Source organism: Schistocerca cancellata, chromosome 2 (assembly GCF_023864275.1).
Source record: "Schistocerca cancellata isolate TAMUIC-IGC-003103 chromosome 2, iqSchCanc2.1, whole genome shotgun sequence".
Classification (NCBI taxonomy): Eukaryota; Metazoa; Arthropoda; class Insecta; order Orthoptera; family Acrididae; genus Schistocerca; species Schistocerca cancellata.
Window position 1 is genome coordinate 570,705,519 of NC_064627.1, and position 72,089 is coordinate 570,777,607.

The following is a 72,089-nucleotide window of genomic DNA, read 5'->3' on the forward strand; positions in this document are numbered from 1 at the left end:
AGTGAAAATTACCGGTGCTACTGGGAAGGCCAGTAAACCGGTCACAAAACAGATTTTTGTCAACTTCGAGATATGTGGGGCACGATTTGAACAAGAGTTTGTCGTCGTGCCAGACTTAACTACGGAAGTAATTATTGGGTTAGATTGGCTATTAAAGTACCGTGCAGTGATTAACTGCGAAAGCAAAACTTTGACATGTACGTCACAAGATAAAACAATAGTAGTTAGTTTTGACGAGGCAGGAGACGGTGTGCATAGGCAATACCAGCCTATACACATTGTTAACTGGCCGGATGCTATTGACGTAGGTATGAATTTGAACTACTGTAATGTGAGGAATCTCGGAATTGACAATAGTGTAGAAAGTGAATTGGAAAGTATTGTAGACGGTGTGCCAAACGTAACACACGAACAAAGACGAGGTCTGTATGAAGTAATAATGAGGAATAAGAGTGTGTTTTCAGACAAACCGGGACTTGCGGAAGGGTATAAATGCAAGTTGCATGTAATTCCTCACGAACCATTCTTCGTGAGACCGTATGCTATACCGCTGTCCAAAAAGGAAGCAGTGCAACGGGAGATAGATAAGATGATCAAATGGGGAGTGATTGAAAGAAGTACGAGTCCATACAATAACGGTTTGGTCATTGTAGCAAAACGGGATGGTAGTGTGCGTATTGTGATTGACGCACGCACGTTGAATAGAGTCGTTCAACGCGAAACAGACAGACCAGAGAGTATGGAGGAGATTTTGCAACGTTTTCATGACGTTAAGTTCATGACTAGCCTCGATCTGACGGCTAGTTACTGGCAAATAGAACTCGAAGAAGAATCTAGGCCATACACCGCCTTCTTGTTTGCGGGCAGGTGTTATCAGTATAGAGTACTGCCGTTTGGACTTAATATATCTGTGTCCGTATTCATCAGGGCCCTTAGATAAAGTGCTAGGACCGGCTTTGAGTTCAAGATTAACTGTATATGTTGACGACCTATTGTTGGCCAATGCCACTTGGCATGACCATTGTGACCTGTTAGATGAAGTTCTTAGAGCATTGCGCCGTGGCGGAATGACTCTAAAGTTAAAGAAATGCGAATTTGTGAAGCAGGAACTGAAATTTTTAGGGCATGTAATTACCACTGCTGGTATTACGAAGGACCCAGAGAAACTAGAGGCAATAAAGAATTGTCCTCCACCCAAGTCTAGGAAACAGTTAAAAAGTTTTCTAGGGTTAACAGGATTTTATCGTAAATTTGTAAAAGGACAAGTGTTTAATGATGAAAATTTGAATAACCTCTTACGCAAAAACGTTCCGTTTGTGTGGACTGACGGGTGTCAGGCCGCTTTCGAGAGATTAAAAGACGAGTTGGTAAGATCTAACATACTATTTCATCCTGATTTATCGCTACCCTTCCATCTGGGAACGGATTCGTCGAATTACGGGGTGGGGGTAGAACTGTTCCAAGAAGTTGGTGAAGGAGAGGACAAGGAACACCGGACGATAGCGTTCGCGAGTCGAACTTTATCAAAAAGTGAGCGAAACTACACGATTTCTGAGAAAGAGTGTCTCGCTATCGTGTGGGGATTCAAGAAGTTCAAAGGTTACCTATGGGACCGTAAGGTGATTATTCATACGGACCATAAGGCACTCACTTATCTGAAGGATTGTAAACTACTTCACGAAAGACTGACTAGGTGGTCGCTGTATTTACAGCAATTTAACTATGACATCTGTTACGTAAAAGGGACCGACAATTGCGTAGCGGATGCGCTGTCGCGGTTGCCCGAGTCTAATCAAGATGTATTGAAAGATGAGTCAGATGGAGTGGTCAAATTATACTATTTTAAAGAAGTTGAGGGACGTAAATTAGTAGTGGACATCTGTAAGAATCTACGTCGTCATCAGAACGAGGTCGGTTGTTTAAATATGGTGAAAACCCGATATGACGAAAGGAGTCCAGAAGGAGAGAAATTAAGAAAGTATTACAAGATATACGATCATATCTTGTACATACGTAAGGGTGAAGATAGTAATATTTGGCGGGTATGCTGGCCCACCAAATACGTCATGGAAATAATAGACTACTACCATTTAGCGTATGGTCACTGTGGACCTAAGAAATGTACGGAAAAGCTGAGTGAAGTAGTGCATTTTAACAACACGTTAAAACGCGTTACTGACAGAGTGAAAACTTGCGATTTATGTCAGAAGGTGAAGGTTACCAACTGTACGACTCGTGGTCCTATGCAAAGTATAAGGCCTAACGACACCTTTGAATTACTGTGCGTGGACTTGTACGGACCTTTGCCCAAGTCATCAGGAAACTTTGCCTACATTTTAGTAGTGCTAGAAGCTTTTTCCAAGTTCATCAAACTATACCCGATTAGGAAAGCTACAGCCAAAGCGGTCTATAGCAAGCTTGTGAACGATTATTTTGTTCATATTGGCAAGCCCAAGGCGATTCTATCAGATAATGGGGCACAATTTACTTCTAAGTTGTGGAATGAAGGCATGGAAAGTAATGGGGTCGAGGTGATCCATATTTCAGCTTACTGTCCGGCTGGGAATCCCGCTGAGAGGTATATGCGCGAGCTAGGCCGACTTTGCCGTACCTATTGCCATCACAATCATAGGGCATGGGGCAAATATGTAGCAGTATTTGAGAGAATTATGAACACCTTGAGACATGAATCGACGGGATTTTCTCCAGAGGAAATCCTGTTGGATGACAGAAGTAAAAGTTTAGTGGAAGAGATAATCAAATTCCCTCCACGGATTGACATTAGTATTGGTGTGAAAAAAGATCGTTTGCGAGAAGTAATGAAGCTAAAAGCCGATGCTCGCATACGTCGTCATGACGCTAAAGCGCGTTTTGCTAAGTTTGCAATCGGAGACTTAGTACTTGTAAAAGCTCATGAGAAATCGAGCGAGATAGACCATGAAATCTCTAAATTTAAGTTTGTTTATAATGGACCATATAAAGTCATTGGTATACCTCACACAAATGCTTATTGCTTAGAGTATCCAAGCTCTGGAAAACTATTAGGTATACGGAACATTGTAGACTTGAAATTGTACCAACCTAGGATCGATTAATACCACACAAATGGGTAATTTGTACAGTATGTAAAATAGAGTGTAAGATTTAACGATTTGCTAGATTGCCATGCTTTTGCCTGACCTAGAGGTCATTAAAGAAGTTGTAATTAATAAGTAATTAATTTTGACTAAATGATTTAAGAGTAACTGATTAGTAATCATCGGAAAAATCCAAGCTCCTAGTTTAAGTTTTCAGCTGAGTCACAGTAGATTAAGGAATGTAAATATGATTTTGTAACTTGCTGTAATATTTCATGAATGTGTGTTTTTATTAGTCATTGCCGATGTACTTAGACGCTGTTTTAAGTTTCAGGCTAGTACATGCGTGTGATGATGGACAGTGTTGAGTTATCCACTGTGATAGTGTTTATGGACTCCTTGAGATTACTCGGGAGTGAGTTTTTCCGAAAGAATTCAGTGAAACGGACGTTCTGGAAACGGCGTTACAAGGGCGAGTGAGATCACGCGTGCCGCACAGGCGGGCGCAACAATACTGGCAAGGCTGAGCCGCTGTCGGCTCTTGTGTCGCTGTCGGCTCTTGTGCCGCTGTCGGCATTCTTTGTACTCGCGAGTACGGAATGTGGAGTTGCTTTTCTTCCCGGACAGCTGATGTGAAAGAATTCTGCTGTCAATATTTACGTTTTTTTCGACCTGCTGTATATTATTTTCTTGTTTAGCGTTAATTGGACATGACGAGAAAATTAATTATGAAAAGGTTACATAAAAATGTGTATTCTATGTAATTAATCATTAGCTTGCGTATTTTGATATACCTGTTTTTTATGACCATGTACTCTGATTAATTTTGCAAATAGTATTCCATTTCTTATAGTGTTACGAATTTTAATGATTTTGGAATAGCTAAACCATTTTCTATGTTTTGTATGAATTTTGATATGTTGTCAACCTGTTTTACTTTGTGCAAGATGACAGAGTGGAATAAGATTAGGAGTATCTCCACTCAATTATTATTGTATAAAAATTGGTTTATGATTAATTAGACGAATGCTAAATTTTTTTGATGTTTTGAGCGTATGCATTTCCGCTGTTTCTTTTTTGGGACATTTTCTGAGTCTGTTTACGTTACACAAACATCCTCAGACAATGTGGGGCACGTGTAACGCCGGAAATGCATAGCCTCCTATTTCCATCTATTGTACTATTTTTTTCCTTGCTTTGTTACCTCAAGATATGACATTTCTGTCTCTTTGTATATTGCAATTGTTTTACTGTTTGTATATATATATATTTATACATTTATGTCGATGTATAATTGGTTTGTTTCGTAAATATTATTTGTATTTTTACGCTGGGTCTTGCCTAGGGAAGACTGCTATCGAACGATTACGTCGATAGGTCGTGTGAAGAATCAAAGTGTGTAGGATCTTTGGTAGTGTTAACTCTGCCGCGTGGAGCGCGGGCTGAGCAGAAGGAGTCTGGCTGGAGTAGCGAGTGGAGCAGGTGTGTTGTGTGAAGCTCCCGCGAGTTGCCGCGCTTTCGGGGTTTGGCAGCATGTAATTGCGCTCGACTTGCGATGATAGTTTCTGACATGGTGTCGCAGACGGGAAGCATTAGCTGGCGCACATCAAGAGCCCGTTTCGTCTGGTGACCGTGTCGAGAAGAAGGCGCGCCAACATCCAGCTTCTGCAACAGCGACGGCCGACAATGAGTGGCTGTCGCCACCTCCTCGATCGACGGCTTCAAACCTTCAATCAACCAACAAGGAAGACTGGAAGCACGTAAAGTTTTAGAACTGTATGGCAGACCTCAGCTTTTAAAATTGTTCCATTTGCCTCGCAAAATTACAGCAACTTAACATGAACCTTTGTTGCTCATTGTCCCAGTTGCATTACCAAGCAGGGTCCCTTCCTTTTCCGGAATGAACCCGAGTGTCGTTGAAATTCAAACGCCAGCATCATTTTATTTCACTGCTTTAATTTCAAACTTCAGTTAAGGTATTTATAGCTGGCTACGATATTTAGATTGCACGAGCACAAATTAAGAGTGCGAGTTTTGTTACCGTATTTTAGTTACCTGTGACTGCAGCTCAGCTTGGTACGTACTACATTTTACTATTGTTAATTGTTCAGAATCATTTAATTCAAGTTCAAAGTTAAATCTCTTATTTCTAAATTGCGTAGATTCAAGTAGCTTTTGAAATGATTGTTGAGGTAGTCCAAGACTAACCGTATTTTACTGAATTTCGATGTGCTTCAGAAAGAAAGCTCACTATTAACTTCAGTCACTAAATTAACTTTCGATTTTCCGGTTTTATTAATTCTTTTGCTAAATTAAGTCAGGGTGTAGCGAAATTTATTACTTCTGACAAACTTTCAGTTTTCACACTACACGTGTCAACCTTCAGTTGCCACGCTTCTAGTGCTAATTATATGTGTAATAACCTTTCTTTTTCAGTTACTATAGTAATTGTCCTTAGGACTGGCGACCGTGATTTCCCCCAAATCTCAAATACCTAATTACCGCTAGTTAATTGTTAACGTAACGGCTGCACATTTACTTTCTTTATTAACTTTACCCCTTTTCAAAATTAATTTCCACCAGTTTCATTAGCACATTTCCTTTCATTTAGATGTAACCCTTTCCTCCCTCTTCACCGACAGGTTAACTTCGGTGACGATTGCTTTTCCAAAACTCCCATTAGGTACACGCGGTTTCATTTTTCACTGTCATTAAGTTCGGTAAGTGAGGGGGAGGTTACAATCAAAACCATTTGCAAAATGAATCAGATACGATATGTATGAGGGTTGAAACTTTAATAGAGGCTCGTACAGAAGAGATACGTGTTTCAAAGTTTTACTGACCTTCAAGGTAGTCACCAGCACTGTGTATAACCCGTTGTCAGCGATGTAGAAGTCGTAGGATATCTTAGCAGTGCCAGTTGTGTTGACAGTTCGAGAGGCTCTGTGTATTGCCCGACGAATTTGTAACAGCTCTGAAGCGAATGCCGCGAAGTGTTTCCTCCAGTTTAAAAATCGAGTTGAACTAACGAGGGCTTAAGTCAGGGGAGTGCAGTAGGTGGTATAGCACTTAGCAGCCCCATCAGTCAAACAAATCAGAAACAGGTTGCACTGTACGTGCTTGAGCATTGTCCTGCAAAATGATGGTCAGGTCCTGCAGAAAGTGTCATCACTACTGTCTCTTTTCTGGTCGTAGGTTGTGTTCCAAAAACGAACTGCATAGATACACCGTTGGGTGGCTTGCGGAGTATAAATGTAGATGTAGACTTCACATCGCTGTGAACGGGTTATACACAATGCTTTGAAGGTCAGCAAAGCTTTGAAACCCGTGTCTATTTTGTATGAGCTGTAAATAAATAGTTGCCACTATTCAAGTTCCAACCCACGTATATGGTGCGAAAAGTAGCAACTGTCTCTGAATAAGGAAAAAAGGAAGGTCATCCAGATGAAAACGAAAATAAATCCGTTAAGTTTTAGTTACACGATAAGTCACACATATTTTAAGGCTGTCAATTCAAATAATTGCCTAGGAATTACTATAACGACCAACTTACATTAGAACGATCACATAGATAATGTTATGGGGAAGGGTAACCAAAGATTCCACCTTATCAGCAGAACACTTATAAGATGCAACAGGTTTACTAAAGAGACTCCTACACTACACTTGCCAGTACTCTGTCTGCAGTATTATTGTGCCATGTGGGACCCTTACCAGGTAACATTGACGGAAGACATCGAAAAAATTCAAAGGACAGCTCGTTTTCTGTTATCACGAACTAGGGAAGAGAGTGTCACGCATATGATAAGCGAACTGGGGTGGTAATCATTAAAACAAAGACGTTTTTCGTTGCGGCGCGATCTTTCCACGAAATTTCAATCACCAACTTTCTCTTCAGAGCGTGAAGATATTTTGTTGGCGCCCGTCTACACACTGAGGAATGATCATCATAATAAAATAAGAGGAATCAGAGCTCGTACAGAAAGATTTCAGTGCTCATTTTTCCTACGCGCAGTTCGAGACGCGAATGACAGAGAAAGAATCTAAAGGTGGTTCGAATAGCCTTCTGCGAGGCATTACTGTGTGAATTGCAGAGTATTCATGTAGAAGCAGAAGTCAAGAAAAGGCTAAATGCGAAAGCATTTGAACACATTTTATAGCTTTGTGTATTGCGCAAACATGACAATGCAACCCACCATAAAGAAGTATCTGTGTGGCAATGGTTTGTGGGCAATAAGATTCTTGAATGGACTGGCTTGCCCAGAATCGCGACTTGAATCCAGTGGAACACCTTTGGGATGAGATAGATCGTCGACTTCGCTCCAGACTGCAGCGTACAACATCCCTATTTTCTCTGGTTTCGGCTCTTGAGAAAGAGTGGGTTGCCATTCTTACACAGGCAGTATCATTTAAAATGTCGCCAGCATAGTTCAAGCTATCGGAAACGCCAATGGTATATGTCCACTAAAAGGTGTCCGTATAGCTTTCATCAGATAATGTGCGTGTATGTTGGACACATCATTTACCATGTTACCCGCGTACACCAAAAGACCAATTTATTTTATTGCACGTTGTTACCAGTATTGATTTTACAATGAATCATTTTTAAATTTTCTTGAGAACGGATACAGTCGCTCATCTGTAATCAGCGTTCTTCTTCTTTCTTCCTTCGTTTCACCCTCTTTGGGGTACGCTGGATCAAATGGTTCAAATGGCTCTGAGCACTATGGGACTTAACTTCTGAGGTCATCAGTCCCCTAGGACTTATAACTACTTAAACCTAACTAACCGAAGAACATCACACACATCCATTCCCGAGGCTGGATTCGAACCTGCGACAGTAGCGTTCGCGCGGTTCCAGACTGTAGCGCCTAGAGCCGCTCGGCCAACCCGGCCGGCTACGCTGGATCAATCATTTCTTTGTGCGTTGTTTTCTCCTTAGAGCTCAGTATTTCTTCATTCTTTCTGATCTTCTTTTGCTCTCTTCTTCCGAGATGAAGGGTTTGGACTTTTGTGTAGATTCTTCGTGGAACCTTATGTTTTAATCTTTAGTAATTAATTTGGCTGTTCGATCGATAAGTAAATTTTCTGAAATCTTTAATTCTGCTAGGTCTTTCTCAGTTTCTTTAAACCAGTTGGGTTTCGTTTTGCGGTTACAGAAAAAGTCAAAGATTTGTTTAGTTAATCTGTTGGAATTCATTCTGAGAAGATGACCATAAAAATGTATTCTCCTTTTTCGCATAGTATCTGAAAGTTTTTCAGTTTTATTGTAGAGAGTTTCATTTTTGATGTATGTAATCTTATTGTCTTGAAATTTTGGTCCTATGGTTTTTCTTAAAATTTTCCTTTGCTTTAGCTCAAGTTTCTCCATTTGGAATTTGAAATTCATGTGTAGTGTTTCTGCCGCATACAGTGCTTCTGACTTAATCGCTGTCTTGTAATGTGTAATTTTGGACCCCCATGAAAGGGAGTTTTTGTTGTATGTATTTTTTGTTATTTGGAAGGCCATTCAAGTTTATTTTTTCTAGATTCCATTGCTTTGCTTTCTTCAGCATTCCAACTAATCCATTCTCCGAGATATTTGAATTCTTTTACTGCTTCAATCTTTTGTTCTTGAACTTTGAGGTATTTACACGAGCGCTTGATGTTTGTCAGTATCTTAGTTTTTTGAAAGGAGATGGGAAGACTTATTTTAGCTGCTTGTTTCTTTAGTTCAAGGATTTACTCCCGTGCTTCTTCCATTGTTTCAGCAAACAGGGCCATATCATCTGCAAAAGCAATGCAATTTACTTTAAGGTTCTTCTTTTTGCAACCCTATCTTATACCACTCTTAATATTTGTGTTCCATTCTTTGACTACTTTCACAAGCTCACAATTGAACAGCAACGGTGAGAGCCCATTCCCCTGTCGCACTCCCGTTTTTATTTCAAAGGGTTCCGATAATTCGCCCATAAATTTAACTTTCGAAAATGTATTTGTTAGGGTCGCTTTTATAATATTAGTTGTTTTCTTATCCAAACCCATTTGTGCCAGGACTGATAATAGAGATTCTCTATTAAATTGCATCATATGCTTTCTTGAAATCAATGAAGGTGATTACGTATTACTTTGCCCTTGATTTTTGGTATGCCATGATGTTTTTGAGGTTTATGGCTCAAATGGCTCTAAGTACTATGGGACTTAATATCTGAGGTCATCAGTCCCCTAGGACTTATAACTACTTAAACCTAACTAACCTAAGGACATCACACACATCCATGCCCGAGGCAGGATTCGAACCTGCGACCGTAGCAGCAGCGCGGTTCCTGACTGAAGCGCCTACAACCGCTCCGCCACAGAGGCCGGCTTTTGAGGTTTAGTATTTGTTCCGAACATGATCTAACTCTCCCTGGTATTCCCAAATTTGCAGGTCCAATTGCAGCCCTGCCCTGTTCAAAAGGACTTTAGAAAGAATCTTTTATGTTATATCCAGCAGTGATATTCCTCTGTAATTGTTGGGGACCATCTTCAAACCTTTCTTGTGAATAGGGTGAATCAGAGCTGTTCTCCATTATGTGGGGACCTCTTCTTCTTTCCAGATTTTATCGAAAACACACTTAAGGGATGTCATTGCATTTTTGTCAGCCTTTTTCCATAGTTCGGCCACTATTTGGTTTTCTCCGGACGCTTTGTTGTTTTTAAGTTTTGAAATGACCTTCTGTAGTTCTTCAGCGTTCGTTTGATAAACAGGCGCTGTTTCTCACTTTAGTAGGCTTTAGAAACAGAAATGCGTCGTCCTTTTACCAATAACTTTACGTAACCACTATGTGCAATAGCCTGCAGGTAAACAACAAATGCCAGCTGAGGCGCTTAGGCTAATCCTCCCTGATCCCCCAGACATGGCCGACTGCAGCGCCATCGGCAGTATTGCCATTCGTATCGTGACAAGTAGTTAAGAAGCAACGCAGCAACATGGGCGCTTCGTTGTGGTCAAAGAAACTCAGGTAAATACCAAAGGAAACTGCAAGGTGTTATATTTAAGAGCACTGTTCACAGTGTTGATTCTTACATATTTACATATTTAGAAGTTCGTGATGAAGGAAGCTACATAGCATTGTATTGTCTAGTATGAATTGTAAATTGTATAGCTCTTATCATTTTGCGCCCGCATCTCGTGGTCGTGCGGTAGCGTTCTCGCTTCCCACGCCCGGGTTCCCGGGTTCGATTCCCGGCGGGGTCAGGGATTTTCTCTGCCTCGTGATGGCTGGGTGTTGTGTGCTGTCCTTAGGTTAGTTAGGTTTAAGTAGTTCTAAGTTCTAGGGGACTGATGACCATAGATGTTAAGTCCCATAGTGCTCAGAGCCATTTGAACCATTTTTTTCTTATTTTGCTTTAAGGGGATACGGAAGGCAATTTTTATCCCTATTCTGCCCAATGCTATTTTACACTTTGAATAGGTACACTTTTCAAAAGAACTATAAGTGATAGAAGAATAAAATTTTTATTGCATGTATATAACATATATGCCTCAATTTACAAGTAAAATGAACATAATACCTTTTATGGTTTTGAAGAAAGGAATCTAATTCTTTCACTAGTAAAATTTAATATTTCTTGTACATTAATTATTATAAAACAGTTTCTGATTGTTTGGTGGTTGTCAGCTTACTTGTAATAACTTATTACCATCTGCAGTACAAATTGACCAAATTTCATTTTCCTGACCCCATTAGTTTATCAAATAATGGAACCTAAAAGTAAAAAAAAATGTAGTTTTGAGAAAAATCCATTTAAAGTTTAATATGCAATTCTAGTTAGTTATTGATGAGAATTACTTACCACTAATATTTTCCTGCACCATACTGAGCATCATCTGAATCATACTGATCTTCTTTTCTTCTCTTGGTCCCTCTTCTTTTCCGTCTGGCTTCTTTTGTGCATTTTAAATTAGCAATACCTGCTTTGTGGATTATCTCTTTATCTATTTGCACCAAGGATTTTGCAGTATTTCCACTATATTTCATGCCCAATAATTCCGAAACATTGAAGCATAAAATAGCATCACAAATACCAAATTTGACGGTTGTAAGCTGAAAAAATACAGTTTTCGGCAATCGGTTCCAAATGACAGAATGCACATACTCATTTAAATTTTGGATTTTCCCATGAAGACATTTCTTCAACAAAGTATCTACAAAGGTCTCTAAATATGAGTTTAATTTCATTCATTACTGATGCAGGTAAAGAATGTTTGTGGTAATATCTGGCACCTCTCCTGTACTTGACCAAGTGTCGGGATCATTCGGGCATTTTCGTTTGTGGAAAGCTTGTGGAAAAAGATAGCCCATACAGCTTTTTTCATGTTTTATAAATTCCCTACATTTCTTCTTATGGCCAAGCCATAACAATCTTGTAATCGATATTTCAACATTTGTCAGGCAACCTTTACCACCTATCTTCTTATCATCTTCTAATACTATTTTTGATTTTTCTTTCACTAATCTTCTCAACTGGATCCCATTCTCTTCTGGACATGCCCAATGCACTCTAATTTAGAAATTGTGACATTAGGACCATAGGGTTGTTCTGCACATACCCAGCCACAAGCCTTGCTGTCACTGTCCCCAGATTGCACAGGGCGTCAGGAAAACCGTCATATCTGACGAAAAAATTGTCGTATTTATATAAAACAAAACTGTTTCACTCAGAAAATACCAGGCATTTCAAATATGCAAAAATCTAAAAATCGAATTTTTGGAGCCCACTTGCCTTCCGTCTCCACTTAAATGATATTTCAAAATATCCTATGAAATAAATATATCAACGAGTTCCTGGCCAGGCCGTGAAGGCCCAAGGGATGCCTGCCCGTCTTGTCATCCTCTGCCTTGCGTAGGTGCGGTATGGAGGGGCACGTGATGAGCACACTGTTCTCCCGGACGTTTTGTAGGCATTCCAGACCGTGGAGCGGCCTCTACTCGATCAAATGGCTCCTCAGCTGGCATCACGAGGCTGAGTGCATCCTGTACCAGTCCTCCTACCAAGGAAAAATCCCTTGGCAGTACCGGGAACCGAATCCGCAACCTCCACATGGAAGCCATCTAGGCTGACAACAAGTACTTAAACACGTCAGTCAAAACGTAAAAGTCGTATCGCATTATTGGAATGTCCCATGGGGTGAGTTCAGCCATATGTCGGAAACGGTATTCTTCCTTCGCGCACATTGGCCTCTTTCCTTGTGGAGATGTGACAGTTTTGCTGTACATAGAGTGTAGCTGAGTTAATGGATGCGTAGGTAGTGTCGTGTTTGTGTCGTACGACGATGATCACAGAAGGAAGATAGTGAAGCCTGGTGCGGGTACACGGTCCACTCCTCTCGAATAGCACGGCGGGGGCTGCTGAGCTTAACGACCTCATTCGACAGATGGGGCACCATCAGTAGTGTGGCATGACCTTATTTCATGAGACTCTGCGGCTAGGTTTGAAATTCGTATTATTGCTTGACATTGTCACTGTGGGAAGATATGCGACCTGTTGACTTAAACATGTGTGGATTACAGGGCCATCTTCGTATCAGTCTACAATTTCATTCTGTGTGTGACATTCATTACACATCGTCGTATTTCTAGAGCTAGGTCGCCCTAAAGTAAAAATCTTTGTTGGTGGTGTAAATTGACAGTGTTAATCACTAATCAAATATTGTTACAGTGCCCATTTTTCTACAGACACGTACAAACGATCCACAGCAATGATAGTTGCATCTTCCATCCGTGGATGTAAACGAGATATCATTTCTATCATTTGTAATGGGAACCAGGAAGTGTCTGTGTGACAGACGACGATGTGTAATGAGTGTCACACAATGAACGACATTTTAGGTTTACCTGAAGATGGCTCGGTTATGAGCCGAAACCGGTAATCAGTAAAGAAAAATTGCGATATTGACGTAGGAATTTCTGGTAGGCACTCCATCGAGGTCATGGTTCAAATGGCTCTGAGCACTATGTGACTCAACTTCTGAGGTCATCAGTCCCCTAGAACTTAGAACTACTTAAACCTAACCAACCTAATGACATCACACACATCCATGCCCGAGGCAGGATTCGAACCTGGGACCGTAGCGGTCTTTCTGCAGTCAGATGGTCTGATGATTACAGCACTTTTATTGTTGGGGTGTAGAGATCTATTCTTTTTCCTGTTTTCAGTATCACTGCAGTACCAGTCAGATACTACGAATTTTCTCCGCCCAGCGACAATGATGACTATGCATTTTCACTAGTGTGCTAGTATTTACAAATACTTTAATATATCACGATATGTGAACATACTTAAATACGAGCGTAGTTCCGTGCCTACATCTGGCACAGTTGATTCACACATATTAACCTGTACTGATCTTACAAGATGAATCATAAAGTTCAGCGATGATTTCTTCTGGTGGATGATAAATTATGCATGCTGACTCCATACAATCGATGGACATGCAGTTGCCAGATTAATCGACGGTCTAGAGCACGCTGGATCGTGTAACTGGTGTACATTAGACTTTTAAAAGTATCCTCTTAGACTTTTAAAAGTATCCTCTTGTAGCTTGGTTCGCTCTCTCTCACAATACAGCTTAATTGTTGGTGAGAAGACTGTTGCTGCGATCAGTATCACTGATGCAGAGTGGGAATTTCTGTGGAACAAGAAGGTAATCTACATTGATGTCTTTCATAGATGCATCTACTCATTCACAGATAACACGACTTTGCCATCACTTTATTGTGGATTTTAGAAAACCATCATTGGATGGAATTCACGATCTATCATCACTCCCACACTGATGTGTTTGCTGGCGTTGATGTTAAGCGTGTAAGTCACGTTAAATAATGTTAATTTCATGTTGGGCGGCATCTCCTCAGGTGAGGGCTGTCCTGCTATGCGTTTTGACATGCTTACTGTTCGAAAGTTCTGACACAACTTAATGAATGAACTATCAACTGCTTCCCATAAATAACCTATACATAAAATATTTTTTGTGTATAGTCATAACAACTTAGAAAGTTGGTCGTTTTTTTTGTGTTTATTAATCAAGCATCTTACCCTTACAACTACAGCAGCTAAATGGATTTTATTAACTTTTATTTCACATTTGGGCACTGACTGCTTATGGAGGAAGGAATTGGAGCAACTACTATCTCCTCCTCAGCTGCTTGTGTGTGGGCAACTAGCTAGAGCCCTTCTCCTCCTAAGTACTTGTGACATGCTGGCTGCTGTTGCTGTGACCTCACCCAACATGCGCAGCTATGGGATGGAGTGTGGCGACCATCACAATGCGAGGGTCCAGAGATGGTCATGGGGGTTGGTGGTGTGGACTGTTTAGCAGGCTGATGAGGCTGAATGTCAGGCAGTCAGGACTGGTCATATAAGAGTTGGAGGTATATGGCTTCGCTGTTAACCCATCCATCCCCCCAGGTGGCATTAGCTATAGCAGCAGGTTGACAGTAGTCCTATGCTGTGGTACAATTAGTCAAAGTACTGTTTTATGCACAGGCCCTTGAGGATCTCTGTTCACTGTGCCCAGCCTAGGTAGTGATGATGGATGCAATGACATTGGGGATGTAGCTACAGTCTGTGTGATTTTTTTAATGTGCTTCTTCTTTGGATAATTTCAGTAAACTATAAAACATTTCATTGATAGGATAGGGGTGGGGGAAATATGATAAATTTTGTAGTAGATATTTTTATATATACATTTCGTTCATTCAGTTCTACAATACTGTGCAAATAACAGGTTTTTACAGGCCTTATATTCAGTATGAATCACATTCTACCCTATAGGAGCAATGACATACATGTGTATACCATCTGCATATTCGACTTCTACACATTATCTGTTTATGGGATCAACTGTTATAAACTTTGGCAGTGGAGGATACAGGCATTTATACATTGTTCTAACTGCCTCATACTTCCACTATGCTTGTCTAAATAGCCTGTAAATGCATAGTATACATCTGTGATGTATGGGTGCCAGGGACAAAGTCTGCCTCTCGTGACCACTAACACACTGACTAGTTCACGAAAATTGACGAAAGTCGCACTTTTAATGTACGGGTATACGTGTGCACCTCCTAAAGTTATTTACAGCATTGCTTCTGCAAACATGTCAATTACGGATACCTTGCTTCCAAACGTATAGACGTCAATAAGAGTAAGTGGCGGGTCATATTCAGTCACCATCTTCCTGTATGTCATAATACTGCACTCCGTACCGAGCCGTTGGACATACTCCACTTCAGTTAACACGTCGGTCACTATCAGGCACCAGGCCGACATTCACACATTAAGATCCATTAACAAATTGTGGGTACCTCTTAACTGATATATATCCGACGGCTGTGGCTGTGGTGGCACAGAATAGTCTGAAAGAACAATAAAATATAATAAAATCCGCAGAATATTTAAGTGACGCCACTGAATAATAACCAAATTTCAGCGTTTCCAAGGGTTTCAATAGACAAGACGGAAGAGGGTCACAAGAAAATTAAGCCCGATAGCCAAAAACTAATTTCAATTTTGAACTGAGGATCCACAAATGAGCGAAAAAAACCATTCACGTTTTTTTACCAGAACGGTTGTTGACCAGCGTTATCTGCTGTAGGTTACACCAGTTCGAATCATTGGTCAAGGCGCATAATATTTTTATGTCAATGAATTTACCATAGAGTTTCTGGAGCCAGTTTTATATTCTTCCATAATTGCAACTTTACTTTTCATTCGACAGTCATGTCAGTATTATTGGCAATCCAGAAACTTTGCAATTTTACTTTTTATAGAGGGTGCTTCGACTAACAATATGTTGACTATTATTTTCTACTTACTAGTTTCTTTCATAAAATTTAAACCATACATATTATGAAACTGGATGGAAGTATGTATGTTCCCCATCTCCTCCTAAACCACTGGATCGATTTCGACCAGCCTTGGTACACGATATCACTTACTGTCTGGAAAGAACCACTGTGTGTGTAAGATCAGCCTACCTCAGAAAAGGGTGGGGGGTAAAAAATATGTGTGGCTCACGACGCGTAAATAGCCATCCACTGTTGGAGAATGAGAGCACTTAGCGACTCTCAAAAACTTTTTTAAGTAATTTCAACCCTCATGATACTTTTTCTTGATGATTACACCTCAAAATGATGAAATGAAAAACATTTCTCTCTTACTACATATTTTCGCTGTTCACACAGTAAAACTGACACATCTGGCATGACCTTTTAATATGTCACGCCTTTACTACTAACTCTATTTGCAGCACGTTATGCAGACAGTATTTACATATACCACTGAATATATTTGCGAAAATATATCGTTATACTTACACATATTTCACGAGATATGATGTCATAAATACTGAGATGCGTGAAAACGAAACCGCAGGGCGATAATTCGCACGAGATACAGGTCAAATTTTGAACCAATACTGTGTGAAATCTGTTAAATGTATATGAAGCATAACGTGTGAATGTTGGTACGTGTGCAAAGCCACCGGTAAAAAGCACCTTCTTAACCCCTGTATCGACTTCAAAGAAACTTTGTTCACGTATTACTTACTATCTGGAAGTAAATATTGTGGGGGTAAGAACCAGCAAACTCCTGTTGTGGTGACGGAGATAATTTGGAGGGTGAAGGGGTAGGAGGAGGTGGGTAGAGAGGGGGTGGAAGTAGAGATGGAATTAAAGGGGATAAATAGAAGACAGAGGATGAGATGGACTCAGGGGAAATGAGCAGATGAACAGAGGGGGGGGAGGGGGGGAGCATGTTGACAGAAGGAGTGCGGAGAATCAGATGGACAGAGAGATGGTGTAGGGGGAAGAGCAGATCGACGGAGATAAGGGCAAAAGGGCAAGGACAGCGAGTGGGAGATGGGAAAGGTCGACAGGAGAAGAAGGAGGAGGGAGTAGGAAACAGACAGAGATGAGGGGAACAACAGATGTATAGAGAGATGGGGTGGTGGCGATCGAGTAACACCATTTTGGAATAAACACGTACCACAGCAATGCCGAGTATTCAGCTAGTGTTACTGCAGATTGTTCCTTTGGAGAAGGCGCTCTTAGTTTTTTTTTTTTTTTTTCAAACACATTTCGCATAATATGCGGAACATCGATTTCATGAAAATTAACGACTTGAGGTACAGAAAAGCTAAAATTCAGTTCTGCTGTTTCTATCAACATTGCCAAATAGTGTTTTCATTCTCAAACTGGAAACGTTGCTGTAATTGTGATTACGTAAAATCGCTATAATTCATGTGAAATCTCGTTTCAGCAAGGCTCTTATGCTGATCATACTAGCAGAGATGGTGTCAGTAGAATCCCTTCATGCAGTTGACTATGGATCCGTCAACATCAGACTGAAATGCTTCGCGGAACCCAACACTGCAAGGCGGGTGAGTACTTACTGCCTGCACTGCTGCCCATTACAACTGTAACAGCAGGACAGTTACCACATAACGAAATTTTCTTTGTTGTATGTATACAGCATAGCAGGAACAACAAATGATTAAATTTGTTGGTGATTTGGGGGTACATAGGATGCGAAATTTGCTACTCTTAGGTACCACCTCTGATGACAACGGCTCTAAACCGGCTGACATCAAGTCAGACTAAGTTTAGATGACAGATACGGGTATGTCACTCTATCCTGCCCCAGCTGTATGCTAGAGTTCATTAATTTTAGTTACTGCAAGTTACCGTCTTTCAACAACTCATGACCAGATATTTTCAATGAGCTGAAAAAATTTGGATCCACCTTCGACAAGAACCGAACCACTGAGTGTTGTTTCGGACTGCCGTGGTGTTGTATTAATAGAGTATGTCCGTAAGTGGCAAAACGAAAGAGGAGCTTACTGCTGAAATCTCCTGACCAAGTTACGGGAGGCCATTCAGAGGTGTTTTGCTCCGCGACAACGCCTCTCCTCACACTGCTCAAGACACAGTCACATATACTCCTTTCGGCAATGAAATTTTGCCCCCGTATCCCGTATTATTCTGATAAGGTACCCGACGGCTTCCTCTTCATTCCCGGCATGAAGAAATTATCCCATGGCAAGTATTTACAGAATGACGAAAAGGTGATTATTCAGAAAGCAGACTTCCAAAACCGAGGTCTTCGTCAAGACGCCCTACGTTGAGAAAAATATGTAACAATCAACACCACCGCCAAATTTCACGGGCGCAACTTGGTTTTCTCGAGGTGATAATTAAAACGTTATAACGACTCCTCGTAGCTGGAAGGCCAACGGAAGGCTCACATTTGTGTGGAGGTTTTTGACAAACTGTCGTGGAACAGGAAAAGAAACCGCACACTAGACAGCAATTTCAGAGCGTTGCTTTAGGTCCTTGTCAAGCACATACAATTGAACCAGTTCTGAGACACGCTACTGGAATCGCAGTAGGCCAGTGCAGTTCATTCAGAAGTATAAAGGGGATGTTTACGGAACTTGAACGACAAGCTTTGAAAGAGAGGCAACTGTAAAGAGAGGCAACGGTATTTTCACAAATCCTGTTAGGCAGGCCTACTTTTTGTTCTTCGCTCGATAGGCGACTGGAAAGGACACTAAATCTCACCCGTTCATAAAAATATTTTCGCCATGTCCTTGGTGCTGACTCGTGTAACCTACGTGCAGATGAAGTTATAAAGGAAGGAGAAAATAGCTAATCCTACAGGTACATTTTTTTCTAGTAGAGGAAATTTATCTAACTCGTTACAAGTATGTGGGACTGTGTACCTTAGACGAAAAATATGCTACCAGTAGAAAAACGTCATACAGGGTAGGTCTAAATTTCTGCCGAAACGGGCTGGAACAAGTCGGCACCGGAATTTACAATAGTACAGGTGTACTAAGTCCCAATCTAACTGCAATTCGCCGCTGCGCCGGCAACAGTGAACGTCACAATGGATGACCAATATGATGCGATTGGCAAGGGCATGGGGTGAGGTACTACGCGTGATATTAAGTCTTGTGGTTTTGTTGCTGTGATTATAAGAAATTATGTTTCAGAAATTTGAGCTTCAGAACAGTATTTTGTAAAAAGTAATATATCATAGCAAGTTTTATCACAAGTTTTCAAAAATCGCAACTTGTGATTTATGATGAAGGGGGGAGGAGGCAGGGAGAGTTGTATGGTTGAAGAAGTACGTTCCAGCACCAACAATTCTAGAAATTCAGCGCTGATAAAGGGTCGATATAAAAGTGTTGCAACTAGCCTTTATTGCTATAAGAAATATTCGACCTTTGGTAAGTATTAAACAGATCATTTCACTCCCGTCAGAATAGCAATGGTCTGATATTTGTGAGTGATTCCCACTAGTGCCTGCTTTCTTTTCTACAGTGTGCCTCCGTGTGTTGCAGGCGGCATATACATGGAGGGATTATAAGGCAGCGGATTTCAACATGGATGATTTGTCCTGGAGCTGTTCCCCTGAGCCATACGTTAGCCTGGTGTTGCACATGGCATCAACTCAACCCGGTGGTCTTCGTCCGTTGAGTAATGCAGCATTTCTTTTCTTTAGTATAGGTCTTTTTACGTTAATTTTACGACAGTGACGCAGATTAAAATCCTGATGTCATTAGTACCATTTAAATCGGTTTTCCTTCGTTTCCGTAGACTGTTCTAACAGGCTGTCGAGATATTTTCTTGAGCAAAGATACGAGGGATTCCTTACGGCATTCTTATAAAAACTTCATGCATTATGTCGAATGTATTTCGACAGTGTGTGATAACTGCAACCATATGAAATGTCTCATTTCGTGTAAAGCATTTCTTTCCATAACGAATCTCTGCGCTGTCAAAAAAGTTCCTCACTGATTAAAACAGTATCCCGGCTGAAATTCGAACGCGGATCCTTACCTGTCACGGATAATTATTTCTCTTTTTCCTACCTCCTCAAATGATCCTTTGTTACTTGCGGTTATTTTAAGTTGATCATGATGATTTTAGCACACAGTTAAGTGATTTAAATATCTACAATAATTTGTGGGTTCTTGAGTCAGATCGATCCTACAAGCTTGTAAGGGTGTTGTAGGGTATGTTGTGCTGAGGAATGATAGTTAAGAAAAAAACTCAATGTGTTGCACAGTTACCGAGTTAATTTGCACTGAAGTTAGCCAATCAGAGCCATGCACGCGCAAATTCAAGTGGCCCGCCGTATACAATTAGTGTCAGTTGTTCTCAGAGCGTTGATGATAGCACACGAGACTGCTCAGCCTTTATCCCGAATTCGATCCTTACTACCGTGCCATGTCCAACTTTTGCAACCCTCACTTGGGTTTTAGAAAACCAAATCCAAAGAACACCTTTGGCGATAGTGTCTCTGGCGGACAGCTTGAATGTGCGCGCTCAATAGCCTGACTGGCTAGTTTCAATGCTAATTAACTCGGAAACAGTGCAAGGTACCGAATTTTTTTCTTAACAATTGTTTCTCAGCATAACCTATCCTGAAACACCCTTGCAAGTTTTTCAGCCTGTTTCTGACCACTCTGTGTATCTATGCAAATAAATACCTTTCATTTCAGCTTACGTTTCGGATTCTTACGATAGATCCATTCTTTGTCTATATAAATGAATAATTTTAGTATGTATTCCATTGACTCTGGAATACTGCATTTGTAGATTCATTTACAAAAGAACTCCAAACTGGCTAATAGAACTGAGTGTAATGACATTCGTCATTTGAACTTTTTGTGTCTTAACAAACACAGACTGTGCAGCAACTTTTAAATTTACGTAAAACTCGTCTCTGTTGCATACTGAGTCATTAATGGCGGAAACAATATTTTAGAAGTTGACCGCGGCTGCGAAAGTCAATCACCCTATGAGTTAACGACAAGCTTTAAACGAAAAAGTAGGCTCATAGAATAACAGGTTACAATGAGACAGGGACCGTAGGATCGCAGATTTGTCTGAAGCACTGCATAGAAATATCGTGCCATGTTTTTCAGGTCCTTTCTTGATACAGGCTTGGTGCCCGACGTCAGGATGAATGGCAAGCACGAAGAGTTCACAGGACAGGATGACATGTTAACTAATTCTGTATTCCATACACAGTGCAGACCACACCAAATGAATATGTTACATTCATTCCGGAGTTAGTTGTTAGTCAGTTGTTTGCTAGTTTCGTGTTCCAGGGGTCATCCGCACGATCTATCCGTTCATCATACGTAATGACGTTGAATGAGTCTTCTACGTTCATATTACACCGTACATTAATATGTAAATATGGATACAAACTGACCATTTAGAAGCTACAAGGCTACAGAGACTGTCACATGTAACGCAATCTCGGTGTCCACTGTAGTGTATGTGCCTATACCGGCAAGGCAAGACTCTGGCCTCTGCAACACTTGCGGTCCGCTTCTCGGACCTTGGCAGGTGGAGAATCGTTTTTGATAGAGTTCTACGAGTTAGGAGCTGACTTGGAAGGAAGTCTGATAAAACAGTGTCAGATTAATGTATCAATAACATATGGGCACAGAGCTGTTTGCCATCTGCACCTGATAGTGTCCTTAACGAAAAACACTTCACCATACCGTCATGGGCGCAATGGCGACGACTGCTCCTTCATTGTCCTCCACAATATAACTGTTATGCTGTTCGTTATTAGTTACTTTTCTAAGATTCAGTATATTATTCACATACACCGAAGAGCTAAAGAAACTTGTACACCTGTCTAAATACCGTGTTGGGCCCCCGCGAGCACGCAGAAGTACCGCAACACGACGTGGCATTGACTCGACTAGTGTCTGAAGTAGTGCTCCAGGGAACTGACACCATGAATCATGCAGGGCTGTCCATAAATTCGTAAGAGTACGAGGGGGTGGAGATCTCTTGCGAACAGCACGTTGCAAGGCATCCCAGATATGCCCAATAATGTTTATTTCTGGGGAGTTTGGTGGCCAACGGAAGTATTTAAACTCAGAACAGTGTTCCTGGAGCCACTCTGTACCAATCCTGGACGTGTGGGGTGTCGCATTGTCCTGCTGGAATTGCCTAAGTCCGTCGCAATGCACAATGAACAAGAATGCTTACGTAAGTGTCGCCTGTCAGAGTCGTATCTAGACGTATCAGGGATCCTATATCACGCCAACTGCACACGCCCCTCATCATGACAGGACCTCACCAGCCTGAACATCCCCTCCTGATATGGGGGATTCACGGATTCATGAGGTTGTCTCCATACTTGTACACGTCCATCCGCTCGATACAATTTGAAACAAGACTCGTCCGGCCAAGCAACATGTTTCCAGTCATCTACAGTCCAACGTCTGTGTTGACGGGCCCAGGCGAGGTGTAAAGCTGTGTGTTGTGCAGTCATCAAGAGTACACGAGTACATCAAGAGCACAAAGCCCAATCCGATGATGTTTCGTTGAATGGTTCGCACGCTGACACTTGATAATGGCACAACATTGAAATCTGCAGTAATTTGCGGGAGAATTGCACTTCTGTCACGCTGAACGATTGTCATCAGTCGTCGTTTGTCCCATTCTTGCAGGATCTTTTTCCGGCCGCAGCGATGTTGGAGATTTGATGTTTTACCGGATTCCTGATGTTCACGGTACACTCGTGAAATGGTCGTACTGGACAGTCCCTACTTGACCGCTACCTCGGAGATGCTGTGTGTCATCGCTCGTGCGCTGACTATAACACCACGTTGAAACTCATTTGAATGTTGATAACCTGCCAATGTAGCAGCAGTAATCGATCTATCGACTGCGACACACACCTGTTTTCTTATATACCGCAGCGCCGTATTCTGCATGTTCACATATATCTGTATTTGAATACGCATGCCTACACCACTTTTTTTGGTGCTTCAGTGTACACATCAATAGTGACGTTTTGGTGGAAACAGATAGGTCCAATAATTCTAATTACGCTAACCCCAGACCACCATCGTCGGCGAGTACAGCGGCGGCCTGAGTAGAGGTCCCTTTCTTTGAATGTTTTGCACAGGCACAGACGTGAATAAATTATTCAGATAGTTAAGGGAGAAGAAAATTTAATAGTCATGGGGAACTGTAATTCGATTGTAGGAAAAGGAAGAGAAGGAAAGGTAGTATGTGACTGCAGGCAAGGAAAGAAAGAGAAAGCCGCCTGGTAGAATTTTGCACAGAGCATAACTTAATCATAGCTAACACTTGGTTTAAGAATCATGAAAGAAGGCTGTATACGTGGAAGAGACCTGGAGACACCGGAAGGTTTCATACTGATTACAAACTGGCAAGACAGAGATTTAGGAATCGGATTTTAAATTGTAAGACATTTCCAGGATCAGATGTGGACTCTGACCACAATTTCTTGGTTATGAACTGTAGATTAAAACTGAAGGCACTGCAAAAAGGTAGCAATTTAAGGAGATGGAACCTGGATAAAGTGAAAAAATCAGAGGTTGTACAGAGTTTCAGAGGGAGCATTAGGGAAAGATTGACAAGAACAGGGTTAAGGAATACAGTAGAAGAAGACTGGGTAGCTTTGAGAGATGAATTAGTGGAGGCAGCAGAGGATCAAGTAGGTAAAAAGACGAGGGCTAATATAAATACTTACGTAACACAAGAGATATTGAATTTAATAGATGAAAGTAGTAAATATAAAAATGCAGTAAATGAAGAAGGCCTAAAGAAATACAAACGTCTCAAAAAATGACATCGACAGGAAATACAAAATGGCTGAACAGGAATGGCTTGAAGACAAATGTCTCCTGATTGAAATGTTTCGCCTGTTTTTTTTATATTTTGGGGTTTTTTTTCGGTCGCAATGGTCCGTCTTGTGTTTGGCCTCTTGAAGAATGTAATCGGCCTCTTATTAAATGTTATGTACGGTTGCCTTAATAACTTGTTTAAACTACACTCCTGGAAATTGAAATAAGAACACCGTGAATTCATTGTCCCAGGAATGGGAAACTTTATTGACACATTCCTGGGGTCAGATACATCACATGATCACACTGACAGAACCACAGGCACATAGACACAGGCAACAGAGCATGCACAATGTCGGCACTAGTACAGTGTATATCCACCTTTCGCAGCAATGCAGGCTGCTATTCTCCCATGGAGACGATCGTAGAGATGCTGGATGTAGTCCTGTGGAACGGCTTGGCATGCCATTTCCACCTGGCGCCTCAGTTGGACCAGCGTTCGTGCTGGACGTGCAGACCGCGTGAGACGACGCTTCATCCAGTCCTAAACATGCTCAATGGGGGACAGATCCGGAGATCTTGCTGGCCAGGGTAGTTGACTTACACCTTCTAGAGCACGTTGGGTGGCACGGGATACATGCGGACGTGCATTGTCCTGTTGGAACAGCACGTTCCCTTGCCGGTCTAGGAATGGTAGAACGATGGGTTCGATGACGGTTTGGATGTACCGTGCACTATTCAGTGTCCCCTCGACGATCACCAGTGGTGTACGGCCAGTGTAGGAGATCGCTCCCCACACCATGATGCCGGGTGTTGGCCCTGTGTGCCTCGGTCGTATGCAGTCCTGATTGTGGCGCTCACCTGCACGGCGCCAAACACGGATACGACCATCATTGGCACCAAGGCAGAAGCGACTCTCATCGCTGAAGACGACACGTCTCCATTCGTCCCTCCATTCACACCTGTCGCGACACCACTGGAGGCGGGCTGCACGATGTTGGGGCGTGAGCGGAAGACGGCCTAACGGTGTGCGGGACCGTAGCCCAGCTTCATGGAGACGGTTGCGAATGGTCCTCGCCGATACCCCAGGAGCAACAGTGTCCCTAATTTGCTCGGAAGTGGCGGTGCGGTCCCCTACGGCACTGTGTAGGATCCTACGGTCTTGGCGTGCATCCGTGCGTCGCTGCGGTCCGATCCCAGGTCGACGGGCACGTGCACCTTCCGCCGACCACTGGCGACAACATCGATGTACTGGGGAGACCTCACGCCCCACGTGTTGAGCAATTCGGCGGTACGTCCACCCGGCCTCCCGCATGCCCACTATACGCCCTCGCTCAAAGTCCGTCAACTGCACATACGGTTCACGTCCACGCTGTCGCGGCATGCTACCAGTGTTAAAGACTGCCATGGAGCTCCGTATGCCACGGCAAACTGGCTGACACTGACGGCGGCGGTGCACAAATGCTGCGCAGCTAGCGCCATTCAACGGCCAACAGCGCGGTTCCTGGTGTGTCCGCTGTGCCGTGCGTGTGATCATTGCTTGTACAGCCCTCTCGCAGTGTCCGGAGCAAGTATGGTGGGTCTGACACACCGGTGTCAATGTATTCTTTTTTCCATTTCCAGGAGTGTATCTTATTTACTGAAGACCTGACGTCATGGGTCAAAGCAGACGGGTAGAATTCGTCTTTGCTCTATTCCCTTTGTAAGACGTGATGGGAGAGTATGGCCCTACCAGACAAAGGCCCACGATTCCAGCCCACACGTTAATGCTGATATCTACCCCGTACTGTAGCATGAGGATTGCGATCGTCCATATGTTTTAGTTGCAGAATTTTATTATTCCATCTCTTCCAAACGTCACTTCGTCTATAAACAAGCCGAAGAGACAAACAACGGATTGGCAGTTTGCGTAACAAACCATCCTCAAATGTTCTTTCGTGTTGGGTGATCGGCAGGCGTTGGGCCCTGCACATACCGAAGATGACTAGGATATATGAGTTTTTCGTGAAGTATATTCCATGCTGAACTTTGAGATGTACCAGATTCCAGGGTCACTTGTCTTGCGCTGATACCCAGGACGTGCCCTTCCTGATCAGGCGTACGAGCAACACGAGTTCTTCCTCGATCAATATTCTGCGGCGCCACGGATGCCGTTTCGGCAGCGCGACGATACACAGTACCAAAGGTTGGATGACTCTGCTATCTTCGGTCTTGAAACGCCCCCTGATACAGCCGTGCAGCCTCGTATCCATTACCCAGCCGTAGAAAAAAAATTATGTCCGCCTGCTCCCGAAATGAATATTCTGCCACGCTTGAAAGGAGCACCTCCTGTAAGCTCTCTGTCTGTAGAAAATGTACACAACAAACACATTGTAGACAGACGAATGAAGAATGTAAACAATTCTCCCTGGCAAAACAACACCATCTAGTGTGTAATGAGTCAAAGGGGTGCATAGATAAGTTGTTGGATTCTGCCTGGAAAACCGCTGAACGTCAACTTTCGTTAATAGCTCGAAGACAAAGGATTTTCGTACATCTGTTCATATGGACTTACTTTTTCGTTTTTGTGTAAGTAAACTGTCCGCAAAATTTGTAACATTATTTTTGAAACACCCTATATATGAAGAGCTTATTTCCACTGATCTCCATATGAAACCAACTGGATTTTTCTGTTTGTAGTGTCAAAATGCTACCTAGATATTTTTCTCACATGACACTTAACTTTTCTCTTTGAGAAACGGGTTTTATCCTGTTTGAAACAGCATAGGAATAGCTTTGGGAGGCCAAGGGTCATTTCACCCAAACATGGTAAAAAAATGATTTATAGTCAGGAGACATCTCACGTGGGAATAAGATATCCCTAGCACCTAGGGCTGCAACATTTTTTTCTCAGCGGATAAAGTATACTGGTTGTTAAAGGACGGAAAAAAAGTATATCGTGTCAAAATAAAGTAGTATTACAAATTTGCTTATTTATCTTGTTTAAAAATATTTTTATTGTATTTAGTGATATATAACAAATAACTGTCACTGGTAAACAGCTTCACAGCATCTTTGTAGCCCACATTTTTGTTAAGATAAATAAATAATTCATTTTTTATCAAATTCAGAGACGCTTTGTTTCTTTCGACCCGCCAGTAAATATTCGTCACAGTTGAAACTGTCTATGTAAATGCTGAAATGATGGGAATAAACAGTAGCAATGAAATTACTTTGTAAAATCAACATTTGTCTTCTTGATCATTACCATTTTTGCACAGTGGACAAGTCTGAGAAACCTTTACAAGTGTAAATTTGATAACATAACTTGTTGAATAATGTAACTTGCCCATAAATATCATCAATATTTAAACAGAGTTTTTGCAGTTTTTATTTTCAACTACGTTAACAAAATTGTCAAATACAGCACTGCCTTCTAATTTATATTACCTAGCGTAAATAACCAGTTTGTGTCATAAAAATAAAAAAATTTGCTTAGGTAGTCTAAAGCTTTTTCAACAAACAATAAAAAATTCCTGTAAATTATACTAGTCAATTAGGGCGAAGGGAGCAGATTAACTTTTTTGCCTGTTTCGTATTCAAAGAACATATCCTTTTTTTTCTTTTTGTTAGTCCGTTGTTAAGATTATCCATGGTATTATACGCATCCAAAATTGCTATGCAGTTGCCTCCGGGAATTTTACAGTTTTACTAAACAAATTTAAAATATGGCTACAGTAATGCAAGAAAATTTTATTAAAGTCATTGTCAGTGTTAAGCATCAATAAGTTTTGCAAAATCATTGGATAGTTTTCGTCTATGCTTACAAAGTTATAACGCTTTGCAATTTAATATCAATGTATCTATGCCAGGTGTAAGTGAGAGCCAGCTTATTTCACTGCATGAAGGTCTCCTTCCGCTGATTCTATAAATCTTTTCTGTACTCTTTTTTCAACAGATTGAGAAAAATAAGCATAAATCTTCAAAATTACGTGCTCTATGTTATATGACAAAAAGCTCAAGGCATATGTCATGCATTTATGCACTATGTGTGCATAATAAATTCCCTTAATCAATTTTGGTACCAAGTCTCTCACATAAGTAAACAAATAATGGTTAACTCCAAAGCATTTGTGTTGTCGGCACTTACCCCATATACATTATGAAAACATAATTTTTTTTCCGTTGACTGTTAAACTGCTTGAAATCATCGCTATTTTCATAAATATCTATGAACTTATTTTCAATAACTTTTTTTGGCTGTACAATATTGTAGCACTAAAGGAAAGAATTTCACGTTTTTCTTGTTAGAAGTATCAGTTTTTATACAGTAAAATCTGTTGTCGGTGTCTAGATCATCTACGGCATTTTTAACAACAGGTGGCCCCAACACTTCTATAACTAGGCCTTGCATCTTGTTTCTAGCCAGAAGAGTACTTTTAGCTGTAGAGAAATAGAGATAAAAATTTTTATTCACTTTTACAATACAGTCCATACTGTTGTAGGACAAATTATGTTATAAAGTCTGATATGTTACTGCTAGTTCAGCTGCAGTAACTTTTTGTTGATCACCGCAAGGTGAACTTTTAGATATGAAAGCAGAAGCAGAGTTCAGAAATTAATAACCAGCCAGTAGCCCAGCCTACCATCATAACCAAACAGAACGTACACGCATGTATACGCAACATATGCGTGCCCAAAAGATTTTTTCACTCATCTGCCCTGTTCCAGCTGAAGTAGTTGTAAATTTAACTCCACGTACGTTGCAATTTACCTTAAATTCGTTTCACGCGTTATTACACTACTGGCCATTCAAATTGCTACACCAAGGAGCAATGCAGATGATAAACGGGTATTCATTGGACAAATATATTATACTAGAACTGAAATGTGATTACATTTTCACGCAATTTGGGTGCATAGATCCTGAGAAATCAGTACCCAGAACAACCACCTCGGGCCGTAATAAAGGCCTTGATACGCCTGGGCATTGAGTAAAACAGAGCTTGGATGGCGTGTACAGGTACAGCTGCCCATGCAGCTTCAACACGATACCACAGTTCATCAATAGTAGTGACTGGCGTATTGTGACGATCCAGTTGCTCGGCCACCATTGACCAGACGTTTTCAATTGGTGAGATATCAGGAGAATGTGCTGGCCAGGGCAGCAGTCGAACCTTTTCTGTATCCATAAAGGCCTGTACAGGACCTGCAATATGCGGTCGTGTATTATCCTGCTGAAATGTAGGGTTTCGCAGGGATCGAATGAAGGGTAGAGCCACGGTCGTAACACATCTGAAATGTAACGCCCACTGTTTAAAGTGCCGTCAATGCGAACAAGAGGTGACCGAGACGTGTAACCAATGGCACCCCTTACCATCACGCCGGGTGATATGCCAGTATGGCGATAATGAATACACACTTCCATAGTGCGTTCACCGCAACGTCGCCAAACACAGATGCGACCATCATGATGCTGTACACAGAACCTGGATTCATCCGAAAAAAGGACGTTTTGCCATTCGTGCACCCAGGTTCGTCGTTGAGAACACAATCGCAGGCGCTCGTGTCTGTGATGCAGCGTCAAGGGTAACCGCAGCCATGGTCTCCGAGCTGATAGTCCATGCTGCTGCAAGCGTCGTCGAACTGTTCGTGCAGATGGTTGTTGTCTTGCAAACGTCCCCATCTGTTGACTCAGGGATCGAGAGGTGGCTGCACGATCCGTTACAGCCATGCGGATAAGATGCCTGTCTTCTCGACTGCTAGTGATACGTGGCCCTTGGGATCCAGAATAGCGTTCCTTATTACCCTCCTGAACCCACCGATTCGATATTCCCTAACAGTCATTGGATCTCGACCAACACGAGCAGCAATGTCGCGATACGATAAACCGCAATCGCGATAAGCTACAATCCGACCTTTTTCAAAGTCGGAAACGTGATGGTACGCATTTCTCCTCCTTACACGAGGCATCACAACAACATTTCACCAGGTAACGCCGGTCAACTGCTGTTTCTGTGTGAGAAATCGGTTGGAAACTTTCCTCATGTCAGCACGTTGTAGGTGTCGCCACCGGCGACAACCTTGTGTCAAAGCTTTGAAAAGCTAATCATTTGCATATCACAGCATCTTCTTCCTGTCGGTTAAATTTCGTTTGTAGCACGTCATGGTGTAGCAATTTTAATGGCCAGTAGTATAGTTAACCAAGTACTGTGTTCAATATCCCATGACTTTCGTACTGCCGGCCGGTGTGGCCGTGCGGTCTAGGCGCTTCAGTCTGGAACCGCGTGACCGCTCCGGTCGCAGGTTCGAATCCTGCCTCGGCCATGGATATGTGTGATGTCCTTAGGTTAGTTGGTTTATGTAGTTCTAAGTTCTAGGGGACTGATGACCACAGATGTTAAGTCCCATAGTGCTCAGAGCCATTTTTGAGCCACTTTCGTACTTCTGAAATTATGTTATCATCTGCACCGACATATCAGTCTTTTTGGCGCATTTTTTGGGGTGAATTATTCAATATCTATTTCATCTACTTCACGACTGTGACCGCGTTTTGTAGGCGTAATGGGAGTATCGAGTGTTCAAAAGCTGCTTTTATCCACTATTCACTATTACATAAGCTGTAAAACCGAAGAACCGTACTTTATTTAACTCAGTCAGTCTCGCACAAAACAAACAAACACAAAACAAAAGGGTTTGTCACGCTGCAATAGTACCAGAACTACAGAGTCCGCCAGAAAAATGTGTACGCACTTTAAGAAACGAAAAGTATTGCTTATGTGTTTATTTTACATTTAATAATTGATCACGCATGTTGTAAAACCTTCAGTTTAGCACATGATTACTTTAAATGTTCAAAACGGTCATCGTTGGCGGCTACACGTATAAGAGAACGACGAGCGGTCGCCGCAACAACTGCAGTCAATGTTACAGTGGAGATCGCTGCACATGTAGCTGTAATGTCCTGGCGAAGTTCCTTTAGCGTGCGTGGCTTACGTCGATAGACGTTATCTTTCACAGGTCCCCAAAAGCAAAAGTCCATAGGTGTTAGATCTGGCGACTGTGGAGGGAGCTTAATGGGCCCTCTTCGTCCAATCCAAAGCCCCGGAATATTTTCATCCAGGAAAGCTCGTACGGCTAGGTGGTAATCTGATGGTGTCCCGTTCTGTTGGTAGAAGACCTCTTCACCAGCTCCATAAAGCGCACTTATACCTGACAAAATTGATGTGCATAACATTTCCAGGTACACTTCTCCAGTGACAGTAGCATCAAAGAAAAAAAGGTCCTACTAAGCTCCTAGACGATGGTCCGCACCATACATGAACCCCTGGTAGATTGACTGCTTGATCCACACAAACATGAGGGTTTTCCGGTGCCCAGAACACATTGTTATGCCGATTCACGGTTCCATTAAGTTTAAATCATGCCTCGTCACTCCACACTACCTTCGTCACAAATTGTTCGTTATCAGTTACCATTTGATAATACAATTAGTAAAAATGCATTCAGCGATCAGGATCGTCATCCTCAACCGCTTGCAGTAATTGTGGAATGTAAACTTTTTTGCAGCTTTCAGAATTCTTCGTACACTTGTACTGCTAACCCCCACTTTACGTGCACATTGTGCAGCAGACTTCTGCGGAGAATTAACAAACGTTTCCAACACGAGAGCCGACGAAGCAGGACTTGCAGCTGTACGTTGTCTTCCTGATCTTCCTTTGTGAATATCACAAATCGTTCCATGCAGTTCAAACTTGTCAATGATGCGTTTAATTGTTAGACGGGTTGGCGGTTCTGTTTCAAACTCCGGCCTCTTCTAACGTTGCACTTCAACGGCATTATCGAACTCGAAAAACCACTTCACAATACATTTTCGTTGCTCGAATGTCAAGCGTGCTCCAGCCATCTTGTTTTCTCAATACCGAGATGAGTCAAAGTCCATACTACAACGCACTCGTAACTCAAATCTAGCGACAATATCGATATCTCGATAGATCCTGTCAAAGAGTGAATACATTTTTCTGGTGGACTCTGTAATAGATCGATGAGGTAGACAGCTGTCATCTGGTTAGAACACGAAATGTTGCGTCTTGTACTAGTATGTAACGAGCAGTACTAAGAAATGTTTATTACCTCACACAATCTAGCAGAATCATTTGTGGTGCTTATTAGTTGCAAAGAATATGAAATTAATCGGTTCGCACTCTTTCTCGATTGAAACTCTGACATTTGTGGTTAGGTAGTGTACAAATATGAGTACTAGTTAATCGTTCAATCTGTTAGATACAAAATTATAATCAACTTTGTGGTCTTTCATGTTTTACAAAAAATGAATCCTTGAAGAAAAAATATATTTTAATGTATTTTATTGTTCTCATAAAGTATAGAGAACTGTTGTCCGAAATAACCTACAATAAAATAAAAAACGGACAATCCTATCAGCATCACATTTGTGGGGACGAGAAAGTGGTAACAAGGCCTGCAGCAATTGCACGTAAATTTGGTACTCATATCGCTTGCTATCTGACTGAGTAGTAAGGTGGTCAACTGGGAAACAACTGAAAATTATTGGTATTTGAGTCGTACCTAGCGGACGGCAGGTCGATGGTTGATTGGTGGCCATTCCGATGACGTTTCGCTGCTCCTTGGGAGGTAGGGGATTAGAATTTATTGACATAAAAGCAAGTAAACGGTTGAGGTCATATAATGAGCTAGTACATGGATAATTAAATACATGTATGGTTAATTTAGATACCCATTCTAGATAATGGAACTAAATGACGGCACGCTGCAGCTGCAATGCGTGGTATAGCTCGGTCGCGTTGCCGTAATATTTGTTGGTGAATGTTCGTTGGTGAATGTTCTTTGGTGAGTGTGCAGTCCTTTGTAGGGAGATTGAGGGTGGAAAGGTTGAGCGGAAGTGGGAAGGAAGAAGGTGATGGTAAATTAAGAGCATATTATTCGTTGTAGTGAAATGGAATGCACAGCTCACTGACACCAAACATTTGTTTAGAAAATGTTTTAGTGAATAAATGTCAGACTTTCCTTTATCCCTGACATACTAGCATTAATATACCACTTTCGTGAAAGCGATATTTAAATGGACGGAAGTGGTTTCTTATTTTGTGTAGCTGTGGCAGCAACACATATATTTTTTTTTTTAATATCTGTGGTGCACCCATGAGTAGTTTTTAACAAAAGCTGTGAAATACCAGGAAGTTGAAGTTTCTGAAACGTCTAATTAATATTGTTTCAGCAAAAAAGGTGACTGTGAAGGACGAGCATTGGCATGTCAAGTGCTGCACTGGAGAGCCAATTCTACGCTTGGCAAAGTTACAGGAAGTGCTGGATTCGTCCATAATTTTCCGATCGCCCGAAGAGGGACAACGCTGCTGGATTTTCGGCAAGAGTGAAGAAGGTAAGTTGATGCAGTCTATGCAGGAATTTCGTATACTGATGTCCTTACCCCTTTGAGACCCATCAATTTAAAAAGAAAGTTAATTTTAAAATATTTCAATAATATGACTTTTATCATCACGCTAAGTAACAAATACAAGAAGAAATTAACAGTTATTTTAAGTCTTAGTTACACTTTGGAACCACTGGGATATACAGTTTTCAACCACCTACCGTTTCATGAAATATATTTTAAAGCAATTTCTCATTTTTCATAGACACACTCCCAAATCTCGAAACTTTCATGAACTTACAATGGCTAATACAAATAATGGTCCTAAATAACAAGCAGAAATGGAGCTAAAATTTAATTCATTTGTATCAGAAGTTCATATTTATCCAGTGGTTTCGATTCGAAAACGCTTAACAGCAGCAGCACAAATTCAAATTTACTTAAGATATATAGGCTTACATTCTCTGTCATTGTCTCCTTATTATGATCACTATAAAAAAAACACATGTCACAATCTCCCGCAATAAAGCAGAGCAATCTGCGCGCCGACACTTGCATTGTTGTAAGCGAACGCTAAATGCACTACTTCCGTAGAAGTAGCTCGGTCTACCACTAAATGTCTCTGCCTTGCAGTAGCGTCGGCGGTTTCATGCGAAAGTAACTGGTACTTCAAAAAGAAAGAAAAAAGGTTCTTTCAGGCCAAACTACTGTTACTCAAAGGGTTAAGAACGGTTGCGTGAGCAGTTAAAGGGTAATCGCATCGACATTCAGTAATAGAACGTGACGACCTTTTGTAGTTGTTGTTCCATGACGGTTTCTCTACACATAACTTAATACGAGTAAGAAAAAAAAATATTTCTGGAATAATTCAAAAGTCATATCCTAAGCTCTGGCTTCTTGCATTTACCTAAGTAAAAGGGAAGTAGATCACACATGGACACGAGGTCATTCAGTCACCTGATGACTCCCCGGCGACGGTCTGTGTGACCGTGCGGTTCTAGGCGCTTCAGTCTGGAACCGCATGACCGCTACGGTCGCAGGTTCGAATCCCGCCTCGGGCATGGATGTGTGTGATGTCCTTAGGTTAGTTAAGTTTAAGTAGTTCTAAATTCTAGGGGACTGATGACCTCAGATGTTAAGTCCCATAGTGCTCAGAGCCATTTGAACCATTTTATTTTGACTCCCCCGCGCAGAGCAAGCCGTAGCTGAAGTAACTGAAGTAGCTGGCTTTCCAGACTCATAGCCTCAGATGGTATCGCGATAGCCTCAAGTTCATCATTGTACCAAAAAACGTTCTTCTCCTAGTCCAATATTACACAAGGGCATGCTGAAAAGTAATATCTTAGATTTTTTTATCTGTAAACTCTTTAAATAAAACAAACGTTACTAACTTTCTACATCTTTGTTCTTCATGTCTACATATTTATTTCTCAACAGTCAGCCTGGTAGCAAATACATTGCTCCCAACGAGAGACAAGATTGTCGGTACTGCAGAATGTATCAGTTTGTTAACGGACACACAACCTCATCTCTGCTTACACCGCTTCATCATCAGGTGAAGTGCTCGAGGATGTTCTTTATGCTTTGGAAACAGATGAAAATCGGATGGGGCCAAGTCGGGGCTGCATGGAAGATGATCGAGGCCGGTGATCCCAAAACGTCGGACGGCTGCAGATGTCGCAGCGCTCGAGTGTAGTCTCACATTTTCATGATGGAAGAGACGGTGCTCCACGTGTGAACCAACTCATCGAATTCGAAACTCGATTACGCATGCTGTTTCTCAAGCACCAACATAGTTACGTTACACATGGCCGTGTTACACGCTACGATTCGCAGTCCTCTAGCGGCAGAGGCATGCAAATTTTTAGACACGAAGAATAAAAATGTAGAATGTTAATAACGTTTGTTTTTCTAAAAAACCCTTATGAGTTCTGGCATAAAACATTTGGAGGCATTACTTTTCAGCACGCCCTCGTAACCCTCTATTTGTCATGGCTACCAATTTTATTAATGCATGAGGTGTCGTGCCTGTCAAATTATATTAATACACACTACTGGCCATTAAAATTGCTACACCACGAAGATGACGTGCTACAAACGCGGAATTTAACCGACAGGAAGAAGATGCTGTGATACGCAAATGATTAGCTTTTCAGAGCATTCACACAAGGTTGGCGCCGGTGGCGACATCTACAACATGCTGACACAAGGAAAGTTTCCAACCGATATCTCATACACAAACAATAGTTGACCGACGTTGCCTGGTGAAACGTTGGTGTGATGCCTCGTGTAAGGAGAAGAAATGCGTACCAACACATTTCCGACTAAAGGTCGGATTGTAGCCTATCGCGATTGCTGTTTATCGTTTCGCAACATTGCTGTTCGCGTTGGTCGAGATCCAATAACTGTTAGCAGAATATGCAATCCGTGGGTTCAGGAGGGTAATACGGAACGCCGTGCTGGATCCCAATGGCCTCGTATCACTAGCAGTCGAGGTGACAGGCATTTTATCCGCATGGCTGTAACGGATCGTGCAGCCACCTCTCGATCCCTGAGTCAACATATGGGGACGTTTGCAAGACAACAACCATCTGCACGAATAGTTCGACGACGTTTGCAGCAGCATGGACTGTCAGCTCGGAGACCCTGGCTGCGGTTACCCTTGACGCTGCATCACAGACACGAGCGCCTGCGATGGTGTACTCAACGACGAACCTGGGTGCACGAATGGCATAACGTTATTTTTTCGGATGAATCCAGGTTCTGTTTACAGCATCCGTGTTTGGCGACATCGCAGTGAACGCACATTGGACACGTGTTTTCGTCATCGCCCCGGAGTGACGGTATGGGGTGCCATTGGTTACACATCTCGGTCACCCCTTGTTGACATTGACGGCACGTTGAACAGTGGACGTTACATTTCAGCTGTGTTACGACTCGTGGCTCTACCCTTCATTCGATCCCTGCCATATCCTACATTTCAGCAGGATAATGCTCGACCGCATGTTGCAGGTCCTGTACGGGCCTTTCTGGATACAGAAAATGTTCGACTGCTGTCCTGGCCAGCACATTCTCCGGATCTCTCACCAATTGAAAACGTCTGGTCAGTGGTGGCCGAGCAACTGGCTCGTCACTATACTCCAGTCACTACTCTTGATGAATTGTGGTATCGTGTTGAAGCTGCATGGACAGTACCTGTACAGGCCATCCAAGCTCTGTTTTACTCAATGCCCAGGGGTATCAAAGCCGTTATTACGGTCCAGGTGGTTGTTCTGGGTACTGATTTCTCAGGATCTATGCACCCAAATTGCGTGAAAATGTAATTACATGTCAGTTCTAGTACAATATATTTGTCCAATGAATAGCCGTTTATCATCTGCATTTCTTCTTGGTGTAGCTATTTTAATGGCCAGTATTGTAAAATGTGGCATGGCTATGAAGAATAGAGATAAGCTTTAATATTCGGACAAGACACAAGGCATAATGCCAGTCAGGACTCCAGAAGGAAGGCAGCACTCTGTATGAAGTAAGACTTGTTTACAAGACTACCGTGACCACGGCAGTGCACTAAGGACTAAAGAGGACGACATCCTCTGGTGCCAAGGTGAATAGCTGTAGGAATGCAGTCGGCATTCTGACTGACAGTGAGGTAAGGATCTTATTTCAAGGTTTCTGATAACGACATCCGGTGCTGAATTACACACTTGGGCACCTCGCTTCCCCCTCTCGCCTTCCCTGGAGAACCACTGATCACGGTCATCCAGGGGGAATCACCCAGGCAATTGTGTCACGTGAGATAAAAAGGCGGGAACCCTCTGCCCCCTGGACCCAAGAGGATCGAGCTTCCCTTCCACACTTTTGTCTTTTATAACTGGGACACCTGTGTGGGAGGAGTTGCTCAGGACTGGAGAGCATAGGGAGAGGAGTTGTCTAATTCCTAATAACAAATTACATTAGCTCACGTCACTTGAATTCTGTTTGTTAATAACAGTCTTATGTGACAACAGCACATATGTAATAACTCCCATTTTTATGTATTTTTCCATACTTTTCATAGTTTCTCCGATATTTTCCACAATTATCTACCTTATAAGTCGAGCTGTGTATCACAGGGAGAGGCTGTGTCTATTTGCTTATAATAAATTACATAACTCTATGTAACATATAACAATACTATGTGGCGCCAGCAGAGACCTCGCCAAGGCAGACAGCTAAGTATTTTTAGTTTCATATATCCTTACGTATTTTCCTCAATTTTACGTATTTTTACCTTGTGTTTCACAATATTACGTGTTTTGTCCAATAAAATAGCACTGTTCTCGATGTCCCGTCAACGTTGTGATGTTATAAGCCGTGGTCCCGATTTATGCATCATTGCTAAGTCAGCACTCCATTACTAGTGTGTTATGTCATAGTGTCAGAAACGAATGCGTTGGTAAAATAGTGACGTCATAGAGAATTCTATAAGCCAATGGTCTTTTATAAGAAATTCCACATACGTTACTAGATTATGTGACGCCATAGTAAAATTCAGATACCTCTAACCAAAGAAATTGGAATTGTAGCAAACTTCCAGACAGGAAAAATTATGTCGCCTGCTGGAGGATAGATCAGCCCCCTCAGACTCCGACGTGTGGGTGTGTAGCCGCGAACGGCGATGGTTGTGGACACAGTGACCAGCAGTTGCTGAGAAAAGTTGCGGTGAATGCCTAACATTTATGGCCAAGAGATCTCCTGTTAGCGGTAATAAAGGCAAACAGATCCCAAGGTGTACGTGGAATATTAAAGACTAATACACACCAAGATCGCCCGCATCTCGTGGTCGTGCGGTGGCGTTCTCCCTTCTCACGCCCGGGTTCCCGGGTTCGATTCCCGGCGGTGTCAGGGATTTTCTCTGCCTCGTGATGGCTGAGTGTTGTGTGCTGTCCTTAGGTTAGTTAGGTTTAAGTAGTTCTAAGTTCTAGGGGACTTATGACCACAGCAGTTGAGTCCCATAGTGCTCAGAGCCATTTGAACACCAAGATTATGAGGTGCTCCTTTCCTGTATTCACCAGATAATACCGATATGGTCTGGAGGTAATCTTAGGATCGTGGCCTCCAGGTCGCGTTCGGCAGAGATCCACATGTCTGTCTAAAACTACGCCAGACCATCTCGCCAGATATGGTAGAGAGATGTGACCAATGTAGCTGTGAAAAATGATTCTCAGTCGTCAAAGAAGAGAGCGTCCCGCCACAGCAAAATGTGTCGTAACTTGTCGACGCCTTTGCAGATAAACACTGCTAACACTTTAAACACCAAGGCCGGCCGTTGTGGCAGAGCGGTTGTAGGCGCTTCAGTCTGGAACCGCGCGACTGCTACGATCGCAAAAATGGTTCAAATGGCTCTGAGCACTATGCGACTTAACTTCTGAGGTCATCAGTCGCCTAGAACTTAGAACTAATTAAACCTAACTAACCTAAGGACATCACACACATCCATGCCCGAGGCAGGATTCGAACCTGCGACCGTAGCGGTCACGCGGTTCCAGACTGAAGCGCCTTTAACCGCACGGCCACACCGGCCGGCGCTACGGTCGCAGGTTCGAATCCTGCCTCCGGCATGGATGTGTGTGACGTCCTTAGGTTAGTTAGGTTTAAGCAGTTCTAAGTTCTAGGGGATTGATGACCTCAGATGTTAAGTCCCATAGTGCTCAGAACCATTTGAACCATTTTTTAAATGCCAAGCACTCACTTCCCTCTCATCCATAATTCCTCTATGGAACACCTAGACAAACCAGTCATAATTCGCAAACACTTACATGATTACCAGAGGAAATCTGTGGACTCCTTTGCAGATAAACGTTGCTAACAGTTTAAGCATCAAGCACATTATTTTCCAACGCCCTTTATCTCTGTACCAATCAGAAACATACTTCCCCTCCTCTCTCCGAACCTCGTGCTTTCCAAAGTAGCATGGATGACTCGTTTTCAGACACGTATCCTCCTATTTGGAAGGAAGACTCGTAACAAAATAAACGCTACAGGTATAAGCAACGTTCCTGTCAGATTCGTATGTTAACCACGGGAAAACCAGAACATACATGATTTCGACTAATGGATGGAATTCCAAAGACGCACGCTGTACGGCTAACACACTGCTGTATTTGCAGCTGAATATTTGGCCTGAGTATTAATAATGAGTATCTCTGAAATTTGAGGAAGAAGTTTCTGAGGATGTACGTCTGGAGTACAGCATTGTATGGCAGTGAAACATGGACTGTGGGAAAACCGGAACAGAAGAGAATCGAAGCATTTGAGATGTGGTGCTATAGACGAATGTTGAAAATTAGGTGGACTGATAAGGTAAGGAATGAGGAGGTTCTACGCAGAATCGGAGAGGAAAGGAACATGTGGAAAACACTGATAAGGAGAAGGGACAGGATGATAGGACATCTGCTAAGACATGAGGGAATGACTTCCATGGTACTAGAAGGAGCTGTAGAGGGCAAAAACTGTAGAGGAAGACAGAGATTGGAATACTTCAAGCAAATAATTGAGGACGTAGGTTGCAAGTGCTACTCTGAGATGAAGAGGTTAGCACAGGAAAGGAATTCGTGGCGGGCCGCATCAAACCAGTCAGTAAACTGATGACCAAAAAAAAAAAAAAATCTCTGAAACGTGAATAGGACTGGCACAGCAGACTTATCCACCCAGTACACGTGAAACAAACTGTGTACTTCGGGGAAAAGAATTGACGATAAAAATACAATTCTACGATTACGTTGATGGTGGGATAGATACGCTAGACATTTAACTCTCACAGTATTAATAAGCGACGTCACAATAAGAAATATGTGTAGAAATAATCATATATGAGTTTGCCACACTCAAACGTGACTGGGAATCGTTCACAGTGCACCGAATAATAAACACTTCTTGCATACAAGGTCATAGACTCGCAGAGATCACAATGCTACAAAACGCGACCTTAGAGACTGAGCATTTTACACCAATAAGTGTATCATCCAAAGGCCAATTACCAACCTCATTCAAAAATGTGAACAACACAGACTGTGCATATCGCGTTTTTTCCAACCAGGGTGCAGGGGAACAGTAGCACATCCAGTCAATATTTGTATTCACTCTTCTTTACTAGACGCGCATTCTGTAGAAAGCTGGATGGCATTTCAGAACACGATGCACAAATTTTAACACTAAAAGGTTTTGTACTAAAAAAAATATTATGTTTAATTACAAATGTGTAGAAAAACTAATCCAACAGCAACAGAGAGTGTTTTTAAACCTCGTTAAGGAAAAAGAATGGCAGGATGTTTATAGTGCTGAAAACACAGATGACAAATATAATGCTTTCCTTAAAACATTTCTCTTGCCCTTTAAAAGCTGCGCCAGCCGGTGTGCCTGTGCGGTCTAGGCGCTTCAGTCTGGACCCGCGTGACCGCTCCGGCCGCAGGTTCGAATCCTGCCTGGGGCATGGATGTGTGTGATGTCCTTAAGTTAGTTAGGTTTAAGTAGTTCTAAGTTCTGTGGGATTGATGACCACAGATGTTAAGTCCCATAGTGTTCAGAGCCATTTTTTAAAAGCTGCTTTCCATTCGAACGTTCTAAACAGGGTATTAGCAGTAAAAGGCAGCCTGGGTGGCTGACTAGTGGGATATCTTGTGGAATAAAGTGGGAGGCCGGCCGCAGTGGCCGAGCGGTTATAGGTGCTTCAACCTGGAACCACGCGACCGCTTCGGTAGCAGGTTCGATTCCTGCCTCGGACATGGGTGTGTGTGATGTCCTTAGGTTAGTTAGGTTTAAGTAGTTCTAAGTTCTAGGGGACTGATGACCCCAGAAGTTAAGCCCTCAGAGCCAGAGCCAACAAAGTGGGAATTATATCAGAATGTTAGAAGTATCACAATCAAGCTACAGTAGCCCATTACAAACAATATTTCAGGGTGCTTAAAAATGTTATTAGGAAGGCAAAGAGTATGTGGTTGCGGGCTTTCGAATAAATATGAAAATGACGTGATGGTGTGGCCCTCAACTACGTAACCTCAGAGTTGAAATATTAAAAGTTTTGGCTGGTCTCGTTGTCTAGGGGCTGGGATACGTAGTAGCCGCATTACAAGCCAAATACTGCTGAGTCTACAGCAAACAATATGATTATACACATGAATCGAATGGCTGAAGGTTCCTATAACTCGGCAATTGCGAATGTAACGTAGAAATTTATAAATGAAAGGAAAAAATGGTTAAATGGCTCTGAGCATTATGGGACTTAACTTCTGAGGTCATCAGTCCCCTACAACTTAGAACTACTTAAACCTAACTAACCTAAGGACATCACATACATCCATGCCCGGGGCAGGATTCGAGCCTGCGGTCGCGCGGTTGTGCGGCTCCAGACTGTGGCGCCTAGAACCGCTCGGCCACTGCGGCCGGCTAAATGAAAGATTGCAATTAAATAAAATCTGCAGGTGCTATCTTAACCACTTTAAATTATGAGTACGATAGTAGAAGTACTTTTGAGAATGTGGTATATTTCTGCAAAACAGTTATTGGAGTCGATGGTCCAGCAATTAAATAAAATATAAGTTGAATAACAGGGAAACAATAGTTTCCTACAGCATGTAATTAGTTATGAACAAAGCTCGCGAGATATTCACTTCTAAACGCACACTACGTCTTCACTGTAGAAGCCACGGAAATCTCACAAGTGCACAAGTCGGCACTCCAAAGTATTTCTATCTGCCGCGACCACGCGAAAACCGCTCCACTCTCTCCAAGTCTCTGCCGCGACCGTGCGTCCGTCGCGCCGTCACGTCCAGCGCCCTGTCCTATGCCGCACTGTCCCTCACGCCGCACTGTTCAGAACTCACCCTCCATTCACTTCAGTAGTCGCCTCCCTTAGCAACGAGCGCTGTGATTGGCGATAGCGCTCCCGTCATGTCTCCAAGCCAACGCACACTCACAAACATTTTCAGACACATTCGAAATACTGGATTTACATTTAAATAACTTGAAATTAAATAAATATTCCTATGGCTGGACCATAAACACGCTCTAACACACATTATTAAATACATAAACAAATTAAATAGACATACATCAAAGTAATATCACGCAAAAGTAGGCCAGTAGCCAAACGTCTCTGTGCTTTCTAAAACATAGTAAATAATGGACCAATTTCTTCATGAATAGCATAAACAAAGACATAGATGAATAAATATATTTGTAAGCATCCTGCTATCGTTTTTTCGTGTAACTGTAGAGTATTTATGGCCTGACGCAATCGATAGTAATCGGCCAATTTCACCTCCAATAACCCATGTACTATTCAAGTTACATACCTGTAATTTATACCAATTTAGGTTTACACTAACAGCTTTCTAAAGACACTTCGATCAACAAAATCGAATGAAACGGTTAGATTTTGGAAATTCGTTGCTGGGTGCTACTTGTATAATTTACAGTCAGAACTAAACTTTAAACTAATAAAGATACTGAAAAGCTGATTACATCATCAGAATCGTCGTGCAAATAATGGTAATGTACATGTTTCTTTTTGAAGTAACATGATTCATCTGGATATTATTAATTTCTATATGAACTGCAAAATGTCTGCCATTATGGTCTCACAAAGTCCGTCATCTTTGGCACTACCGGCATACAAATCTCCTACATCGACACAGCGTCACCATGGAATTCCCAGCCACGCCGACGATGGACCATGCGCTGGGGCTACCCCTCATGCTCAGCAAACGTTCTCACCACTTGGTTCCTGCCGGGCCGCGGGCCGCTGAGAGGGCCCCCGCGCGACCACACTAACTCCGAATTTATAATATTTCCAGGGCGCCACAACTTGCCCGTTACCTGACATGGTACACTAATAGAATAGCTAATTCACAGGATAAAATTAAAACCATATGGTCACTCATGAAAGAAGTGTCTGGTCAGCAGCACAAGGTCGACGTTATGAAGTTAGGTCATAGTAAAAATATTTCTGGTACTGATAAGTCACACATATGTACAGTAATTAACGATCACTTTCTGATCATTGCTGGTGAATTAAATAATACCTTAGTTCCTACTCTGAAATACACCTCTGTGATACTGGCAAGAGGGAGACTGAGTCAATAATTAAATCACTGAAGACTAAGGACTCTCATGGGCATGATGGAGTGCTTAGAAGAATATTGAAAGTACTGTGCTGGACATGTTAGCCCTGTACTGAGCCATATTTGTTTAATTTTTCCTTTAAGAATGTCAGTTTCCTGAACGACTGCCGGCCGGGGTGGCCGAGCGGTTCTAGGCGCTTCAGTCTGGAACCACGCGACCGTTACGGTCGCAGATTCGAATCCTGCCTCGGGCATGGATGTGTGTGATGTCCTTAGGTTAGTCAGGTTTAAGTAGTTCTAAGTTCTAGGGGACTGATGACCTCAGATGTTGAGTCTCATAGTGCTCAGAGCCATTTGAACCATTTGAACCTGAACGATTAAAGTACTTAGTAGTAAAGCTGCCTTATAAAAAGGAAGAAAGGGATAATATAGACAATTTTAAACCTATTTCTATTCCATCAACGTTTGCTAAAGTTATTGAAAATGGTGTGTATGTAAGGATAATTGATCATTTTATTTCACGTAATTTGCTATCAAATGTACAGTCGGATTTAGAAGTGGTTTAACAGCTGAAAATGCTATATTCTCTTTTCTCTGTGAGGTACTGGACAGATTGAACGAAAGGTTTCGACCACTGGGCATCTTTTGGGATTTAACTAAGGCGTTTGATTGTGCTGATCACGAAATGTTTTTCTAGAACTTGGACAATTATGGAGCACAGGAAGTAGCTCACAATTGGTTAACAGCAGAAGCAACAGGTCATTATCCACAGTGTTGAGAGTGGCTACGATGTGGGGTCTGACTGGGGCACGGTCAAATGGGAGCGGGGGGGGGGGGGGAGGGGGGGAGTGCCCCAGGTATCAGTACTGGGACCACTTCTGTTGCTTAGTATATAAATGATATGCCCACTAGCATTACAGTTTATTCTAAAATATTTTTATGTGCTGATGACACTACCTTGGTAGTAAAGGATGCTGTGCGCAACATTGACATTGTTTCAAACGGTGAGGTTCATGGGTTGTAGAAAATAAACTAACGATAAACCATAGTAAGACTCAGTTTTTGCAGTTTCTAACACACAATTCGACAAAACCCCACATTTTAACTTCACAAAATCGGAGTATGATAAGTGAAACCGAGTAGTTCAAATTTCTAGGCGTTCAGATAGATAGTAAACTGTCGTGGAAAGCTCACGTTCAGGATCTTGTTCAAAGACTTAATGCTGCCATTTTTACTATTCGAAGAGTATCTGAAGTAAGTGATAGTTCGACACGAAAAGTAGTCTACTTTCGTTATTTTCATTTGCTTATGACGTATGACATTATATTTGGGGGTAACTCTTCGCATTCTCAAAGGATATTTTTGGCTCAGAAACGGGCGGTTCAGACAAAAGGTGGTGTAAGTTCGAGAACCTCTTGTGATCCGCTGTTCATTAGTCTGGGTATTCTGACGTTGGCCTCTCAATATATATATATATATATATATATATATATATATATATATATATATATATATATATATATATATATACTTTACTGTCGTTTCTTATTAACAATATAGGCTTATTCCCAGGAATTAGTAGCTTTCACTCAGTTAATACTGGGCAGAAATCCCATCTGCATTTGGATCGCACTTCCTTGACTCCTGGGCAGAAAGCTGTGCAGTATGGTGCTGGCCGGCCGCTGTGGCCAAGCGGTTCTAGGCGCTTCAGTCCGGAACCGCGCTGCTGCTACGGTCGCAGGTTCGAATCCTGCCTCAGGCATGGATGTATGTGATGTCCTTAGGGTAGTTAGGTTTAAGTAGTTCTAAGTTTAGGGGACTGATGACTTCAGATGTTAAGTCCTGTAGTGTTTAGATCCATCTGAAACATTTTAGTATGATGCTGCATCCATTTTCAATAAGCTGCCACTTAGCATTAATCTATGCGCTTTCAAATCGAAACTGAAGAGTTTCCTCAAGGGTCACTCCTTCTATTCTGGTGAGCAGTTCCTTGAAAAATTAAGCTGATTACTGTGTTATATTGTTGGCTGCGTTTACATAAACTTACGGCTTGTCTTTTTTTGGGTTCATAAACATGTTATTTTATCTGTTATTATTTTTATGTTGTAATTTCGTTGTAGAATGTTAGTTGAATGTAGTCAATTACAGTCACTGGAAAAGGAATGGACAAGGTACAGGGACACAGTACTAGAAGTGGCTAAAGAATGTCTTGGAACAGTAGTGTGTAAAGGTAGGATGAAGCAAACAGCTTGGTGGAATGACACAGTCAAGGCAGCCTGTAAAAGGAAAAAGAAGGCGTGTCAAAAATGGCTACATACTAGAACTCAGGTAGACAAAGAAAGTTATGTTGAAGGAGGAGGGGAGGAGGAGATTAGTGTTTAACGTCCCGTCGACAACGAGGTCATTAGAGACGGAGCGCAAGCTCGGGTGAGGGAAGGATGGGGAAGGAAATCGGCCGTGCCCTTTCAAAGGAACCATCCCGGCATTTGCCTGAAGCGATTTAGGGAAATCACGGAAAACCTAAATCAGGATGGTCGGAGACGGTATTGAACCGTCGTCCTCCCGAATGCGAGTCCAGTGTTCTAACCACTGCGCCATCTCGCTCGGTAGTTATGTTGAAGAAAGAAACAAAGCCAAATTGATAATTGCAGCATCCAAGAAGAAATCTTGGGAAGACTGTGGAAACAGGTTGGAGACTTTGGGTCAAGCTGCTGGAAAACCATTCTGGAGTGTAATTAGCAGTCTTCGAAAGGGAGGTGAGAAGGAATTGGCAAGTATTTTTGACAGGTCAGAAAAACTGCTGGTGAATCCGGTTGATGCCTTGGGCAGATGGAGGGAATATTTTGAAGAGTTGCTCAATGTAGGTGAAAATACGATCAGTAATGTTTCAGATTTCGATGTACAATGGGATAGGAATGATGATGGAAATAGGATCACATTTGAGGAAGTGTAGAGAATGGTCAATAGATTGCAGTGCAATAAAGCGGCTAGGGTGGATGAACTCAAGTTGGAACGCATCAAATACAGTGGAATGTCAGGTCTTAAATGGCTACACAGGATAACTGAAATGGCCTGGGAGTCGGGACAGGTTCCATCAGGCTGGACGAAAGCAGTAATCACACCAATCTTTAAACATGGAAACAGAAAAGATTGTAACAACTACAGAGGTATCTCTTTAATCAGCGTTGTGGGTAAAGTCTTCTCAGGTATTGTTGAAAGGAAAGTGTGAGTATTAGTTGAGGATGAAAATCAGTGTGGATTTAGGCCTCTTAGAGGTTGTCAGGACCAGATCTTTAGCTTACGGCAAATAATGGAGAAGGGTTACGAGTGGAACAGGGAATTGTATCTATGCTTTATAGATCTAGAAAATGCATATGACCGGATCCTAGGAGGAAGTTATTGTCTGTTCTACGAGATTATGGAATAAGAGGCAAACTTTTGCAAGCAATTAACGGTCTTTACATAGGTAGTCAGGCAGCAGTTAGAGTTGACGGTAAATTGAGTTCATGGTTCAGAGTAGTTTCAGGGGTGAGACAAGGCTGCAACCTGTCTCCACTGTTGTTCATATTATTTATGGATCATATGTTGAAAACAATAGACTGGCTGGGTGAGATTAAGATATGTGAACACAAAATAAGCAGTCTCGCATATACAGATGACTTAGTTGTGATGGCAGATTCGATTGAAAGTTTGCAAAGTAATATTTCAGAGCTAGATCAGAAATGTAAGGACTATGGTATGAAGATTAGCATCTCCAAAACGAAAGTAATGTCAGTGGGAAAGAGATATAAACGGATTGAGTGCCAAATAGCAGGAACAAAGTTAGAACAGGTGGACGGTTTCAAGTACTTAGGATGCATATTCTCACAGGATGGCAACATAGTGAAAGAACTGGAAGCGAGGTGTAGCAAAGCTAATGCAGTGAGTACTCAGCTACGATCTACTCTCTTCTGCGAGAAGGAAGTCAGTACCAAGACTAAGTTATCTGTGCACCGTTCAATATTTCGACCAACTTTGTTGTATAGGAGCGAAAGCTGGGTGGATTCAAGTTACCTTATCAATAAGGTTGAAGTTACGGATATGAAAGTAGCTAGGATGATTGCAGGTACTAGTAGATGGGAACAATGGCAGGAGGGTGTCCACAATGAGGAAATCAAAGAAAAACTGGGGATGAACTCCTATATGTAGCAGTCAGGGCGAACAGGCTTAGATGGTGGGGTCGTGTTACACGCATGGGAGAAGCAAGGTTACCCAAGAGACTCATAGGCTCAGCAGTAGAGGCTAGGAGGAGTCGGGGTAGACCAAGGAGAAGGTACCTGGATTCTGTTAAGAATGATTTTGAAGTAATAGGCTTAACATCAGAAGAGGCACCAATATTAGCACTGAATAGGGGGGCATCATGGAGGAACTTTATAAGGGGGACTATGCTCTAGACTGAACGCTGAAAGGCATAATGTCTTAAATGTTGTTGTTGATGATGATGATGATGATGATGTAATTTCGTCTATTGACACGCTCCATGATCTTGGAGATTGCTCCTCAACTTGGTTCTACGGAATTAGACGCGTAAAATAAAAATAAAAAAATAAAAACATGCACAATGAGCGCTTGAAAAGAGAGTTGCACACACCTGATAAGACGGCAATCAGCACCGTGTTTATGACGAGATGCTGCTTGTATTTACGAGATCTACAGATCTAATGAGGACGAGGTTCTACATTGCCACTGCGAGCCTGCAGAGAGCCCTGGGAATTCTGACAAACCTTCAGTCGTGCAACACCTCGGAAGAGCCATCTCACTGGCTCCAAGTAACCACAGGAAAACTCATACGCAAACTGAGAGATGGGCGAAATAACCCAGGAGTAACGGTCCAAAATTACTTTTCAACGGCTCTCGTCTTATAACTACCACCGCCTCGGTCGCAATGCGACAGCTGAAACAGTAGCCGAGAGTCGTCCACGCGCCATGGATTACAGAGGAAACCGTCGACTGATAATGTTGACAGTCTGTGCTGCCTGGCGAAGTCACGTAACTGTCAGAGGAATAAAAATACACTAAGATTAGTTTGTATTACACGCCTATGCGCTGCTGCATACAGTCTTATTAATAAAAAAAGCAATATTAGTACCAAAAAAAAAAACACTCCATACTTCAGCTCGTTACAATAATACCAGAAGATGTTGCACGTTAAGATTCTAACACGAATCGGCCTCTCACATGTCGTTAGAGCTCCGAGAATACAATATTGTCGATGTCAAATCACAAATTAGGTAATATTGAAGGCCAGTACTTCTGAGAATAACGGTTGCATAGCGATGTTTTTTTTAAGTCTATTGTACTAGGAGAAAAACGTTATGAGACAAATATGCAGTAACTTGGCTCATGTTTGCCATCGTGATGGGACTCTTTAAGAAAACGCTCTAACAATGTATGTAGTGTCACATTACGAGCGGTGTATCGCAGGACAGTCTCATACACTGTTTCCCACGGAGGAAAAAAAAAAAAAGACCTATGACCAACCAATATGTTTCATAAGGTTGCTGACCTACTCCGTAGCGTTGAGTCGCTGTGAAATATTTTTTATAAACCATTACATATACTGACTGCATTTTTTTAAAGTAGAGTATCAATGTTTTGCATTACACCATTACTAAATAATCCATTAAAACTATTTCACAACATGCACACATCCCGCTAAAAGTATAAGATGTATTCGAATTTTAGGAGTGATAATCACAAGATACATCAAGATCAGTTCCGTCTGAGTTAGTATTACTCACCTCCAGTACACAAATTACGGAACGATCTCGGTAATTTTAATAGATCTGCTCGACAACCAACGTCTCCTATAGGTATCAGGAAGGCATAATTTATTCTATATCACAGCCAACCAGCCTCTCTAGAGCGGTTGCGTAGTTGATCTTTGCGTTCTCACATTTACTCTCACTGGGATTTTCCATACTAATTTGCTTATGATGAATCAACAGTCACCTGGATGTGCAGATGGAATTTTATTTTTCTAAACCATTACAGGTCCTGGTCGTCTTTCTTTTTTAACTGGAGTATCAAGATATTGCATCCTACCATTACCGAATAATCCATAAAACTATAGTCTTCTACAACATATTCACATCCAACTAAAGACATGAGATGTAATCGAATTTTAGGGCCCATAACCAGAAAAATCGTCACGATCAGTTCCATCTGAGGTGGTATTAGTCACCCACAGAAGACTAATTGTGGAACGATCTCCGTAATTTTAATAGGTCTACTTGACAAACAGTGTCTCTTATACTTATCGGGAAGGCATAATTTACTCTATATCACAATCAACCAAACCCTCTAGAGCGGATGCGCAGTTGATCTTCTCACTCTCAGACTTAATGTCACTTGAATTTTCCATAATGATTTGCTTGACCAGTCGTGTGGATGTGCAACGTAGAATACCACCAAGATGTAGACGATAATAATACTGTCAGTATCCTGTTCGGTATTTTGTGTAGCTCTTTATCAGTCCAGTTTGGTGGGCACGCTTCCACCCAGTCATATCTACACTAATTCTTCGTATAGCGATGGGTTGATCCCACGGCAGTCTGTCTTTCTTAGTAATTTTGTATATCTGTCACTTCGCAATTATTTTGTATGTCAATCTCTGGAACGCATATTTCTATGTTAAGTAATTAAAACTATAGGGATGCAGATGATTGTCAGGAATGCGTGTGCCTCTTTACACGTCACCCATACTTTAACTCCCCGGAATGTTGTGTTTTGCATCTCACATCGACCTGCCGTAGCATCTTTCACCTCACCCTGTCATGAGACATCTGTTGTAGGTGTATGGTAAACACAGGATGACGATTATTCATACCGATGACAAAATAACATTTGTGTAAAAATGGAAGCCTTTTCGGTCATATGAGATCGATACGCTTTCAACTACCTCATATACACCTGCTCTAGATATTACATTTTTAGACGTCTGTACAACCACCAGTTAGGCCTCTACTTCGCTTTCTCATAATTACTCTTCCTATATTCCCTACCACCCTCAACTTCTTAACACACTAATAAAAACTTCTGGGGAAGGGGACACTTTTGATGGTTTCAGAAACCATAACTAGCAACCATGTCTACCGTTATCGCAATAGCGTGTGCCAGACGCTCAGCTCCAACAAGTCTGATGAAACTTCTTGACAGATTAAAACTGTGTGCCGGACCGAGACTCGAACTCGGAACCTTTGCCTTTCGCGGGCAACTGCTCTACCAACTGAGCTACCCAAGCACGGCTCATGGCCCGTCCTCACAGCTTCAATTCTGCCAGTACCTCGTGTCCTACCTTCCAGACTTCCTTCCGAGTTCGAGTATCGGGCCGGCACACAGTTTTAATCTGTCAGGAAGTTTCATATCAGTGCACACTCCACTGCAGAGTGGATATCTCATTCTGGAAGTTTGACGAACTCTGATTTAGATCTAGCGCAATCGCCTCTGCCGCCTCCGGTGATGACGCATTCGGCGTTGCTGGAGGAGATAGTGGGAAGCCTACCTGCGAAATAGCATAGCTGTGTGTTTACAGCAGAATAACGTCAACACAATACCTCCAATAGCAATCCATGTATGTGTGTGTGTGCGTGTCTTAGCGTTCGTTTTGACACTTAATTGTTGCCAGCTGAGCATTAAATATATACCCTGGCCGAGTTCGGGCTCTGTATCAAAGTTGGATGACATAAAAAAATAACAAGCCGTATCTGGTCACGTAAGCAATAAGAGCATCTTTATACTTGGATAATTATATATAAGAAAAAAGGATAAATATCGAAAAATGTTGGATATGTAAAAAAATCGGTTAAAAAGTACTACATGGAGATACAGTATGTCTGCATTTATTTTAGAGTGTGATCATAATGTGACATAAACTCTATATCAAAGTGTCTGGGTAAATCTCTTTGATGCTTTCCTAGAAAGCAATGAGGATATTAAAATCGCTGCGCAATCTGCCTGTTAATTGACTGATATCTGTCCTAAAGGTTGAGAGAGAGAGACAGAGAGAGGGGGGGGGGCTTTTTGTAGCCTCCTTGGACAAAAATATATGGCTTTTGTTGTTACTTATACAGAAAAAGTGATAGACGTGACATGAGAGATGTACTTAGAAAAAAAATTATACAGATGTGGTAATCGGTCAAGAGGAGCTGTAACTAGTAGATACACGAGCAGTAGTCACGCCACATACACTGATTACAAAACATCGGGCACGACTTCTGCATGAAAGGAGACTGCCAGGGAAGCAACAATCGATTGTGGGCAACTATAAGGTAATTGGAATAGCATGTTCAAAATGTATGACCTCCTATTACATAGTAGAGATATGTGATAAATTTATGTGTCAGTTACTACTAACTGCCTTACATATTTTACAAAGTGTCCAGACATGTACCTATGAGGAGCTTTCACGTACTCCTTGGCTAAGGACCATTGTGTTACCAGGCTGGAGGCTACAATAAATAACTATACAATGAATCACGTGTTTGACACAGTGCAAGGCTGTTTAAGTGTTTTTTAACTATAACAAACAGTATTTACAACGTGCTCCAATGTAATCAGTGCCAGTTACATCTATGGTGTAAGCTATCAGATAACCTGCAGAACAGCAACATTTTGTCTACTGGATGTGGTAAGAATACTCGGAAATTGCCTTAAACCATTTTAAGACTTAAGACCAACGATAGCGTATTAATTATGCTCTGTACACGAACAGTTTAAATTATCTACTACATGGGTATTCTTAACACTGACTTAAACAAAGACGACGTAAATATTACTCAGAAGCGCTATATTAAAGTATGAGAAACATATTTCCCTCAGTACAGGATAGGATTTCTCCACAACACCATCAGATAAGCATATCGTTCCATTAGGGCTGTTACCCACAAACATTAGCGACAACAGCACACCTGTGTGGTAGGTCATGGCTGCTGTTGTAACAATTATCAGCGTTTCCGTAGTCCGTCCACCCATCCAGATACTAAGACATGTCAAAGTGAGATCTAAAACACAGCATTCCGGGTACTTAAAGTAGTTATGGATGACATGTAAAGAGCCACACATATTCCTGACAATAAGGTCTAATAATCGGTTACAGAAGTGTATCAGTATAGTTTTAATTATTTAACATGGAGATATGCATGCCGGGGATTGAGTTACACAATAATAGCGAAGTGACAGATATAAAAATTTACTAAGGTATATAGACTGACGTGGGATGAACCCTTTGCCATACGGAGAATTAATGTAGATATGATTGGTGGGAGGTTGGGGGGGTGGGGGGGCAAGCACGTCCACCCCCACCAAACTGAACTGATAACGACACAAAATACCAGACGCAGTACTGACAATAGTATTATGGTCTATATCAATATATAGATATATATCTTACATACCTAGATTATATATGATATTCTATGTTGTACATACAGACGACTATCTATTCGTCGAATGCAAATCAGTGTCGAATATCCTAGTGAGAGTAGATCAGAGAATGCAAAGGTCAACTACGCATCTGCTCTAGAGGGGCTGGTTGGTTGTGGTATAGAATAAATTATGCCATCCTGATCCGTATAACAGACGTTGTTTGCCGAGCAGACCTATTGAAATTACCGAGATCATTCCGCAGTTTGTCTACTGGAAGTGAGTAATATACCAACTCAGGTGGAACTCATCGTGATGTCTCTTCTGTTTATAACTCCTAACATTCGAATACATCTTATATTATTTAGATGGATGGGTGCATGTTGTAGAAGACTGTAGTTTTAATGGATAATTCGGTAACGGTATAACGCAATATTTTCATACAATACTTTAAAAAAAAACAGCCAGTACGTGTAATGATTTATAAAAAAAATTGTGTTCCAGCGACAAAAATATCACTGCTACGAATCTGGTCAGCAACCTTACAAAACACATTGATTGGTCATAGCTCTATTTTTCTTCTTCATTGGAAACAATGTATGAGGCTGTCTTTTGATATATCGGTCATAATGTAACACTACAAACATTGTCAGAACCTTTTTCTTTTTAATGAGCGCTGTCACAATGGCAAACATGACCCAAGTTCCTGTCTATTTGTCTCATAAAGTTTTTCTCCTAGTAAAATTGACATTATAAAACACTGCTATGCAGATAGACTCTGCAACCGTTATTCTCAGAAGAATTGGCCTCAAACATTACCTGATTTGTGATCTGGCATCGACGACATTGTATTTTCGGAGCTCTAGTCTTTGATATTCCACTTTCATCTTGGGATCTGTTCGCCATTATTACCGTGAACGGGAGATCTCTCTGCTGTCAATGTTAGGCACCACCCACAACATTCTCAGCGATTGCTGGGGACTTGTAGAATTCTCTAAGACGTCACTTTATTTATCACCGCGTTCGTTTCTAACACTATGACGTCGCACACGAGTAATGGGATGGTGGCTTCGCGAAGATACTTAAATCGGGACCAAAGCTGACATCATTATGACCTGGATGGGAAGTCAAAAACAGTCTTCCTTTATCGAACAAAATACATAAATTGTAGAAAACCGGTAACAACATTTGAAATTGAGCAAAATACGTAAGAATAGTAAAACTGAGAGTACTTACATACCTGCCTAGGTGAAGTCTCTTCTGGTGCCACGTATTATTAACAAATAGACTCAAAATATGTAATTTAGACACAGCCTCTCCATGTGTTGCACAGCTCTAGATTGTCTGCAGTTATAAAATAGGAAAACTGTGGAAAATATTGGTAAACTACGACAAGTCTGGAAAAATATATAAAAATGAGGGTACTTACATATTGGCCTGTGTCTCGTCTCTGATAGTGTCACGTAATATTGTTATTAACAAATAGAACTCAATTTACATGACTTAACGCAGTTTCTTATTAACAAATAGACAAATCCTTTCCCTATGCTATCCAGCTACTGAATAACGCCTCCCACACAAGTGACCCAGTTATAAAAGATGAAGGTGTGGACGGGCCGCTCGATCCTCATTGGTACAGAAGGAGTTCCTGTCAATTTTATCTCATACGACACAATTGCCTTGGTGACTCCCCTGGGTGACATTGAACAGTTCCCGGCAGTTCCCCAGGGAAGGGGGAGAGGCGGAAGCGAGATGCCCAAGTGTGTAACCTGACACTGGATGTCCTCACCAATAGCCTTGAGATAAGATCGTTATCTCAGACAGAATACCCACCGCGTTCCCATTAACAGCAAATGCGTACCTACGGGCAGAATGTTAGAGAGACTTTTGTAAAGTTTTGGAAACATTTCTGTTATTAGGAAGACCTTCGGTAGTGCCAGGGGAAAGCAACGCTGTCAGAGAAGCGCATCAACAAGTCGCTAAAAAATCAGTACGCAGGACCAAGGCAGTCACAGCCAGTACCATTAAGTCAGAAGCAGTCACTACCAGACAGCAGCTAGGTGCAGTGCAGCAGCCGAGTTGTCTGAAGGACTCACTATAGCATTCACTGTAGGGTGACACTTGAACTACGAGAAGTCTGTACGCACTCAAAGGGGTACTGCTGAATTTCCGATAAGTCTTGCCTGCTAGGGGAAAAGGTTTGTCTCTAGTGTAGTAACAACAAGTAACAGTTGATATTTTCTGTGTGTCAGAACATTAACACTGCCGCGCACTTGTCTGCTACTGTGAATGATTGCGTACAGTTGCGACGAGTAATATTCGATATTTTCTGTGAGCCAGAATACAGGAAGGAACAAGTACTGCCTAACACTTGTCTCACATTTCGGTTAAAGTATTTGACTGTATATTGCCAGAAACAGCTGCAAGCAGTACGCTTTCCTCTGATATCGAAAGGTAGAACTCAGGAACCGGGAGTTGGTGGGAAAGACTAATATACAGAGTGATAAGGTCTGCTGACTGATTCTCAAAGATCTAAAAGCCACTGTAAGACACCTCTCCAAATAAGGCTGAAGTACTGGTAAATAAATTGTTCTTAAATTGAATCCTTTAGCGTTTGCACCCTTATTCACTTCCTACATAACCAGCAACTTCTCCTCTCCATTCCAAAATCATCTTTGTCAAGCGTCCCAGGAAACTTTCTCACTCTCACTTCGTTAAAGGGTGACTCACCTCAGACTGCAGTGTCGTCAAGGTACTGATTGTGTCACTCGTGCCACGTCTTCGTCCCAAGCTGGTGACAGAACCTTTCGATCCTCAATTTCTGGAAGTTCAAGTCTCACTATAGTAAATCAAAACTGGTGAGACGCGCTGATCGTTTATAATCGCAGTGTCCTACAAGTTTTGACATATGGGAGTTAGACATGAACTTCTAATGCGAGAGTCATTCAGAATCTTATAATTCCTGAGCGAAAAATGGAAAGATTGTCGTTGGAACTGGTAGAAGATACTGGAAACTAACAAATGGATGAGAGAACGACTGTAGAGGACGGTGTAATTGTGGCCGTAGTGAGAAGGAAACGGTGGTGAACAGAACGTGTAGCTAGGCGAAGCTCTGATAAAGGAATTTCTGGTGGGGTCGAGACCAGAGCAGGCCTTTATCAAGCATGCAATGTAAAGTGGCTCACTTTTATATCCACATTGTATGAGTATGAGAATGTCCTTGTCCCGATTTACCTACGTGTTTTCTAACCTGAGTTTGTACTGCAAGCAAGTCAACGATTTCAAATGGCAAATTGAATTGAAAATAAAACATAGTAAAATAAAATGAAGTCATGTCGCAAAAAATTCATTGAGTCAACTAGAAAATTATATTATAAATCTTCATTACTGATGTTGAGGACCACGGTACTATTTTTTCCCGATGTTATAGTCGTAGGTTTCAGGCGAGCAAAAACAAGACTCCATAGATATTACACAACAGATTTTTGTCCGAATTTTCATAGAGAAACGATGAGTGGAAAATGACCAGATGGGACATCTAAGTGACCAACGTGCCGTGTAGTTTAGCAACAAAATGATTCAAGTTCAAGAAAGTAATATGCTTAATTGAGAAAAACATTATTGGTAATTTAAAGGAAAATTTTTGTCCGAGTTTTCACAGCCAAACTAAGAGAGTCAAACGGGCAAGGGGGGTATCAAATTGACCACATAAGGTGTAGTTTGGTGAAAAATATTAATCGCTTGAAAATAACCATAATAATTAAGAAAAACTTAATTACTGATTTGAGGGAAAATTACACAATAGTTTTTGGTCCAAATTTTCGTTGACAAACGAAGAGTGGGAAACGGACAAATGGGATATCAAATACACCAGCGTGAGATCTATATTTGCAAAAATAATTTAATTGTTTAAAAATAATTAGGGTAATAAGAAAAAATTAATTAGTGACATGAGGAAAATGTTTTGTCCGCATTTCCATACCCAAACGAATAGCGAAAAATGGACAAATGAGGAATTAAATTGACCAGCTTGAGGTCTAATTTCGAAAAAAAGATTTAACTGCTTGAAAGTAATCAAGTTAATTAAGAAAAACTTAGTTATTTGAGAAAAAATTGAAGTATTTCATGAATAGCTTGTAAATTAAGTATAAAAAAGTGCATGTCTTGAAGGCCTAGTTATTTTATGGATAAAAAGTTACATTGGAGTCATATTTAACCGTCAAAAAAATTGAAAATAACAACTTGGAAAATACCGTCTAACGTTGTGTGGAATGATTTGTCTAAAAATAAGAAATAAAGTAGATTAAAGAAACATTTCACGTCTCTTTGAAAGATACTCGAAAACAAGTACAGCAAAAGAGGTACCGACTGAGAATTTAAAGTTCAGTGTTTAGCTAAAGATTTTAAAGAATAGTATAGAAAAGTTGTCTGGTCGACTGGTGGATTATGTACACTGTGCGGTCTGCTATTGTGGGTCCTTGAGAGACTACTGCCGTATGAAATCAAGTGGTAAAATGTTTTACCAGTTGAGATACTACTGGTATGGATAGTCAAGCGATTGAATGTTTTACCAACATAGTTACTACTGAAAAGCAAATAATTAACTGTAACAGCAGGGATTATCGTGCATTAGTGATATAAGGAAAACACGGAGCGAAATTCGGCATCAGATTTCAACTGGTATCTGATCGAGCATCATTCAAAGGCGCGCCAAGTGTTTCATTGGTCTATTTTATTTCTTACTTTCAGACAATTAATTCACAAAACATTTCAAAACTATTTACATCTCAAACTTGTTGTGTTCCAGGAAACAAATCAAAATGTGCAGCATTCGAGGACGGAAAGGTATCTTATGTGGATTGTGAGACGGCTATGAGCTGCTGCTGCATCGCTTCATACAGCTGGTGGTGACCTATCTGCCCTGAAGATGGGTTGGAGCCGAGGCACTTCCCTCATCTATGACTCAAATTCATTTATATGCTTATCTTTTCATGTCCAGTTGCAAATGTAAATCTTCAAGTGTTCCAAAAGGAAACTGTAAAAAAAAATTAATTTAAGTCACGAATGCGTTCATACTAAACTTAAACGTCCACTTGTTTCCAAAAGGTCTCTTTTGGTGTCTGTCCACAACATTCTATTGTTAAACATCTGCCTGAGTCTAACATATTTCCTTTATTTGGTGCAAGCTTATATGTCTGCTGTACCATTAGGTGAGATGTGTTTACATGTGTTGATTAACAAATCCTGATGACAGCGTGCTGGAGACTCATATTTAAACAAATAAAAATTTGTTACAGAAATTCTGACTCCAGTGCTAGTAAGATTCTGGTAATTTTTACGTAATTTTTAAGTCTAAGTTTCTCTGTCTATATTATTGAAATTTTTTTTCATTTTTCAAAACGGCACAAAACTCTGATAAGCAAGTAACAATCTTGACAAAAAAGTAAAGACACTTATTTGTTAATGAGAAATATCGACATCCAAAACCATGTTCAACTCAGTCCCAGTACCACAACACAAAATCTTCATGTACAGCACAGCATTTAGTCAAATTCTGGTAACTGTGTAACCAACAACAAATTATGGCATCTTCGTAGCAGTTGAATCTAAGGTGTCGGACTGGAAGCGATCTACATCCACATCTACATGGATACTCTGCAAATCACATTTAAGTGCCTGGCGGAGGGTTCATCGAACCACCTTCACAATTCTCTATTATTCCAATCTCGTATAGGGCGCGGAAAGAAAGAACGCCTATATCTTTCAGTACGTTCTCTGATTTCCCTTATTTTATCATGGTGATCATTTCTTCCTTTGTAGATTGGTGTCAACAAAATATTTTCGCATTCGGAGGAGAAAGATGGTGATCGGTTCAAAATGGTTCAAATGGCTCTGAGCACTATGGGACTTAACATCTATGGTCATCAGTCCCCTAGAACTACTTAAACCTAACTAACCTAAGGACAGCACACAACACCCAGCCATCACGAGGCAGAGAAAATCCCTGACCCCGCCGGGAATCGAACCCGGGAACCCGGGCGTGGGAAGCGAGAACGCTACCGCACGACCACGAGAAGCGGGCAGATGGTGATCGGAATTTAGTGAGAAGATCCTGCTGCAACGATACACGCATTTGTTTTAATGATGTCCAACCCAAATCCTGTACCATTCCAGTGACACTCTCTCCCCTATTTCGCGATAATACATACGTGCTGCCCTTCTTTGAACTTTTTCAATGTACTCCGTTAATCTTATCTGGTAAGGACCCCACACCGTACAACAGTGTCCTAAAAGAGGACGGACAAGCGTAGTGTAGGCAGTCTCCTTAGTAGATCAGTTACATTTGTTAAGTGTCCTGCAAATAAACCGCAGTCTTTGATCAGCCTTCCCCACAACATTTTCTATGCGTTCCTTCCAATTTAAGTTGTTCGTAATTGTAATACCTAAGTATTTAGTTGAATTTATGGCCTTTAGATTTGACTGATTTATCATGTAACCGAAGTTTTACGAATTCCTTTTAGCAATCATGTGGATGACTTCACACTTTTCGTTATTTAGGGTCAACTGCCAATTTTCGCACCATAAAGATATCTTTTCTGAATCGTCTTTCAATTTGTTTTGATCTTCTGATGACTTTATTAGTCGATAAACGACAGCGTCATCTGCAAGCAACCTAAGATGGCTGCTCAGATTGTCTCAGTGATGACGTTAACACACAGGATAAAATATTAGTCACTGGCAGGGGATATCACATTAATACCAGGTATCATCATCTCTAGACCTAATAAAGGCCTCAGTTCTGCGAGGAAGAGAGCAAACAGGTTACTTCAGATACGCCACAATAAGCAGTTGAAGATGATGACACCGTATGACACCACCGTCTGGTGCAAGTCTTTCAGCTGGACGCCACTTAAGTTAACAGCACCTGATTTCTGCCCAGATAGTCACCCATCCAAGTTTGAACCAGGCCTAGTGTTGTTTAACTTTGGTGTTTGGGCAGGAGTCGGTGTTACCGAAGTGGCAAGAGCGCTGGCACACATGTAGTTAGTTCACTCATTGCTGATTGGATTCCATAGAGCTATCAGATTGTATGGATGTTGACTGCTACGTTTCATCCGCTGTTCCACGTAAGTACAGTTATTTTCCATGGGCTTAAGATTGGATGCCTCTGAGATCCAATGGCGATGCGATTGAGTTCGAGATCGATCATCAGACCCAGAATGCATGCACACAGCTCCGTTAACTCTGCTGTTGTCGACTTGGAAGATGTGAATGTCCGCAGCATATTCAGCATATTCGTTGTGTAGTTGTGGGAGAAATGGCAACACTCGGTCAAGGGGAATGTTGAAATAAACATCCTGTTCAATGTTCACAGTAACCTGAATGAATGGTCCCATGTCATGGTACAAAAAACACCCCCAAAACATTACACAGTCTCATCTGGCTTGAACTACGAGGGCTGTCCAGAAAGTAAGTTACGATCGGTCGCGAAATGGAAACGACTATGAAAATCCGATAAAGCTTTGCAAAGATGTGTTGGGCAGTGTCTCTAGTATGACTCTAGGTAGAATTACGTCGCTATTTTCGTTCCTGAGCTCTTAGTGAGCGCGTAAAGATGTTATAGAAAATAGTGTCTCCCGCCAAGTACGAGGGCCTGGTGAGAATTTTACCCTGAAGCTATGCAACCAACATTACATAACTGTCGTGCGGTTTCTTTTTCAAGACAATTCTCAGACTCATTCTGCAGGGGCAATGAAGATGTTCCTGCATCGTTTCAATTGGAAATGTTTGGTTACCCGCAATACAGCCCATAATTGTCTCCCACTGAGTTTCATCTCTGCTCAAACGAACCGCTGGCTATGAAGACAACATTTTGGCACAGACAACGGGCTTTAGGCCAGCGTAGAGAATTGGCGGAAAGCATTGGCGGCTGCCTTCTATGATGAGGGTATTGGAAAGTTGGTACAACGCTACGACAAATGTCTGAGTCAGAACGGCGACTACGTAGAGAAGTAGCTGAAAGGTGTAGCTAATTGTTACAAATGAAACATTTGTGATTTTCACTGTGATTTTCATTTCGTGATCAATCGTAACTTACTTTCTGGACAGCCCTCGTATAACCTTCATACACTACGAATTAAATGCACCATTGAGTTTCTGGTGCACTTGACGTCTTCCATCACACCAAACTACTCAGCTCTAGTCAGTTACTGTCCAGGTTCTGTATTTGATTTTTATGGATCACAGATATTTTATTTATTTCCTTGCTTGTTGTCCTCCTCCACAGCTGAGAGGTCAGTGCGATAGATTCTCATGTTGGGGATCCAGGTTCAATTCCCGGTACTTGATGAGAGCACTGGACCAGGGTGCATGCAGCCTTGTGATGCTGAGGAGCTACCCAACTGAGAGGCACTGGCTCCGACGTCAGAGCGTTGGCAATGGCAGCGTGTGTCGTGTACTGACTCCATGCCCCTCCATACCATATCCTGTAATGAATGACTGAGCATGACCTAACGGTCAGTCCACTATCGATGGTCGTCATGGCCTGGCCGTGAGATTTCCTTTATTTTTCCTCATTCGTTTCTCTCATTGGCCATTCTAAAAGGTCTAAACAAATTAGTATAAAGTATGTCTCAACATTTTAGCTAGGCAGTGTCCAAGATGCAATTTATACGAGGGCAGTTCAATAAGTAATGCAACACATTTTTTTTCTGAAACAGGGGTTGTTTTATTCAGCATTGAAATACACCAGGTTATTCCCCAATCTTTTAGCTACACAACACTATTTTTCCACGTAATCTCCATTCAATGCTACGGCCTTACGCCACCTTGAAATGAGGGCCTGTATGCCTGCACGGTACCATTCCACTGGTCGATGTCGGAGCCAACGTCGTACTGCATCAATAACTTCTTCATCATCCGCGTAGTGCGTCCCACGGATTGCGACCTTCATTGGGCCAAACATATGGAAATCCGACGGTGCGAGATCGGGGCTGTAGGGTGCATGAGGAAGCACAGTCCACTGAAGTTTTGTGAGCTCCTCTCGGGTGCGAAGACTTGTGTGAGGTCTTGCGTTGTCATGAAGAAGGAGAAGTTCGTTCTGATTTTTGTGCCTACGAACACGCTGAAGTCGTTTCTTCAATTTCTGAAGAGTAGCACAATACACTTCAGAGTTGATCGTTTGACCATGGGGAAGGACATCGAACAGAATAACCCCTTCAGCGTCCCAGAAGACTGTAACCATGACTTTACCGGCTGAGGGTATGGCTTTAAACTTTTTCTTGGTAGGGGAGTGGGTGTGGCGCCACTCCATTGATTGCCGTTTTGTTTCAGGTTCGAAGTGATGAACCCATGTTTCATCGCCTGTAACAATCTTTGACAAGTAATTGTCACCCTCAGCCACATGACGAGCAAGCAATTCCGCACAGATGGTTCTCCTTTGCTCTTTATGGTGTTCGGTTAGACAACGAGGGACCCAGCGGGAACAAACCTTTGAATATCCCACCTGGTGAACAATTGTGACAGCACTACCAACAGAGACGTCAAGTTGAGCACTGAGTTGTTTGATGGTAATCCGTCGATCATCTCGAACGAGTGTGTTCGCACGCTCCGCCATTGCAGGAGTCACAGCTGTGCACGGCCGGCCCGCACGCGGGAGATCAGACAGTCTTGCTTGACCTTGCGGCGATGATGACACACGCTTTGCCCAACGACTCACCGTGCTTTTGTCCACTGCCAGATCACCGTAGACATTCTGCAAGCGCCTATGAATATCTGAGATGCCCTGGTTTTACGCCAAAAGAAACTCGATCACTGCCCGTTGTTTGCAACGCACATCCGTTACAGACGCCATTTTAACAGCTTCGTACAGCGCTGCCACCTGTCGGAAGTCAATGAAACTATACGAGACGAAGCGGGAATGTTTGAAAATATTCCACAAGAAATTTCAGGTATTTTCAACCAAAATTGGCCGAGAAAAAAAATGTGTTGCATTACTTATTGAACTGCCCTCGTAAATATTTGTAGTCAGAAAAACACATAATTAAATTACATACACTGACCAGTCAGAACATTATGACCACCGACCTGCTATAGATATAAGCCCGTCCAGGCGATAACATCATCACCTGGTGAGGAATGACGGCTAGTCAGACAAATACATGGAGCATGTTGTATCAGTGAGCATGCTGCCCATGTGTAGAATGAGGAAAGTGCGCAATCTATCTGAGTTTGGCCAAGGGCAGATCGTGATGGCCCAGAGGCTCCGCTCGAGCATTTCGAGAACTACATGACTTGCCAGGTGTTCGAGAGGTATTGTGGTGAGTGTCTTCAACTTGTGGCGAAACCAAGGTGAAACCACATCCACCATGTCGTGGTGTTGGGCGGCCACCTCCCATTACAGATGTCAGACTTCATAGGCTGGGCTAAGCGGCGAACTGTGGCGGAACTAACATCATACTTTAATGCTGGGCAGAGTACAAGTGGCACACAGTGCACCAAACACTCATAATTATGGGCCTCCGAAGCCAACGACCCATGCATGTGCAAGTGTTAACACCACTACATCGGCAGCTGCAATTGAAATGGGCTCACGGCACTGGACATGGGCGCAGTGGCAGAGCTTTGCATAGCCAGATGAATCTCGATACCTTCCTCATCATGCCGATGGTAGGGTGCGAATCCGTCGTCTTCCAAGAGAACTACTCCTTGAAGCCTGTACTGCAGGACAGAGACAAGCTGGCGGTGCCTCCATTATGCTCTTGGGAACACTCACATGGGCATCCATGGGTCCAGTGAAACTCGTGCAAGACATCATGATAGCCAAAGAGTATAGTACACTGGTTGCAAACCACGTACACCCCTTTATGGTGATAATGTTTCCCGACAGCAGTGGCATTTTTCAACAAGATAATAAATCTCCCAAGGCCAGCAGTGTGATGGAGTGGTTGAAAGAACACAGTGGCGAGATCCGTTTGATAAGATCCCCCCCCCCCCAACTCTCAAGATTTTAACCTGATCTAACACATCTAGGATGTGATTGAAAATGGCGTCAGAGCTCATCGCCCCATCCCCGCAATTTACGGGAGTTACGCAGCTTGTGTGTGTAAATGTGGTGCCAGCTCCCTCCAGCAACATATTGAGGCCTCATTGCTTCCATGCCACAACACATTGCCACTGTTATCCATGCTAAAGGTGGACATACTGGCTAGTAGGTAGGTGGTCATAATTTTCTGTCTGATCAGCTTAAGTGCAAATATGAGAGCTGCTCCTCATTTTGCGTTCATACATTTCCAAGTTTCTGTTTTGTTTTGCCCATTGAAGCCATGCAGTGTTTGTGTTACTGGGAGAAACATCCTTTAGCAAGCTACACTACTGGCCATTAAAATTGCTACACCAAGAAGAAATGCAGATGATACACGGGTATTCATTTGACAACTATAATTATAATGGCGATGACGAATTATACTAGAACTGACATGTGATGATATTTTCACGCAATTTGGGTCCACAGATCCTGAGAAATCGGCACCCAGAACAACCACCTTCGGCCGTAATAACGGCCTTGATACGCCTGGGCATTAAGTCAAACAGAGCTTGGATGGCTTGTACAGGTACAGCTGCCTATGCAGCTTCAACAACATACCACAGTTGATCAAGAGTAGTGACTGGCGTATTGTGACGAGCCAGTTGCTCGGCCACCATTGAGCAGACGTTTTCTGTTGGTGAGAGATCGAAAGAATGTGCTGGCCAGGGCAGCAATCGATCATTTTCTGTATCCAGAAAGGCCCGTACAGGACCTACAACATGCGGTCGTGTATTATCCTGCTGAAATGTAGGGTTTCGCAAGGATCGAATGAAGGGTAGAGCCACGGGTCGTAACACATTTGAAATGTAACGTCCACTGTTCAAAGTGCCGTCAATGAGAACGAGGTGACCGAGACGTGTAACCAGTGGCACCCCATACCATCACGCCGGGTGATACGCCAGTATGGCCGTTAAATTTCGCGTCTGTAGCACGTCATCTTCGTGGTGTAGCAATTTTAATGGCCCGTAGTGTACCAGACTCTAAATGCCCATTCCATGCAGTGCCCTTCGCTATGTTCTCTCAGAAACTGGTTAAGACTTGAAAGAAAAGCAAAGAACTTAGAAGGGCAATGGAATGCATGGGTTAAGAGGGTATGTGATGTTATTTCAGTAACTACAAAATCGAGTCATTTTACACAGAACGACAGTATGAGCTCACTTATCAGTACTACGTTGCAGCCACTCTGGCCTGGGTGCAGGCACTGATTCGGTTCTTCGGTTGGCAACGTTGTCATAAAGCTGTTGTATCCTCCCATAACCGAGATGGAAAACAACTAGGTGGGGAGAGGTGGGGGAGTGTATCTGGTCCTTGATGTCCTGGATACTGGCACTGGGACAGAGTTGATGTCCAAGATGATTACAAACATGTTCTGTTGGGATAGGTCTGGGGATGTTGCTGGCCAAGGGAGTACCTGAAAACCGAAAAGACAGTTCATAAAGACACATGCCCTGTGTGGAAGAGCATTGTCGTGTTAAAATGGTATCACAATACTGTCACATGGGAGCTGCACCTCATTTTGCGTTCATACATTTCCAAGTTTCTGTGTTTCTGCATGAGGACACAGGATGTCCGTGACGTACTATTGTGCCATCAAAGCTACCTCTATCACTATCAACCGTGACCTAAAGACGTATCTGAAGGCTCCCCACAATATGACACCAAGAGTAACATCATTGTGCTTCCTCAAAATATTGGAAAAATGGGACCTCTCTCAAGGTCGCCGACAATGATCATCCAGGGTAGTGCAGAACCACGACTGAAGGTTGTGCAGATGTGGACTCACTTTTGCAAAGATTCTATAAAATATAAAATATTCTTCTTCTTAATAGAAAAAGATAACAAAACAATACTTAATTTACAACTCAATGCAGTTTTTGAAATCAGGTATCAGCAGAAGAATAACAATATCAAATACCTTAGCACAGTGAAAACAAAATTGAAATCCACTTTAGCCTAACAGAAGGAACCGTGCCAATAATACACTGATGGACAAAAAATTGCAGTACCAAGGAATTATGTGCCATAAACAGAAGTTGATAGACATGTTTCTACATCTGAAAGATGATATCTGTTCAAATTTCGCGCCAGTCGCTTAAGAGTGGAGCTAGTAGCGCCACCATGAGACTACAAATCAGAATCGCTATAAATACACGCAGTAGCGTTAGTGAGCTTTAGTTACCTTTGAGCCGCGCCGGATTAGCTGAGCGGTCTAAGGCGCTGCAGTCATGGACTGTTGGACTGTGCGGCTGATCCCGGCGGAGGTTCGAGTCATCCCTCGGGCATGGGTGTGCTTATTTGTCCTTGCAATTTTAATCACTCAGATACGTTATCCAGACAAATGTATTCCCTAAATGCCATTACTCTACATTAATTACCTTTTGGTGTTGCGATTTTTTCTGTCAGTGCCGTTTACAATAACAGTTCACAGTGTCTGACGCAAGGTCACATGCAGAAATACGACAAAAAAATTACTTCTGCATTTAAGTGCAGGATAACAAACCAGAAGGAAACTCTGATTTAAGTAAGGCTGCTTACTTGAGCACTCAACTAAGCATAGGTATATCACTAACAACTCATTAAAGCGAAGCTACTACCAACTATTATTGTAGTACCTCCACAAATTTTCTCAATGCAATTTTCTGTACAATATGACATACAATACAGATAACTCATACAGGATAAAATAATAAGATGATATTCGTTAGAACGGTGTAATTTCAATCATGCTCACAGTGTGGTAGTAACATGATCCTCTACATCTACATCTACATCTACATCTACATCTACATCTACTCCGCAAGCCACCCAACGGTGTGTGGCGGAGGGCACTTTACGTGCCACTGTCATTACCTCCCTTTTCTGTTCCAGTCGCGTATGGTTCGCGGGAAGAACGACTGTCTGAAAGCCTCCGTGCGAACTCGAATCTCTCTAATTTTACATTCGTGATCTCCTCGGGAGGTATAAGTAGGGGGAACCAATATATCTCGAAACCTGGACAGTAAGCTACACCGCGATGCAGAGCGCCTCTCTTGCAGAGTCTGGCACTTGAGTTTGCTAAACATCTCCGTAACGCTATCACTGTTACCAAATAACCCTGTGACGAAACGCGCCGCTCTTCTTTGGATCTTCTCTATCTCCTCCGTCAACCCGATCTGGTACGGATCCCACACTGATGAGCAGTACTCAAGAATAGGTTGAACGAGTGTTTTGTAAGCCACCTCATTTGTTGATGGACTACATTTTCTAAGGACGCTCCCAATGAATCTCAACCTGGTACGCGCCTTACCAACAATTAATTTTATGTGATCATTCCACTTAAAATCGTTCCGCACGCATACTCCCAGATATTTTACAGAAGTAACTGCTACCAGTGTTTGTTCCGCTATCATATAATCATACAATAAAGGATCCTTCTTTCTATGTATTCGCAAAACATTAGATTTATCTATGTTAAGTGTCAGTTGCCACTCCCTGCACCAAGTGCCTATCCGCTGCAGACCTTCCTGCATTTCGCTACAATTTTCTAATGCTGCAACTTCTCTGTATACTACAGCATCATCCACGAAAAGCCGCATGGAAATTCCGACACTATCTACTAGGTCATTTATATATATTGTGAAAAGCAATGGTCCCACAACACTCCCCTGTGGCACGCCAGAGGCTACCTTAACGTCTATAGACGTCTCTCCATTGAGAAAAACATGCTGTGTTCTGTTTGCTAAAAACTCTTCAATCCAGCCACATAGCTGGTCTGATATTCCGTAGGCTCTTACTTTGTTTATCAGGCGACAGTGCGGAACTGTATCGAACGCCTTCCGGAAGTCAAGGAAAATAGCATCTACCTGGGAGCTTGTATCTAATATTTTCTGGGTCTCGTGAACAAATAAAGCGAGTTGGGTCTCACACGATCGCTGTTTCCGGAATCCATGTTGATTCCTACAGAGTAGATTCTGGGTTTCCAAAAACGACATGATACGCGAGCAAAAAACATGTTCAATGGCACTTAGAAAATCAATCACGCTAATAGCGTACGAATAACAAATTCAGTATGGCTCTCGCTTTTCAAGAAAATACCTGCACGGTCAGTGTGTCCGCACAAAATAACCATCGGCGTGTAACATTACTGATCTTGGGATACATTCAGTACACACCCTGCATTCACAACTGCACATTACCTTACATCATTCAGTTGACCGAATTACTGCAGTCGGTCACTAAAGCACCACTTAGTGCTCCCCTTGTAATCTGGAAGCCCCTCTCTGCGTCTCCACTGGAATGCTGTCCTCTCGCCTGGGAAAAGAGCCCAACTCGGCTGTCTGTGTCCACAGAGCGGCTACACTCAGTGCTGACCGTTAGTGAGATACCACCGACGCCACTGACTGCACTCCATATTCAAGCCCTAGCAAGAGAAGCTCCACTAACACAACCTGCTGGGCAGTGCAGGAAACAAGACGTGCTGTGCATTGCAAAATCATGCCACAACTGATAAGGTTCAAATGGTTCAAATGGCTCTGAGCACTATGGGACTCAACATCTTAGGTCATAAGTCCCCTATAACTTAGAACTACTTAAACCTAACTAACCTAAGGACATCACACACACCCATGCCCGAGGCAGGATTCGAACCTGCGACCGTAGCAGTCCCGCGGTTCCGGACTGCAGCGCCTAGAACCGCTAGACCACCGCGGCCGGCCAACTGATAAGGCTGTCTCAAATGAGTATGCACCATCTCGGTGTCCATCACAATAATCACTCAGCATCTGGCCTGGTAAAAACACAAAACATGAATAAAACTCAAGCACTCCAGTAGGTGTTCTAACTGTCACAGAGAAATGCAACTCCAATCAATTAATACCCACTGATGGTGATTTTTTTCAGTCATCATTCTTCTGACTAGTTTAATGCAGCCCTCATGAATTCGTCTCCTGTGCCAACTTTTTCATTTAAGACTAGCAATTGCAACTTACATCCTCGATTATTTGCTGGACCTTCTTCTGTCTCTGTCTTCCTCTACAGTTATTACTCTGGAGCTCCTTCCAATACCATGGAAGTTATTCCCTAATGTCTTAGCATATGACCTATGATTCTGTCCCTTCTTCTTGTCAGTGTTTTCCATACATTCCTTTCCTCGCCGATTCTGTGGAGAACCTCCTTATTCCTTACCTTGTCAGTCCACTCAGTTTCCAAAATTCTTCTGTGGCACTATATCGATTTTCCTGTGTTCAGGTTTCTCCGCAGTACATGCTTCACTATCATACAACTGTGTGCTCCAAATGAACTTTCTCAGCCGCGCCCGATTAGCCGAGCGGTCTGGGGCGCTGCAGTCATGGACTGTGCGGCTGGTCCCGGCGGAGGCATGGATGTGTGTGTTTGTCCTTAGGATAATTTAGGTTAAGTTGTGTGTAAGCTTAGTGACTGATAACCTTAGCAGTTAAGTCCCATACGATTTCACACACATTTGGACTTTTTTTTAACATTCTCAGAAATTTCTTCCACGTATTAAGGCCTATGTTTATAGTAGTAGACTTCTATTCGCCAGGAATGCTCATTTTACCAGAGCTAAACTGCTTTTTATACCCTCCTTGTTTCATTCATCACGGGTTATTTTGCTGCCTAGGCAGCAGAATTCCTTGATCCACCGTTCTGATGATAAGTATCTCGGCATTCTCACTTCTGCTACTTCTCATTACTTTCGTCTTTCTTTGACTTGTTCTCAGTCTGTATTCTGTACTCATTAGATTGTTCATTCCATTGAGCCGGCCGGAGTGGCCGAACGGTTCTAGGCGCTACAGTCTGGAACCGCGTGACCGCTACGGTCGCAGGTTCGAATCCTGCCTCGGGCATGGATGTGTGTGATGTCCTTAGGTTAGTTAGGTTTAAGTAGTTCTAAGTTCTAGGGGACTGATGACCTCGGAAGTTAAGAGCCATTTGAACCATTTGAATCATTCCATTGAACACGTCCTGTAATTCTTCTTCACTTTCACGATGATACGAATGGCATTGACGAATCTTATCATTGATAGCTGTCCGCTGTGGACGAGCGGTTCTAGCCTCTTCAGACCGGAACCGCGCTGTTACTACGGTCGCAGGTTCGAATCCTGCCTCGGGCATGGATGTGTGTGATGTCGTTAGGTTAGTTAGGTTTAAGTAGTTCTAAGTCTAGGGGACTGATGACCTCATAAGTTAAGTCCCATAGTGCTTAGAGCCATTTGAACCATTTGAATCTTATCATTGATATCCTTTCACTTTGAATTTTAATCCCACTCTTGAACTCGTACGTTTACGTGTATTAAGTTACATTGACATCCAACCATGTCTTCTGTGATTCTTCATTTTATTGTGAGGCAGTGTAAGAACTTATAGTTTCTTTGCTTGTAATTGTTAATGTAGTTATGATTCTTCAAGACCACCAAGTGCTGTATAAATATATGGCTGTGAGTGATACACAACTGGAAAGTCCGCACTGATACACTAACAAATTGAGCAACCTCACTTACAATATGATCCTATGAGGGGATGCTGTTAGATTCCATGCGCAGCCTTCTCGACGTCCTCAGTGTTCAGAAATTGTATTCCTTTGAGCTGTTGCTTAAGGTATGGGGTCATATAATAATCTGAGAAGACCAAGTCTGGTGAATAGGGCTGATGTTTGAGGATTTCAAACTGAAAATCTGACAATTTTTGCAGCGTGATGGGCGTGTTGTGAGAAGGGGTATTATCTTGCAGAAACAAGTATCCTTTTCTCAGCTTTTCTCGACGTTTGGAGACCTATTGTTGCTTCAGTTTGTCGACAAGTCCAACATAGTAGTTTTTCGTGATGGTTTTACTTTGTTGTAAATAGGCAGTAAGTAGGATTCCATCTTCATCCCTGAAGACTGATGGGAGCAACTCGTCTCTGATCCTTGTAATCTGCACTTTTTTGGATGCGGAGAATCACTGTATATCTACTCTTTGGGCTGTTCTTTGGTATCTAATCATAAGCAAATATCCATGTTTCATCCATGGTGACGAGACGATCCAAAAATCCCACAGAATACCCGCAAACTTGAACCAAAATGGACTGTAAAGCAACCATTCGTTCATACTCGCCGTCTGCAATGAGACATTTGGGAATCCATTTGGCTGAGAGCTTTCTCATGACCACTGTCTCATGAATATGACCAGACGTTTTCGAGATGTGGCTAAGGTCTTTGCTATCTTCTTAGCTGTTATCCTCCGATCATCCACGATGACAGAATGAACAGTGTCCACCATTTCTGGAAGTATGACTTGGCACTCTTCACCTTCAGTGCTGGAGTGCCCAGGTTTACATGCCGCAACCCACTTCTTGATAGTGGAGGAGGAAGGGCAATGATCACCCACTGCAGCAGACATATCATCATAGATTTGTTCTGCCGTGTTCCCATAAAAAAAATACTCAGTAACAGCACTACTCTGATTCACTGTGAATTCTCTGTGTTCTTGCGCTATGTTCACTTCAGATCTGCACAGAAAAATAAAAACCAAAGCTACCGATACGCAATTGCTGTCACCTATAATGTAAAGAACAAAATTTAATGCAAAAACATCAGAATTAATCCACATCAGCTTTAACTAGAAAAAGTCAAGAACGTATCCGTACCTCCGCGTAGGCACATCCAAACACGATAGCTCCTTTCTACCATTCTGTCACGTCTCTTCGTCAATATATCTTACGGCACTGACTCCGTCGACCGCCATTTCTTATGTCGGTCAGCGCCTGGTAGAAGTCGTATACCATCTGCAGCGCACCAGACCGATCAGTGTGCTCTTTTGTGGCTGTGACTAATATACGACACTCCTGGAAATGGAAAAAAGAACACATTGACACCGGTGTGTCAGACCCACCATACTTGCTCCGGACACTGCGAGAGGGCTGTACAAGCAATGATCACACGCACGGCGCAGCGGACACACCAGGAACCGCGGTGTTGGCCGTCGAATGGCGCTAGCTGCGCAGCATTTGTGCACCGCCGCCGTCAGTGTCAGCCAGTTTGCCGTGGCATACGGAGCTCCATCGCAGTCTTTAACACTGGTTGCATGCCGCGACAGCGTGGACGTGAACCGTATGTGCAGTTGACGGACTTTGAGCGAGGGCGTATAGTGGGCATGCGGGAGGCCGGGTGGACGTACCGCCGAATTGCTCAACACGTGGGGCGTGAGGTCTCCACAGTACATCGATGTTGTCGCCAGTGGTCGGCGGAAGGTGCACGTGCCCGTCGACCTGGGACCGGACCGCAGCGACGCACGGATGCACGCCAAGACCGTAGGATACTACGCAGTGCCGTAGGGGACCGCACCGCCACTTCCCAGCAAATTAGGGACACTGTTGCTCCTGGGGTATCGGCGAGGACCATTC

General features: G+C 42.3%; 1 protein-coding gene across 1 annotated transcript; it reads left to right on the forward strand.

Moving 5' to 3' along the window:
* Positions 1 to 9,956: 9,956 nt before the first annotated feature.
* On the forward strand, positions 9,957 to 57,911 carry LOC126146965 (uncharacterized). Its single transcript, XM_049915655.1, has 5 exons — positions 9,957 to 10,060; positions 17,364 to 17,484; positions 19,450 to 19,585; positions 32,972 to 33,133; positions 57,434 to 57,911. The coding sequence occupies exons 1-5, from the start codon at positions 10,029 to 10,031 to the stop codon at positions 57,535 to 57,537; spliced, it is 555 nt and encodes a 184-aa protein (XP_049771612.1). The 5' UTR covers positions 9,957 to 10,028; the 3' UTR covers positions 57,538 to 57,911.
* Positions 57,912 to 72,089: the final 14,178 nt, after the last annotated feature.

Bases quoted from the DNA above. Each gene is read 5' to 3' on its own strand.
- LOC126146965 (XM_049915655.1), top strand. From the start codon at position 10,029: ATGGGCGCTTCGTTGTGGTCAAAGAAACTCAG. The intron at 10,061-17,363 runs GTAAATACCAAA...ATCTCGTTTCAG, and splicing joins TTGTGGTCAAAGAAACTCAG to CAAGGCTCTTATGCTGATCA. The intron at 17,485-19,449 runs GTGAGTACTTAC...CGTGTGTTGCAG, and splicing joins AACCCAACACTGCAAGGCGG to GCGGCATATACATGGAGGGA.